The 72,089-nt window shown below is 43.0% G+C and overlaps 1 protein-coding gene across 1 annotated transcript; it reads right to left on the bottom strand.

Annotated features, from left to right (window-relative positions):
• Positions 1-15,952: 15,952 nt before the first annotated feature.
• Positions 15,953-58,476, bottom strand: LOC147903712 (ZIP metal ion transporter family). Its single transcript, XM_087372569.1, has 12 exons — positions 58,273-58,476; positions 58,096-58,154; positions 57,907-57,999; positions 57,725-57,823; positions 57,559-57,637; positions 26,234-26,289; positions 26,067-26,123; positions 17,604-17,644; positions 17,426-17,493; positions 17,176-17,232; positions 16,964-17,081; positions 15,953-16,835 (listed from the first exon to the last, which is right to left on the bottom strand). The coding sequence occupies exons 1-12, from the start codon at positions 58,334-58,336 to the stop codon at positions 16,790-16,792; spliced, it is 837 nt and encodes a 278-aa protein (XP_087228695.1). The 5' UTR covers positions 58,337-58,476; the 3' UTR covers positions 15,953-16,789.
• Positions 58,477-72,089: the final 13,613 nt, after the last annotated feature.

Genomic DNA, 72,089 nt, shown 5'->3' with positions numbered 1-72,089 from the left:
CTCAAAGGGACCTTGACACATATAACTTTGAATAGGTGGCTTTCTCATCAAGGTATTCATATCCTTAGCCTTTTGGTAGACTGGTATGTAGGGATCATCTTGCATAACATAATGACTTATATAGCTGGACTGATTCATAGTATTATCATAATGGGAATGATCACTTCCATTGAGCTTCCACTAAGGGTGTGATCCAAGTCTTCCCAATCACTGGTGGGAAATTCCTCAACCAACACCTAGTTCATAAGAGTGATTTGCAGTGGAGGTGGTTGAGGTCCCAATATTAGTGAGGGTAATGGGACATTTCGAGCTCTAAATTGCCCTTGATTGTTGACAAGTGTGGCTCCTTGTATTGCTAACCATCTCTAATTGGATAGATTGAGAGGTGCAAGCAATATCAATGGTGGCTGTTGTTGGAACATGGTTGGGGAATTGCCTTAGGATATCAACATTATGATGTCACATGATTTTTCCAATGTACACAATGGGTAGAATAGAGTGCTAGCCTAGCCTTGAGACAAGGGCACTTATTAGTAGGATGAATTCCCCATACAAATCCCACACCACACATTATCATGCCTCAAAAATGGATGAGGATTACTATGGGATTTCTTTGTTGCTCACCCTTTGAGCTATTGGCTTAGCTGATTTAATATATTGGTAGCCAACTCCTCTATGTTCATGCCTTTAGCAATTGTGGCTTCCTCTTTAGCTTCACCCAAACCAGTGGCCTTCAAGGTTTTCAATACCTTAGACAAGGTGGATGATGACTTTTCCCCTTGAGCCTTTTCCTTCATATTATCACCTAAAAGGATGGCAATTGTATTGCATAGCTCAAACAACATGGGATTTATAGCAAGTATATGATCATAAAACTTTGAGTTCCATAAATCTATGAGAAAGCATGATAGTAGTTGTGTATCACTCATCTTATCATGAGTTTCATATCTTGAGTTTAAGTGCTTTATTTTAAGGATATAGTCACAAAGAGATTCAATCTCCTAGTTGACATCATACAACTGGTCAATTGGGCTCCACTCAGGGGGAAATTCCACTATAAATTATTAATATAGTGTATCCCAATTGATTTTCCTCTTTTGGATTTAGATCCCTAAACCACTATCTAGACATGTTGTTCAAACTCTAACCCAAAGGCATTGACTTTATCTAAGTATCCAATATCTCCAAATGTTTTACAAATCTTCTCAAATCTTTCCACATGGGATACTAGATATCCTTCACCTAAGAATGTAGTAATTAGCTTGGATATTGTGATTGGCTTACTCCTCAAAAGATTATTCTCATTCTTGCAAAGGTTGGTGGCATGCCCCTCCTTTTGAGTGCTTGCACTAGGATCCTAATGGCTTCATCTTAGAGTACAATCTATGTGGATGGAGGATTTGGAGGAAAAGGTGAACCTGCTCCATACATTGGTAGTATTGTGGGGGGGTTCCAAGAATTAGGTGGTAGAACAAATGTGGGATTTGTAGAACTCGACCCATTGGGCACTAAAATTGTGCCACGAGGCTAGCTAGGCCTTACAAGTTACATCAACAATGTCCCAGGGATTGGCATAATTGCATTGGACATAGGTCTATATTGAACCAATGATGGATATGGAGTACCTCTTGGCCTCCTCCCCAAGTTGGATATGGTGGGTATTGAAACATTAGGAATCTTGGAAGTGTATCTTACCTTGGCTCATTTGGATCATCTTCTTGCCTTACTGGACCCATTGCTCACTGGTATGGTGGGAATTGGTGCACTCTGCATGTCTTCCGACATAGGTGGTTTCTTTAGGGCATGCAACTCCACTGGCACTATACTTTGCATGGCAAGTTGGTTTACCATGTTTGTTGCTTTAGTGATCCCAAACCTCCCATCATATTAGAAAACATCTTTCGTGTATGAAATGTTATGGTGAAAGAAGTATGGGTCTAAGACTGAACCATGATATAGTTTTGAAGCCATTGGGCTCCAAAATTTGGGTCCATGTGAAACTCATGGAATATTTAGAGCTAGACATATCAGCTTAGGATGGTCCATGTGCTGAGTGTGAACCTATGACTGAATTCTTAGACTGGATTGATGCAAAGCTGGGTAGGTAGCTATATAGAATATTGCTCAAAGCACTATTCTCAAGTGTTCAAGCTTAGGATGGTCCATGTGCTGAGTGTGAACCTATGACTGAATTCTTAGACTGGATTGATGCAAAGCTGGGTAGGTAGCTATATAGAATATTGCTCAAAGCACTATTCTCAAGTGTTCAAGCACTCTACTAGTCCTTATGTGCATATAGGAGAAAGAAGGTATGTGAACACCCCAAATAGCTGTTGGCAATTTAAATATGCCCAACTATAGTTAATTGGCTAATTCAGTGTGGCATTAAATTAGCAACTACCACATGTACTGAATTAGCAATCCAACATGTTGAATTGGGTCCTATATTTTCATGGTGTTTAAATAGACATTAATTCAGGGTGATCTCCACTTCTTAGATTTTGAGGTCGCAAATGGATGTTTCCAAGTTTTGATGCTTAATTCTATATACACTAATCCTGGTAATTCTTAGAAGCACTTACGTGCAGGATTTATCTTAGTTCCACACAATGGAATGTTCATACCCTCTGTTTAATATTTGTTGAGACTAATTTTAGGGTTAGGTGTGAATGTTCCAGTTAAGTTTGATCAACTCATAGTCAATTATCTACCTCTCAATTTAAGATTCACCCTAATTCTACTAGCTAGTAATTCAAGATCATCCTAATTCTATTGACCAATTTAGTGCATTAGGATAGCCATTAATTCAATGAGGTGTTGAATCCCCAGTTTTGGGATGGGTGTTAATTTAGGGGGTGCTAAATTAGGTGGTAATCCCTTTATGCTGAATTGAGAGCTAACTCATCAGACATTGGATGAGGTGCTATCATCACAAGTGCATGAATAATGAGCTAACCCCTTAGCATTGAATTAGTAGTTGTCAGTGTAAGTGTGTCAAAGGCTAATTCACCACATTGAGTCATCTAATTCAAGGTGGCACTAAATTAGATAATTCATCCTAAAGCTAGTCCACATATTTGTTGAGGATCTTTGTAGCATTAGTGAGTCTCTTCTGTTCTTGGACCACCAAGATACAAAATCCAATTTTGGATTAGTATGCACTTGATCTATAAATTATTTCTAGCTATTGAAATAACACCTTTCTTAACCACAGATAGATAACCACTATGAGCTCACCTTACTTGTTCTATTGTTAATTCTAATATTTCAATATCTCTGCTATGCTATTCACAGTAGATATTCCCTAATTAGAAAGTTTCATAACTCCATGTGTGCAGATATGGTGATTACATGTAAAATATTTTGAATAATATATACTTGCCTTTTCTCCTTTTAAAAAAAATATAGATAATTTAGTGTGGCACTGAATTAGAAGCTTACCCTACAAGATCTTGACTGCACATGCCATCAATGAGTTTTTAGTGATTTTCTCAAGTTTTAGGATTTTGTCCCAAGTTTTTTGTGCTTGGAGGATGCTACACTACCTATTCCACCTGGGAAAACAAAGAAACAACAAAAAACAACACATTTACAAGCACATTGGGGGCTGTTTCCAAATATAATAGTTTTGTCACTTTAAAGTACTTCAAATTTCAAAAAAACATCATTTTCTTGTGTTTTTTATTGCATTTGATAGCAATTATGCCTTAGCAATCACCTCAAATAAATTTTCATTTGATTTGATAGCTAAAACAATTTAAAATCACTCAAAAACACTTCATAACTCCTCTTTTATTTCACACACCACCTATGATTCAAAACAATGTCTTTTCGTTACTCTACTAAGCATTTTGTCAATGGGAAGATAATGAGAGAGACAATGCAAGCAAATGCATACTTGACACCATCCTTGACAATGGCACCAAAAATGTGTGGTCTTCAATAATGAATCATGTGTCATAGGGATCTAGCCAATATGCCAATGAGGTACTCCCTCCAAGTGACTTTGCATGAAGAACAATGTGTGCAACATCATCTGCAAACTCAGTGTCACTCTACTGACTCAAGACTTGTTGCGCGATCATGAACCCATAAGAGGAGAAGGGGGAGGGGTGAGGCAAGTGGAGAAGGGTGAGGAAGTGTGCAAGGTGAAGGGTAAGGGGGGGGGGGGAAGAACATGGCATTCATGGAAGAAGGGTAAGGGGGGGGGGGGGAGAACCAGATTACTTCTACTACAGTGTGGCCATGGGGTGGCCATGGTATTTTCAACCTCCTTGCAAAGAGATACCCCCAAGGTTCAACCAATGTTTGCTAGTGTAGTTCTCTCTCGTGAATCAATTTGACAATTGACACTCTAGCACCATGATCTACCCAAGATGACCTATTTCAGTGGGCATGATAAAGAATTGACTTTCAACTATGTGGTTATTAACATGAATTTGGAGTGTGACATAACCCATAGTATGTAGAACCTAGCCGTTAATGGCTCGAATTCTTGTAAGAGTGGTAAGATGTACATGTTGAAGGATTTCTCATACCCAATGCATAATGAAGTTATGAAATGCACCTGGATTGACCAACACATCTATTATATTCAATGTTTAACCATGAGCCTATAACTTTATAAAAGCATCTTGGTAGGCTTGATGATTAGTCTATTAGAGGCATCATCAATCTTTGAGAATTGATTTATAAATGGCCATATATGTCTTTTGTTGAAGCTTTGCATTCCTAGCCTTGGCTTTCTCTTGGGCTATCTTTGTAAAAGCTTGAGCTCCTTCTTCTTTTCCTTATCTTGGTGAATTATTTGAGGGTCTGGAGGGTTAGTGGCCCATAATAACATTTGATTTTTCTATCATTTATGTATCCCTCCATTTCCACTCTATCCAAGGTTTTAATATGCATTGACCTTGTGGGGTAATCTCCACAAGTCGATAGGGACCCATGTTCCTATACTCAAAATTTTGTTTGGTGTTTCTTACACTATAAAACAGTGTAATATCTCCCTTGTTTAGGCCTTTTTTTTTCAAGTTGCGATCAAACCATTTGTTACATTGTAGTTTCCTCTACTTCCATACAATAGGTGTACCTAAGTCTAGTTTTATCAAGTTTTTCAATCTCAATTAACCATTTAGACAATGCCTCTTTTGTCAACCCTTCTTTTACTATACAACCCTCAAGTTTGGCACCAAGTACTCGTTGGGCATCACTATTTCCAACCCAAACATGAGATTGATAGATGTGCAATTGGTAGTGTCAACCTTGTATGCACTATGATATGCACATAGAATTGTAGCTTATGCTCCCAATCATTTTGACTAGCTTCCACCATGTGAGTCAAAGTGTTGCAAAAGGTCTTATTCTTGTCATAGCCATTGTATGGATGATCAATAATTCGCTCATTATGACCAAATTGTATGGATGATCAATAATTAGCTCATTATGACCAAATTGTCTCATTCATGAAATAAGATTCTCTATCACTAACAAGTTCCAGACGGCATCCAAACCATGATATGAAGTTTTCATACAAGAACTTGGCCATTGACCTAGCATCTACCTTTCTTGTTGCTTTAGCCTCTACCCAATTTGTGAAATGATTAGTAGCAACCATGATGCATGACACCTATGTGCCCTTGGTTGCTAGACTAAAAGGACTGATAAAATAAATACCCCACTTTGATTGGTGAGAACACTGGGGCAAGATGCATTCTATCCTTTTGTTATAGTGTAGCTACTCTCTGACAAGGATCACAATATTTGACAAGCTGAGTTGCATCTCCGAAGAGAGTAGGCCACCATAGGGTTGCTTGTAATTCCTTATGGACAATGATTTTGATAGCAAATTTGTCAGCAGTTAATCTAGAATATGCTTTCTTCAAAATTCATAAAAACTCTTCCTCATGCACACACCATTGCATAATGACATATTTTCCCCTTTAATAGAGTTTCTTGACAATTAATTCATATGGCATTGTGTCCTTGATTAGCTTTTGTTCTCTCCTTTCCTTCTTGAGAGGCTTGAATGGGAAGAGGATATTGGTCACTTCTTGACACGGGTCTTACCCTTGTGAACTGCAATAGTAAAATTGAATTCCAATAAATTCAACATTCATTGTGTTATTTAAAAAACACAGACTTGTTGGCCAACAAGTAGCAATGAAACTGCTTATAAACCATTGCAAGGCCTTCTCTTTCTATAGATGTATAATTCATTTCTAGTTCATCAAGTTGGTGACTTTCAAAGTAGATCAAATATTCCCAATTATGCTTGCTTAGCTCTGCCAGTATGCATCCTATGGCAAAGTCAAGGCATTAATGTGTGAACATGGAATATCATATCCCAATCTTGTGTCTTTAAGATTGGTGCAGATGCAAGTGCAAGTTTAAGGGTGGCAAAGGTGATCTAGCATTCTTTTGCCCAAATGAACACTACTTAGAGCTTGTACAAATGGTGAGCAATGTCCATGCAAAAGATTGTAGGTCTTTTAAAATAGCCTGCACACCTTGTAAACATGTAAACCTTTGGGATTCATGGAAAGTGGTAGCTCCAAAATGAGCTTGATCTTATTATAGTTAGTGGAGATCCCATTCTTGGACACAATATGTCCCAAAATCACTCCATGTTTCACCCAAATTTGGTATTTGAGGGGGTTGAGTGATATCCTATATAGTCTATTTCTCTAAAAAATAATCATAGGTATTCAAGATGCTCATCCCACTTTGATATAACACACAGACCATCAGGGAAACTTTCAAGCAATCCCTCAAATAGTCCTCAAATGCTATGCTCAGCAGTTGCAATGTGGTTTTAGCATTAGTGAGCCCAAAAGGCACCTCTTGATATGTGAATACTCCCCATTCACTTGCAAATGATGTTTTATATAAATCTTCAAGAGCAATAGACACCCAATTGTAGCCAATAGATCCATTAAGGAAGCTATATGCCTCCTTCCCACCTACTCTCTCTAAAACATATGTTGTAAATAAAAGTGGGTATTGATCTTGACAGGTGGCAAAATTTAATTCTTTAATATCTATCCACACTCTAATCTTACCATTTTTCTTGATTATGATCACTATAGGAGATATTCAATCCATAATCTTGATCCCATAGATGAATCCTACATCAATCAGCTTTAGATTTCTTTGTTTACAACCATGGCATATTTACGATTCATTGGGTCTTTTTTGGACAAGTTTTGCATTTTCCAAAATAGGAATGGTGTGCTACATGAAGTTTGATGGTACACCATTCATTTCAGTGTATTTCCATGCAAAATAGTCCTTGTATTCCAAGAGAAGTGAGATCAATGCCTCTTCTTATTCTGATGTGAGGTCATCATGGATGTAGATAGTTTAGAGTCTTCACCCCATCTGCCACTAGATTCACTTGCTTGGCCATGGTAGGTACATAAAATCCCTAATGATTGCCTTCCCTTACCATTCTCTTAGCTCCCTCAAAGAGTACTTTGAGATTTGGATTGTGTATGCCTTGTAATGGGGAGGGAGAGTGGCATAAATCTACCTTGTCATCTTCATCATATTTCGACACCTCTTTGGATGGCTATTTGTTTGTGGTCAAGGAAACCTTACTCCTAGCCTTGGTGGTCTTCGCCTTTGGGGTCTATTCTTTTTTCACATTGATGGATCCTACATGGGTAGTACCTCAGCTTTGTCTCGAAAACCCCATTTTGATGAAAATGTATGATGAGTTGTAGTGGCTCTGACATACATAAGCCAATACATGTCAAAATTTCACCTTGACTTCACCCCTCCTATCCTTAGAGGCATTAACAATGATGATCATATAGAGTGGTACGATCACATCTTGGCACCTTCAGATCGGGGGTAGCAATTTGTGTTCCCTCTTCTCGGGTATGCCTATGGTTACAAGTATATGCATAAAATTGTGAGAGAATTCAAGATTTGGTAGTAGATTATACCAATTATTGTCCCGTCCCTCACCCTTATTCCTTTCATTACATGCTTGGAAGACATAAATTTATGTCATCCATTGAGTAGTGTCAAACTAAATAGCTTCTTGGACAGGGTGAGGCTTCCATGTTTGGAGATCTACTCTCATGAATTGCTCATCCTTTTATAAATAAATGTTGTTTGAGTGCCAGTCATGAACCAATCATGCAACATGCAGCATGAAAGGTCTACCTAATATGATTTCATAAGAATCAAGTTGGTTTCAAAGGTCCATCACAACAAACCATACCCAATATGTGCTAAAGGTTTTAATTTCAATGTCCCTGAGTACCCCAATTCATTGAGACATGGCTCCTGTCAGCCAATTTAAGTACCAAGGAAGTACTCTCATGATTGGGTTTTTCCCATTTCTCCCAACACTATTTGGTGATAATGCTAACACACATACTCCTCCATCTAAGATTGTTGTAAATTTTTTATCATGGTAGGATTGGGTAGCACTGCATTCGTGTCATCACTCTCAAAATATTGGCCCGATTTGTTGATTGTTACCTCTTGAAATCTTGAGAATGATTTGGAGATCCGGTCATCTAGGATCTAAGGTCTCAGGTGCCATTTGTTGCCCATTCATCCAATCAGGTATGTCCCCCCAAAGGATGGGATTACCTTAAAGTAATGTCACAATGGTAATATTCACTTATGTGGATATAAATGAAGCCAATCCAGCAATGTCTCAAGGCCCTATGGCTAGTTCCAAGCTAACAAACTCAAGCTTTTCAAAATCAGAACAGGACATGTTGTCTTCCTCTTTTTAGTTATTGTAAGGTAGGATCCTCTTTGTACATCCACTGCATTAATGTGGATCCCTCGATTGAAGACCTTGAGGCTCCTTTTTCTTTCACTTTCTCAAGCACATGCAAGGATTTAAGGCTCAATTGGCTAGCTTGTGCCTTGGGTGCCATATTAGTTACCTTCCTCACCTTGATCTATTGCTCAAATTTCTCTTGGCATTTGCATACCAAGTTCTATGCTTTTGAGACGTGTTGTTTTTCTACAAGTGTTTTTTGGTCCTGGGGCACCAACTCCCTTTAGTAAGAAAACCTATCAAAATCTTGATATGAGATGAATTTAACAACATGCCATGCGTAGAAATTATTCAAATTCACATAGTTGGGTTCTAGACTAAAAGAGCTTCAAATATGTCTTTACACCTTGAAATTTGGGTAACACATGAAAAAGTTAAATTCATTTAAAAGGGGATGGGTTTTCATATTTTAGTGTATTTTTTGTTTTACCCCCCAGACCCCCCTCTTGGGCCTCACATATTATGAAAAATATGTACAAATCTTAAAATCTTGCATATTTTTCAAGTTATACACCTTATATTTTGTGGGAGGGGGGACATGAAAATTTCATATTTTTCCCTTGAATATTTGGATTTTTTAAAGGAAATTCATGCATATATTTATGGACCTTGTCCTCCCATACCCTAGATTTTGGACGAGGGTAGTAACATTATACATATTGAGTTGGCACCCCAGGGTTGTAGTATTCACCATGTCACTGGGTTTCATGGCCCTTCTAAAGGTTGGAGCCTTCATCATTTTGTCAACTTCTTCATACAAGTGATTGATCATGCCACCATTTAAGAAAGCACATGAGAGGAGTAGGGTGTTGACAAGGTGGCCATGTCCCCATTTGGACCACTGTAGATGACCACCTTATCATCTCCCTTTCCAATTTTAGGAGCACCCTTGGTATTTACTTGCACAAATTTAGTTGCCTCCGAAGGCTGTGCCACACTTGCCTTTTCACTTTTGGCTTGCAAGCGAAGCTGCCTATTAATGGATTTAGCCTATAACCTCATAATTGCATTCAAGGATACTGATGACACCTAGTCTCTTTCAATGCTTAACGAATTAAGGCTTGTGGTCTTAGGATCAACGGTAGGCGTTGATGGCTTTTGCATTGGACAATTGTTATAGACATGGTCAACTCCACTGGACCTATTGCAAAATGGTGCTGATGTGTTGGATATAGTTGTGGATGGGGTAGATTGATTTTCTTTCTAAGGGAAGTACTCCAAATAATAAGTCCCTTAAGACTTATGATGTTTGACTAGCTGATTAGTCACTCCCTTGAATGGACATTGTCGGCTCTCTGAGGACCTTGGTGCATGTAACACTGAATCAGTGGTTTCTTTGTCAAGCTATTCATATCTCTCACTTTCTAAGAGAGGGGAGCCATCTAGTAGACCAAAATCAATTGGTCATCTTGCACAACCAAATGTCTTAGGAAAGTAGTAAGATTCAAATTCTCATCAAAATGTGAGTAGTCATTCTTGCTGAGATCATGTGTGTGGCCTTCCCAGCCATTGGATAACTTTCCCACCCTCTCTTGATTCGTGGGAGTGATTCACGGTGGCAGTGGTTGAGGTCCCAATATTTGCAAGGGTAATGAGATATTTTGGAATCTATGCTGGTCTTGATTGGTAGGCATGGTTCCTTGTATTACCAATTGTGCGTGATTGGATGAATTTGGTGGTGCAGGCAAGGTCAACTATAGCTTTGATTGGTACATTGGTTGGTAACCACCTTGGGATAATGGCATTGCAATGTTCATGATTTCCCCAACATACAAAATGAGCTCAATAGAGTGTAGGTATTGCCCTAAGATGAAGACACTCATTAGTGGGATGATTTCTAGTGTAGACTCCACACCATACATTGTCACGAGGTCGATACAAATGAGGATTATTGGGTACTTCCCTTGATGCTCCCCCTTTCCAACCCTTGCTAGCTAAGCTGATTTATAACATATTTATCCCTTTATATCCCACGCTTGATTCTTTAGTTCCTCCTGAAGTAGTTCCAAATTCAAGGGTTGTGACACATCGGATGAAGTTGAAGAAGATTTTTGCCTTGGGGATTTCTCCATCATGTTGTCACTTACACAAATTGTCATTTTGCTACACAACTCAAACGATGTGAGATTCATTGCAAAAAAAGAAGTTTAGAGTCGCATAGTTCTATGAGAATGTGGCAGCAGTTGCACATCACTCATTCTACCATGAGGTTCAAGTTCAAGTTCTTTATCTTTGGTGGTATAATCGTCACAAAGGGAGTTGGATTTTGTTTTCTTTACCTCATACAAGTAGTTAATATAGCTCCACTTTGGCCCAATCGGAGCAAACCCCAATAGGTAGTACTTGCGCAAGATGGGCTAATTACTTTTCCTATGGGTTCAAAGCCCTAGACCATTGTCCAACCTTGTTGTAAAGGCTCAAGCCAAAAACCATGTCTAGGTCTCCAATATCACCCAATGTCTCACAAACTTTCTCAATCGTTCCACATGAGAGATTGGGTCCCTTTACCCAAGATTTTAGTGATTAGTTTGGATATTGTAACCGGTTTTCTTCTTAACAAATTGTGTTCCCTTTAATAATGAAGGCATGGACCCCCTTCCTAGGGCTTGCACTAGGATGCTCATGGCATTATCTATAATTATAGTATGTGAAATATGAGGGATTTGGAGATACAATGATCATGCTCTATACATAGGTGGTACATGCGGAAGATTCCAAGAATTAGGTGAATGGACAAATGCAAGGTTCGAAGGACCTGATCTACTAGGCATTTGCATTATGACTTGAAGTTGACTGGGCCTAGTGGGCAGAATTGAATGTCCCCCAGCAATTGGCATGTTCACCCCTGGCAATGGCCTATATATAGCGGTATTTGGGTATATAATGCTTCCAAGCTTCTTACCCAAGTTGGATAAGATGGGGCTTGAGGTATTGGGGACCTAGTTAGCAGGTGTTTTGATTTTTGATTTATCCTTCTTGGCTAGGAACTTGGTAGTCCTGTGGAAGTCTAGGGACGATATCACCCCTATATGGCTGACCTCCTTCAACGAATCGATTTTGTGGTGGCTGATTCCCTGTAGGTATGGTGTGACTTGGTTCCCTAAGAATTTCTTTCAACATATTTGGTTGGGTTGATAGTTGAGGCTCTTTTGGCACCCTAGTCTTCCTAGCAAATGGATTTACCATGTCTATTAGTTCAATCATCCCAAGGCTTCCCATCATATTGGAAAAGGAATCTCACAATCGAGCTGTTGTAGATGGGGTAGGGGACTGAGTTTCAATAGAGCTAGATTTTAGTGCCATTGAGACTCTAGCAGAGGGTTCTCCCATGTTTCCGTCAAAGCTCATGGATTCTTCCCAACTAGACACGTCACCTTGTGGTGGTCCATGCATGGAGTACGAGCTAAGGATTGAAACTCCTAATTGGGTGGATGTGAAGTTGGGTACGTAGCTAGACAAGATGTGGTTTGAGGCACTATCTTTAATCTCAAGTTCATCTTCTAGCACTGTGGATGATAATTGGGAGGGGAAGAGGAAGAAAAGAGAGGGAGGGATGCAAGCATGGAAATCACAAAAGGCATAACATGGAGGCAAGATCAAACACCATGAAAGAGCAAGAGAGCTTGAGCTCATATTCCAAAGATGTGTACAACAATTGAAGACCAAAGTCAAAGGTCCTTTCTTAATACAATCCACCTTTTGAAGGGAGGGCCAACCCTATGTTCTCTGTATCACTCTCTTAACGCATCTTTTACAATCCTCTTGGTCCCAATTGGCTCCAAGACACAATATGACTACCGACTCTAACTCAAATGTGGCATTGCTAACCAATGTGAGTAACATCTACTAAGATACCCATATGGGTAGAACTTCCCAAACTCCCATTGTCACTATGCAACCAAGCTGCTAATGTTTGTAGTAGATTGGGGGAGGTGCTTGATTAACCCCACACCCCCAAGTCTGCATTCAAATAGATTTGGTAGAGGAGTTTCTTGACACCATTGTGATCCTCAAGAGAAGTGGATAGGTTTATAGAGAGTAGCTTTCAAAAATCTTCTCAACGCACAGGTCCTCAGAAGCCGCAAGTCGTCTTCTGACACTCGGATTAATCTTTTGTAGTAATATACTCTCAAGCAAGTACAGTAGCTCATTGCTCATCAACATGAAGTATTGCTCTCGGTGACTATGCACTCGTACCTATAGACTACTACTACTTACTCCACCCACTTCTTCACTTGTTCTTGTAGTAGCAGATCCCCATCAAGATTACCAAATGTTGATGACCTTTTCCTCTCACCCCTCAGTTGACCCGTGACAACCTGATGCTAAGTGTGTTCACAATGCTCGATGCTTGTTGCTGATGTGCTTGGTTCATAAAGATGCCCTCTCTTGCACTCCGTGGGTTAGCTTTGCACATAGCAACGTATCGGTACTTGGTTGTGCAATCGTGGATAGAAATGTTTAAAGACATGTAAATGAGCAATGAATAGACAAAGCAAGCATTGGATAAATAACAATCCCTTGTATTACTATGAAGAAAAAGGACACAACAATCCATTACAAACAGTTGTAGATACAAAGAAAGTGCGCATGTGATAAGGTGTTTGTGTACTGTTATGGATAAAATTGTCTAAGGAAAAAAGCATTAATATGTGTGTGTGTTTGTATGTGTGGCAATAGTATAATAAAATATGGTGTGCATAGGGCCCAGGGTTGAGGTGGCAGGGCATGACCATGTGCCACCCTTCCACGTAAGAGGACCCATAAGGTGTGTTGTACATAATCCATGGTAGTAATATTATAAAATGTAAGGTGGCATGGCTCCTCCATGTGCCACCCCTCCACCTAGGCTGTATTTAGTGAGATATGGCTCAAAGTCCATGGGAGAAGTAATATAAAATAGGTGGAGATGGATATCACATTGGGTTATTCCCTCCATATAGGATAGGCCCATGTGGGGGAGGTATAGATAGTCCAAGAATGCAAGTTAAATAATGAGAAAAGTAGGATGAGGTGGCAAGATTCCTTGTGCCAACCCTCCACTTGTCCTCCTAGAGGTTTGAACATATTATAAAATTGGGAGAGACCAAGGGAGTATCATAGACTTGAGATATGGGGCTTGATTTATGTGGAAAAATGAGACAAAGGTTTGTCGCACACAATTGAGAGTGCATAACCGCCTAGCCCACATGGGAGACTTTTCCACACACACCATACATGTGGGAGGATGCATTTATTGGGAGAGAGCCCCTCTCTTGGCTATAAAAGGAGGGGGCTATTCCTTGATGAGACACGTTGATTCTTGTAAAGCCACCTAGCTAGTACTTTGATTTCTCCCTTCCCTTCCTTTTAAAATAAAGCATGGTCCTCTTCCCTTGATGTCTCCATCTTTACATTCCTCCTCCTATCATGTACATGCTTCTCTTCCCCTTCTCCCTTTCCCCTTGTGTCATAGTCTCCCTCTTCATTCCCTCCCCTTCTAATTCCCTTTCCCCTCCCATGATAACGTTGTGCCCTCACGTTCTTCTTTCCTCTATGGCCCTCGAGCGTCGCCATGCTTAGCCTCTAGCCTCTGGTCCTGATTTCTTTTCTAGCTAATAGTAGCAAATCCTCACACACACTCACCTCGTCTCAAAGCACAAGTCTATCTCTACCTTGAGCAATACTGACTTGATAATAAGTCTAGGACACTACTGATCTCATTCTACATAATGTTTTATACTTAAATAAAACTAAGAAAAATCTAGACTTGAGCTCGTGTTAACCTCCTTCCAATGTCTTTCCGAGAACATATGTGAACCATCCTCATCAACTAGCCCACCTGTATAGTTTGGTCATGCTCGTTTGTGTCGCCGACGCTTGGTCGGCGATGCCTTGGTGCTGTGTTACTCGACTACTCGGCTTGGGAAGTGAAACTGACTAAGGGTTGGAAAATATTGAGCGTGTAAACAGATATCTATGTCAAAATTGATTTATTTTAATATGGAAGGTTAAATCTGTTAGAGTCAAATTGCCTAAACATTGAAAGAACCATATTGTTATGAGGGACCATTCCTACCTCTCCCATTGAGAAAGATCGGCTAGAGACGATTGATTTTTCCTACTCAAATCAACTAGCATAAAGGATATTTGCAATAAGAAAGGTTGTTATTGAACATTTCATACGACTAGCGAAAAGTGAGAGAAGAAGATCTATTTTGTGCATATCTTATCTAGTTCTATAAAAAGGTTGGACAAATTACCTCTAATAATTTGTTTGTTGTTAGTTAAAGACAAATGTTTAACAATAGCAGAATTGTACGAGACCATTTAAACTTTTGAAATATTTCCATGGAATTTTCTACATCCCATGTTCTATTCATTATTATGTGAATATTGTTATGTTCAGTATTATGTGAGTTTTATTTGTTAGAGGACCATAGACACCATGCAACCACATTACAAATCCCATACTGGTTGCTTATTATTTGGTGGCGCCATTTGCACTAAGATCCATGTCTAGCACTTTGATGTCATCATAAGTGGATCTAGATTGCAAGGTGCTCCACATATACATGCACTGTTTGAAGTGCAACTTCATTCAACATTTGTATGTACCTTCCATAGAGCATAGAGATACATCCAATAACTAAAGACTCTAGTGGGGGAGGTGAACTGCATTCAAAATCCATTAGCTGTCCAATTAATTCTCTGAGAACTCTCTCTAAAAATGCCATGTGTGAATTTGTGAGTGGCCAAATTTCGTCAAATGTTCTTTTCTTATCTATGATGCGAGTTAACAATTTCATTAAGCGTTAAAAAAATAGCACCATAAACTAAAGGCAAGCAAGGACTCCTAAACCATGCACTACTAAGTCTTCCAAGTACATAAAGGCCAAAATAATAATAGCAACTGCTTTTTTAGCTGTAGGAAACGGGGGCATACTCTACAAGGAAACCAACACTAAACCATGCGAAAATTCAGAGGGGCGCTAAAAAGGTGGCACAAACGCCAAATTATCTACTAGATATTTAAGTGATGACCTAAATAAACCAAGTGTCTTATTGTTAGCTCACTTTTTCTGTTTGCATACTACTGGTGTCGAGCCATCATAGTGGAGTGGTAGGAAAACAAGAATTCAAACAAGAGGCTAACGTCTTCAGAAGCACAAGTTAAATCAACTGCCTTCTTGCAATTTAAAGTATCCTAAAACTGAGATCCCCACAGATTTACAACTGCTCTCATCATCCACAGCTGTGCAAAGTATATTTTCTTGAAAATATCAATGTAGATTCAAAGTCGTACAATTTGTTATCCTGCATAGAGCCTGAATCCAGTTGTAATCGCAGTAAAAAGACTACCTGAACTCAATTAACATTGCACTGCTACACAAGAGGGGTTCCTTTTCTGTACTTCATTATCATATTGTGGCCTCCAAGATATTTCTTTCCATTCCCACAGGATTTCACACAGCCGACAAGAAAATTTCCTGCTCATCCTGCTTTTATCCAGAATACTTTCTGACATAAAGTACCTGTGCATTTGTTACTGTATCCACAATTCGTGACAAGGCATCCATGCCTTCGCAATTCATAATCCATGGTAACCAACAATTCACCGCCCTAAAAACATTTCAGAGATCTTATGCCTCCACATCTCCAAACCACCCTGACCCTTTTCAGTGTGCAAACATTAGTCCATGCCATATCTGGATTTGGGATTAATCTTGTAAAAAATCATCCACCTTAAAATTTTGAAATTGTTTTCCCGTATAAAAGTATGTAAACAACTTCTTGGGGTGGAGAGCACTTTTTTGCAGTTAATACTTTCAAATTGGCAATGATCAATGTGATTGCCCTGGAGAAACGGAAGTGCCTTACAAGGCATGACAAAAAACAGAAACCAATGGACCACCAATCAAAATATGACAGGGCCTTATGCAATTTCCTCAATGATGGTAAAGTGATAAAATTTAACAAGTACACCATGGAGGGGTCAGAGGTGTTCTAAAAGCTAACATCTTCCAGTACAGTCATCTGTAATAGCTGAAGACTGTCAAAACAAGATATTTAATCAGATGCTTGCAGGTGATTCTTTAAAATTCCAAAATCTAGCTGCTTTACAAAGCACCCAAAAACTAGAGAGTATCAAATTGCAACCCAGACAGTCACGTGTATTACCTAGCAGACATCACAGCCATGCCAATGAACATTGCTGCGACAGCTTTACGGTGGCCAGCATACTCAAATGCTAAAGGAAGCATTTCGTGAAGGGTTAGGAAAGCCATCACTCCCCCAACTGCCATTACCAGTAGAATCCATTAGAAATATACAGCATAGATTAGCAAAAAAACAGAGAGAGATGATAGTTGCCAAAAACTTAGCTTCTTCACCTGCACCGAGCAGCCCTTCCAAGGTTTCTGTTGACAGGCTACTAGGAAAAAGATAGGCTAAGGAAAAACCAAGTAACGACATCAAAATTTCCAATCAAGCCACATTTAGCAGTTCATCAAATGCACCAAATTGTTAACAAACAACCCTAGATGCCAATTCATTTCAAAAGAAAGGCTCGTGCATACATAAAATGTCGCTATCAGCTCTTATGAGATGACAGCCACCTATGATAATAAATGATCATCTTACCCACAAGGATAACGCCAAGAGGTTCCGCAAGTCCAGACAAAGCAGCATATTTGAAAGCCTGCCATTTACTGCCCACAATATTTGTGAAATAAGCAGAATGTGAGCATATTCTTTTAGCAACTAGATACAAACGATACATCACCTTTGAACAGCTTTCAATCAAATAGGTATAACCTACCTCTCAGTTGCATAATAGACAGGCAATGCTACTGCAATCCCCTGTACAGAAAAAGCCTCTATAAGCCAATTACCCATCGTATGTGAGTTTTCAAGATATAGAAGGGCTTTCTTTTTTAGTGCTGATGAAAAGTGCTTATTGTATGGTGTGAACAGAAGATGCTAAAATTCATAGCCACAAAAGGCGAGTGACTCAATCATCAATAGTTACAATGAGTAGCCGATGTGTTCAGTGTATCACTGACTCTGAAGCCCTCCAATTCAAGCTCAACACATTCCCTGAAGCAACTGCCCCTGTAGTCCTCAGCTTGCTAGAAGCAAGGATGGATGCACTCATTCTACAGGGTGCAATTTCCTTCCCTTGATTTTGCTTCTAAATTGTGTGTAGTCGATACTGGTTCTGGGTTTGCCCTCTTTGACCTGGATATGGTCCATGCATTGTATAGGCCAAGTAATTCATCAGATAGATATGAATCCCTTTGGCCTGCCAAACTGCTACTAGACACCTGGCCTGCCCTGGTCAAGGGATGAAGCTTGAGAGGAATAAACAAATAAAGTTCGGGTTTACTCCCATACGAAGTAACATGATCCACGGAATTTAAGTTAAGATCTGTGCAACTATGCCCAATTGCTAAGCATCAAACCATAAATGCATTTCTTTCTTTCTTTCTTTCTTTTAAAACGTTGCATACATCAAGGGCAGCCATAGGTAAGGTGCTAATTACATGAGACTGACCATTTCTATGTTCATGAGATTAAACACATACTAACCTGGTGTGTTCCTGTTATTTCTCCAGCCGCAAAGCTCCAAGGCTCAGCGATCTGGACTTTAATGTGCTTTGCTCTTCCATGAAACACAAGATAGTTTGCCGAATATATATACAGCCTTTGTTGTCACAAACACACCTGTGCTCTCTCTCTATGGCATCCCGATTCCTCTCATTAGGGCCTTATTATATGGACTAGTTTAGGATGGGAATAGGATGGATTTGTAATTCCCACTATAAAACCATTCTAAACCAGCTGGTTTAACATAAGATAGAGTGGAATAAGCCATAGATCTTCCCATTCTGAACCAGGGATCCTGGACCCCAAGTACAGTGTGGTTTTATGGAATATAGGAGTAGCAGTAGCTATTTCCATCCTATTCCATCATACAAAGCACATGTCCTTTCGGTTTAAAATGGGTTAGGATGGGAAGAAATTGTCACTAGAAATCGGATGGATCCATTCCCATCCGATATCTCCTCAATGTGCTAACCTTAGAAGCTACATCTACATGGCTTCGCACACTGCCATGCTGGCTGCCTTATACTTTGTTTGAGTAGATGATAATGCAAATCTGTTGCTTTTAATTGCTTCATGTTATACATTTAACCTAGGAGAAAGCATGTACATTATGCTTGGGTTGATCTTTCATTTAACCTCCAAGAGAGCATGTACCTATGGTTGGTTGATCTTTCATCCATTAAGCCTGCCCAATCAGCATTACTAAAGCCAAGAAGATCTCTGTTTACATCTGGTGTAAACCATATCCATGTGCCATGGTACCATTAAGAGCCTCCACATTTTATCGGCTCCAGTGTAACTCGGCTACCGCATAAATTGATTCACCTTTTGGACTGCATATAAAATGCCAGGCCTAGTAATTGTAAAATAGGTAAGGCTGCTTACAAGCTCCTAGTATCGTGTGGGATCTACTGAAGCTGACCTGTCATAATCTGCCAGTTTATCACTGCCATCCACAGGAGTTTCAGAAGATTATGATTCTCCATGTTGAACATGTCTGAAATATACAGGGAGAAGATGAATCTTTCATGAAGCTGCCATAGTTCAAAGCTCAAACAATAATGCATTAACCTAAGATGTATTATCTCAAAATATTTGGACAGGTGCACCTAATGCATCACTATTCCCAAGGACAACTATGACATCCACATAAAGTACAACAACCAACAACTTTACTTCAGGCAGGTGTGAACCTGCAAAAATATTTCTCAAACCTTTCGAGGAACGTGTTGATCAATCCCTTCATTTTTCTTCTTCTTCATCTAGCCAACCCAACACAAGCCAGTTCCCTCCCTCCACATCAAACACCCTTTCACTCCCATCCTCTTCACACGAGTTATGCTTCAAGCACCTAGCCATCCACCTTCCCTCTTCTCCAACAATCCTCTCCCTCAAGTTTTCATTATCTTCCACAACCATCCCCCAAGCATCAACAGACTTTTAAGTCTTTTTGCTATTTTGACGGTGACCATCTCCCTGTTCTCCTTTTGGATTATTTCTGTCAAGTTTTTAATTCCATTCCCTTCCAAAAAAAAAAACTGGTCAATACACCCCCTTTTTCCGTCAACCCTTTGGACCCCCTCCCTTTCTCCCTCTCAATTTTTTTCTCCCCTCCCCTTTCCCTCTTCCTCCATCTCTCTCAAATTTTTATTTTTTACCCCACCATTTCCCTCTCTTCCTCCCCTCCTTTGTGGATTTTTCCCCTCCCATTTTTTCCCACCCCTTCTCCCTTCTCTGTTTTTTAAATAAACCCCACCCCCCCTCTCCCTCTCTTTTTTATACCCCCTTTTCCCTCTTTCCTTCCATGCCCTCTATTCTTTTTAAAAATTTCTCCCCTTCTCTCTGTTTCACCCCTTCCTCTCTATTGCCTCCCCCCCCCCCTTCCCGAGAGAGAGACAGAGAGAGAGAGAGAGAGAGAGAGAGAGAAAGAGAGAGAGAGAGAGACGATTCTCTTATTGAGACGATTCTATTATGTTACTAGATATTGACCTAGAGGATGCAGGCTTGTTGCGAGTCTCAGCAGATAGGTGGATCCCGGTCACAGCTTATGGTCAGGCATTGCTTGATTTCGGCGGGATGCACGATTTCATTATTTATAATGGTCTTGACAGATGGCCATCCTCGGGTGGTTTTACATGCTTCCCTCATGGAGGGGGCTCCAGCGTTGTTGATTATATCATGGGATCCCCTGCCTTTGCCTCCCACATCACCGACTTTTCCATCACGCCACTACCCCTTGGAGCTGACCATACCTATCTCTTCTTTAGTGTTTCTACACCTCGCCTCACTATACCCTTCACTCCTCCGATCACTCATAGCACTTTTCAGGACATACATTTCGATCGTAGTCTTTCACCTAGGTACTCAACACGCCTTTATACTCTCGTCACAAAATATTGACTTTATCCCCCTACTAGAGGATCGTGCTGCCCTGATCACCCATTCACTGCATGAGGCTGCACTTCACGCCTTCCCTCACACTACTCACTCTACCCGTCCTCTTGCCCCTTTCTTGTATTTATCTATGGCTGAAGCAATGAGCATATTTTTTAGATCAAAGATGGACATTATTGGGCTGAGACTTCCCGTGAGACTGGATGAGGAGCTCTTGGATATTGAGCTGGCCGACCACACTGCTGCTTTTTTGGATGCCACTACACAAAACCTCACATCCTTCAAGGCAACCTTGAATTTGTTTTGTAATGTAACTGGTGCACATATCCAATGGCTTTTGGACAAGGAGGCCTCCAACTTGGGGGGCTGATTTTGGTTTTACTTGGATCTCGAGGGTTGTTTCTGTCAGATACTTGGGCTGCCTCGTCGGTGTGGGCATATCTCCTTCATAGAATTTGACCCTATGTTGGAGAGCATCAAGAGGAAGCTTCTTTTTTGTGAGCACATCCAAACTCGACCTTGCTTTTAGGGGGAATGGAAATGGGAAAACGAGGAACAGGAACAAAAACAGAACGTTTCGGGTTTCTAGAAGGGCTGAAACGGGGAAATGCCACGTCATCAAGGGGGTTTAATGAAAAGTATTTTGAGTTGAGCACACTTAGATTTAGAATGCTACAGCCTATAGCATACCTGTAACTTAAAACATGGTGCATAATACATACCACAATCTACAAAATTACAACTTTGAAGATAGATTATAATATAGAACTTAGACCTGTCACCTTAGAGCAGTGAGGAATAACTGACAAATCTGAAATCAATGAGAAAGGCTAAATAGTAAAGATTGACAAGTTACAAAATGCCAATATTAAATATATGGCTCAAAGTTTCAAACTTCATATATGTAGAAACTTGAAAGTACAAAATTCAAAAAGCCTAGGCTATAAGCCTTCACGTCATCCGCTACATCAATGATGATATGATAAAGATTTAGAATCTAGAATCTAGATAGCTGTAGTGGGACCCAGGAGAGTGGGAGTGGATAGATCATGGGCATCGAGAGAGGGGGATTCCCTTCTTTCATTTCACGGTTGGTAATGCCGGGAGATTTCAGTTGAACAGTAGGGGTTGGATTCCCTCCAGAGCGCCCCATTGGAACAGCGTCTTCATCGCCATAGATTTACGTAGGAATTTCTAGAGGAGGCTCTGGAAATCCCTCAGAAATAGAAAGATCACTCTTTTCTTTTGGCTTTCTATTCATGGAGGGATTGCAGTGAACCTGTGGAGATCACGATTTGGGGCTGATCCCACTTGCCCTCGCTGTCATTTTGCAGAGGAGTTACTGCAACAATGCCTTTGGGAGTCAGTGCAACATTGCCTTAGGGACTCCAGTCAGGCGAGGACTGTTTGGAAAGGGGTTGCTCGGATACTCAGCATTTTTCATACTTTCCCTTTCTTCATGGCTTGGGGCTCGGTCGCAGGGTTATCCCTTACTGGGCCCCAGGTGTTTTATGAGGGTAAGCCTTCTTCTTGGGCACTCTCAGTCCACCGGTGATAGGGCCCTGCTCTCTTCAGGATGTACCACTTACTCCCTTCAGAGCTTCTCATGCTTCAGTGGACACCTCTTGGGAGATTTTGGCTAGCATTTCCTCTTGGCACATTTGGAGAGCCAGATGTACAGAGGCCTTGGATGGCACCCAGATACACCCATCACAGGTGTTCACATGTATTTGGACTGACACGGTTCACACTTTGATAGCCATATGGGCTAGCATGCAGGGCCCTTCAGGGGCAGCCTCTTCTAGAAGGACTGTATTTCTTCGAGTTTGGAGGGGTCTCCCTTTTTCTCGGAGGTTTCTACTGAATTGAGATGGCACTATCAGCCCCAATCCTTTCTTTTTGGCTCTTGAGCTTTTCATGCATTGCATGGTGTATCTCGTATGGAGCTTGCTCTAACGGTTTTCTTTAATACTTAATAGAAGTCTCTTTTTGCAAAAAAAAAAGAATCTAGATAGCTCAAACCCCTCCCCCTCCTCATCATCAGCCTCAGTAAGGGTGCATCGGGCTTATGAAAACCAATAACTTGTCATGCATGTACTCCTATCTCATCTTGTTAAGCAAACCCAAGTTTGCATTAACAAAGACAAGATCGTTTGCCCTTTGTGCTTTGAGACGGTTCCTCTTCTTTGTATGGATATGGGCAAAGCTACTCCATATGCGCTCACAAGAGGAGCTACAATCCTGGCTAAAAATCTGAATGGCAAGTAATTGCAGCTCAGGGGAATCACCTCCATACTCCTGCCACCATGTAATAGACCCAACTCGATACCTGAAATTGCAAAGCTCATAAAATTCACATGTATGGCAAAGCTCATAAAATCTGAAAATTATGAGTCACAACTCACTAGTGGCTAAATAGTATAATCTGAAATTTGAAACTAGTTAAGATTACATGTCATGCTGTGCATCTGGCCATCCAAATATGCCCTCCTTATTGCAGTAACTGGCGAGTTGGTCCTTCAAGTTCTGCCGAGCATCCAAAGTTGGTATTATCTTTTCAAGAGTCAAGTTCCAACCATGGACCACCACTTTTATCACTTTGTTGTGCAGTTCCCTTGTGTTGAAACTTTGGGTCCAACACAAACACAGCCGCATGAATGGGAGAGTAGAATTGGTTCCACAACTCACGGCCAAGTTCTCCAACTCTCTCAACCTGTGGGGAAATTTTCTCTAACACTCTGATGTTTTCTATCATGCAATCCATCCCCTCATATACTTTGCCAATATAAGGCTAATCTCCATCAATCTTTTTCAGCAACAACACAATCGGCTTACACAAAGCATAGATGTGTGATGCATCAGCCCAAAAGTCATCGCTGCCAGCACACAAGTCATAGACCAACATCCCAAGGGCCTGCCTTGAAGTGGACCATGCATCCCACTTTGGGCTTGCCACAACCTACTTAGGTGCAGGTCTCATTTCAATGGGTCTTCGAAGCATCAAATTATTGTATGCAAACCTTGTCTCCGAATACTTCAAGAGCTCCTTGCTTGCAAACTTGCGGTACAAGGAGAGAGAAAAATGATGGCACGTAATAAATGCAACTATCTCTCTTCCATTGTCAATAACAGTTTTTACCAAGGCAATTTGCCAATGTCTTTCAACAAATTATTTAAACAATGGGCAATACAAGAAAATATTGAAACTAACCCCATACAAGTTTAAAAAACGGGCCATGGTTGCATCTGCCTGTACCTTCCGTTATGGATGCCATGCTGTGTAAAGGGTGCTTTGCCTTCATGCAAGTGGGAGAGGTGAAGGAGGTACACTAGGAGTAGAACCTGTAGCTCCAAGAACATGTGCACTACCAAAAGAAGAAACTGTAGAAGAGGGAAGAGGAGTCCTTTTTGTAGTAGCCACATGAGATTCTGAAGTAGCTCCTCCACTAGTGGATGCAAGAAACTTTGGTCTCTTTGTGGGAGGAAATGCCTCAACCTCTCCTTCACCCTATCAGGGATCCCACCTCTTTTCAATCCACACCACCTGCACATGAACCTGCGAGCACCTCCTCTCTTGCTGTCGTAGGAGCCTAGTAGATCAACTTGACTCCACCAAAAATCTGCTTGAGTGAAGTCCGCCTCGGGATGAGCCTCAGGAATATGGCTTCTCGAAGCCATGGAAGCTTGAAAGAGGGATGAAACTAGAAAGAGGACTTAAGAGCTGAAAGAGGGGGCTGAAATTTGAACAAAGGGGGCTAAAAGAGGAGGGAATAGAGGGCTGACAAAGAGGGATGAAAGAGGGGGCTGAAGGAGGGTTGAAAGAGGGCTGAAAGAGAGGGCTGAAAGAGGGCTCTGAAGGAGTGGAGGATGAGCTATGAAGGAGGCCTGAAGGGGAGTGGATGATGGAGGGGGCTGAAGCAGCCTATAGGAGAGAAAGGACTCCCAGGGAGTGAATGGGGCTGAAGGAGGGCCAGAAAAGCTTCAAAACTCCAAGAGTGTGAGGCTGACGGGGTGGAGGGAGTGAAAGGTAGTAGTGGAGGCCAAAAATGAAAACAGAACAAGTGAAAACCCCCATCGGCGCAAATCACAAATTAGTGAGATCTTGTGTTACCTGAAACGGCGTGTTTCAAAGTCCTGGAAACACAATTTCAGGCTGGCTGAAACGTTTCAGCCAGCCGTTTCAGAAGGCTGAAACGTTTCAGCCCTAGAACAGCGTTTTTGGATTGGCCTTTCCCTAAAATGTTTCTGGATTAGCCCTAGAATAGCGTTTCAGAGCCCAGCTGAGCCCTAAAACGCGTTTCAACGTAACTATGTTTGGGAGACTTGCTCCTTCCCACGCGGAAAGGAGGCCTAAACATCATAGATATAGACTTACAGAATAGAGCCTTATTATGCAAGGTGGTGGTTAGAAAACTTTTGCCAGGACAGGAATCATGACAGGATTTTTTCATCCAATGCATATAGTCATGTTCTCCTTCCACATGTGCAGATTGGATGGATAATATCAAGTGAATCTTCGCCTGAATCCCATCTCAGGGTTCCGTCCTCACCTTTTATGGCTACCATCCTCAAAGCCTAGGCCAACTTCAGGAGTACTCGTTGAAGAGTCCTCCCTTCCTCTCAAGAATTTCTCCATGAGGTACAATCGAACCCAAAGCCGCCACGTAGGGAAATTAGAGCCATTGTACTTCTTCAAATCGGTTGATCCTTCATGCGAGGTCTCGATACCAAATAAAGGAGGATACTCAAAATCTACTACATACAATGATAGAGAAACTCAGATACTTAAAAGACCCCTCAATGGGATTCCCCAATGACTTGACAAGGTAAGGAGTTGAGTGGGTTTACTATGAGGCTAGAGACTTCTGCGAAAAAAGCACAAGACCCTATGACATAACCCACAACACTATGACTGTCCCCAAGAGGGCCACAAGTGTATCATTCTAACCACATCTGTGTGCACCATATAATCAGCTGTGGCCTGTGCATATGTCCAGTAACTTCTTGGGCAAGGAACAACGTTGCATGCAAAAGTAGAAAAGCGAGGTGAAAGCCAAGCAAGGGGCAACAAAATGGGCTATCATCTTAAGAAATAAACTTGCCCCTGATTATATAATTTGTTATTATTGAAGAAGTTCTGAAAACTGAAGAGCATAAAATATTAAATCAGCAAGATCATCACTAATTGTCATCTTCTCAAGATTGAATATTGAAGAAGGGCGTATTGATTAAGAGTGGCCAAGGGAAACCTAAGAAATGCAATATTCAAAGTGATACTTACTTCTGGAATATTGTGAAGTGCTATGGCCAATGCCAAGCTGATACCTACACGCAGACCCTGCACCGAAGTTGGGATTTTAGCTAACAAAGGCCTAAAAGGTGTACTAATTTTAAAAATTTTAAAGACTCGAGAGTTATTTTTTAAGATCCTGTGATAGTATAGCATACCTTCAATGAGCCAAGGAAAATTGCTACACCCTCTGGAAAATTATGTAGACTGATACCTGCATGAGTCAATACTTTAGGCATAACTTTGTGCATGTGTGCACACACGCGCGTGTGCATGCGTGTGTGTACGAGAGAGAGAGAGAGAGAGAGAGAGAGAGAGATGTATTACCATCTTCAAGAGGCCTCACGGGCCTACAAGACAGTATAATATTAGAGTGGCACATGCTCATATTTCCGCTATGGGCCAAGGCAAAGGGCTCAATAATGTAAGAAATCCTAGATTTACTATATTTAGAAATGTGCTAAGGAATAGACAGGAGACTGAAATAGTAGAGAACAAGGAATATTTGTATTGCTTGAGTGTCTGTAGTATCTGTAGTCATCCATACAATTGGGCCTCTCTTATATAGAGAGTGAAGAGTTACACATGAAAAGGTGTGTACTCCAAAGTGTATGTGCATGAAGAGGTGTGTACCCCTTGTGAAGGGTGTGACCCTTGATGAGAGGGTACATTACAATAGGAGTGTCTCTTCCATAGAATGTCTCTTGTGAAGGGTTGTGCCTCATAGGAAGTGTCCCGTCGAAAGGGCATACCCTTCCACAAGTGTCCATTCATCAAACCATCCATAAGTCTAAGATATAGAGAAAGGAATACGTCACAGATCGTGACATCCCCTCCCACTCAAAATACGACCCTGGTGGAGATAATGAGCTGATGTAGAAAATATCACGGTAAATTCTGAAAATACTGCTGTAAAATGTCAGGGTACTGCTGTAAGTCTTTATCAGATTGCCAAGTAGCGTCGGAGTCGTCCAGATCTCGCCAAAGAACAAGGAATTCCGTGATAAGTCGATGTTGAGTCTCTCGCTGTCGATGGTCCAGAATACGCTCAGGAATAAGGAGAACATAATCGTCTTCAATTTCTAGGACATAATCACCTGCAGGAGGAACTGCTTTATCGCCTGGAATGTATGTCTTTAGCCAAGAAATATGAAATGGCGGATGGATTTTAACCCATGATGGTGGTAATTCCAAGGTGTAACTTAAAGGTGAATTTTTCTTGACGATCCGAAAAGGTCCATAGTATCTTGGTCGCAACTTAGGAAACACAGACCGTCTTATAGCGATGTGGGGCTACAAATAATAGCACCATGTCACCAGTGTCAAATTCCAGGTGACGTCTATGTTTGTTGGTAGACCGTTGATACCGCTCTTGCGCTTTTCGCATATGATCCTTGACTTGGAGTAGAATATCTTGCATTTCTTGAACCAGTTGATCAGCTAGGGCCACTCGATGTTGAAGTACAAAATTCGTTGGTACAATCGGAGTGTGTCCATAAGCTGCTTGGAATGGAGTCATGCTGATGGCACTATGCAAAGAGTTATTATAAGCAAACTCAAGGAGTGGTAGATACTCTTCCCAAGCTGCTAGGCGTGACTGAATATAATGTCGAAGCATTTCTTCCAGAACTTGGTTGACTCTTTCAGTCTGGCCATCTGATTCTGGGTGGTAGGCTGAACTAAACAGTCCCAAAGATTCGAACAGTGAAATCCAAAAGTGACAGGTAAACTTAGGATCTCTGTCGGATACGATATTCTTGGGCAATCCATGATGTCGGAAGATGTGTTATATGAAGAGTTTGGCAATGTCCAGAGCCTGTGCACTGCTTTTGCAAGCAACAAAGTGTGCCATTTTGGATAGTCGATCAACAATTACCATAATCTGAGTATTACCTCGGGAGGATCGTGGTAGTGTTGTAATGAAATCCATGGAAATACTTTCCCACCTTTCAGTTGGAACTGAAAGAGGCTGAAGAAGTCCTACTGGAAGTCGTCGGCTTGCTTTCATTTGTTGACAAGATAAGCAAGATGTAACCATTTTGATGACATCGCTTTTCATCTGAGGCCAGTAGTATGTTGCACTGAGTAGCCTATAAGTCTTGTTGATGCCTGGATGGGCAGCATAAGGAACTACATGATGCTCTTTTAATAAAAGACGTCGAACATCCTTGTCATGTGGTACACAGACGCGATCTTGATAATACAGAAGGTCGTCCGTATAAGAATAGGATGAGAAAATCTTCTGTTCGGAAGTCGAAGGTTGATCTTTTGAAAGAACTTGTACTGCTGTGCCGAAGTCTTTATCATTAAAATACTTCCCTTTGAATGAATTCGGAACATCCACAGATAATGTAGAGATTACCATAGCTGATGCTAGAGTTAACCTGCTGAGAGCATCTGCAACTACATTGCGTAGTCCTGGAATGTACTCAATGGACATGTGAAAGTTGGCCAGAAACTCAACCCAGCGTGCTTGTCGAGCGTTCATGATTGGCTGAGTAAAGATATACTTGAGAGAGTGATGGTCTGTCTTGACCACCGAGTCGGCTCCCATGAGATAATGTTTCCAAGAGCGATAAGCATGTACAACGGCAAGAAACTCCTTATCATAAACCGGGTATCGGGTTTGGATATCGTAATGTTTATGGCTATCAAAAGCAATAACTCTGCCTTCTTGCATTAAGACTGCTCCTGTAGCGATGTCCGAAGCGTCGGTCATGACCTCAAATGGAAGGTTTGGGTCAGCAATAGCCATAACTGGTGTGGTAGTGAGTGCTTGCTTGAGTTGTTGGAAACTATACTCTGTTTCGGGAAGCCACTGAAAAACTGTTGTGCTTTTCAATAATTCGGACAAAGGAGCTACGATTTCGGAAAATTGATAGACCTTTGTATGGTAGAAGTTTGCCAATCCAAGAAAAGAGCGGACATCATGAACATTCTTAGGAGTAGGCCACTTTCGGATTACCTCGACCTTCTTGGGATCCACAGAGATGCCTTGAGCTGAAATAACATGTCCCAAATATTCAAGTTGGGTCTTGAAGAACTCACTCTTCTCAATGTTGATGTAGAGAGAATTTGCGCGGAGAACTTCAAAAACTTGGTGAAGATGTTGTTTGTGCTCATGTAGGGATCTGCTGAAAACGAGGATGTCATCGAGGTAAACGATGACGAACTTATCGAGGAAAGGCCTGAAGATGTCGTGTCATGAATGTGGCCGGGGCATTGTTTATCCCAAAAGGCATGACCAAACATTCATAATGTCCATACTTTGTTCGAAAAGCTGTCTTGTACTCATCGCCTTCTCGTATGCGAATTTGATGATAACCTGAACGAAGATCAATCTTTGAGAATTGTGTTGCGTGTAGAAGTTGATCGAAGAGATCATCGATGCGAGGCAATGGATACTTGTTTTTTATAGTGAGCTTGTTGATGGCTTGGTAGTCGATGCAGAGGCGCATTGACTTATTCTTTTTTTCCACTAGTACAGGAGATCCGAAAGGGCTACGACTGGGCCGAATGTGACCTTTGTCGAGTAGTTCGGTCACCTGTCTTTGGATTTTGAGTGTAAGAAACCCGATAAGGAGGTTTCGACGGTGGAATACTGTCGGGAATAAGTTCGATTGGGTGATCCACTGGTTGTTGAGGTGGTAACTGCTTTGGCAATTCCTGTGGAAAAATATCCAGGTAGGGCTGGAAAAAAGGTTGGTTGAGGTATTCAGGAGGATCCTTTGTTGGTGTCTCCTCTACTGCCGTAACCAACAGAAGTGAAGTCTTTACTTGACGTTTACGAACCCACTTCTTTACTTGTAGGGCAGAGGCAACTGGGGTTGAAGGAGAGTCCCTAGAACCAGTTAGCTCAATAAGTTTTCCCTGGTGGACAAACACGATAGTATGGCTGCGAAAACTGATTGATGGATCATAGTCGTAGAGCCACTATTGTCCGAGTATGACATCGTACCGAGAAAGAGGCATGATGTCGAAGTTCAACTTGTCTGTATAATGTTGGATGCGAAAAGACAAGTTTTTGATCCTGGCGTTGCACAAGAAGGTAGTTCCATTTGCGAGTTCAATCTGATAGTCCATGGGACTAGGATTGGTGGTCAACCGAAGTTTGTCGACCATAGAACTAGCTAGGAAGTTATGAGAGCAGCCACTGTCGATGAGGATAGTGACCATTGTTCCACGAATTGATCCTTGAACACAAAGTACTTAAGTGGCCACGGAAGGTTCGGGGTTGCTGGCAAGGCTCATGTGGATGGTATTTGCCATTCGAACAGCTTTGCCTTTCTTGTCTTGTGCTGGGGTAGCATCTTCTGTTTGGGAAGTGCTAGGTTCCATATTGGAATTTTGCTTTGGTCGCTTGGGACAATCAAACCATCTATGGTCGCCTGTACAGATGGTACAAAGTCCTTTTGTGCTGGATTTGTTCTTCTTATCAGTGGCCGCACCTTTATGTTGGGGATGACGGTGATGACTTTGTGAAGAAGAAGAGGCGCGATCCTTGGAGGAGTGCTTCTGTTGGAATCCAGCATACGATTTTAGAGACTAGGTCTATCGCTGACCTTGATTACCCGAGTCTTTTCTAAACTTGAGGTTATCTTGAGGGCGAGCACCTTTAGCCATAGTAGAGTTCTGTGTTCTACTAGCACTCTGCTCCCCTGTGTTTTGGAAATCTGTAATGCGCTCTGCGTAAGCAATAGCGCCAGCTGTGGTGGTGATGTTTGCTTTGAGGACATCAATGCGTAACGAGGGGTTTAGGCCTGAGATGAAAGCATGAAGGCAATCATCATCAGTTAAACCATCAATCTCCAGCACGAATGTGGTGAACTGAGAGATGTAGGAAGACAAGGAGCCTGTTTGCTCCAACTGTCTGAGTTTTGAACGTGCTTGGAAGTCCGCATTGGCAAGTATAAACTGCTTACGGAGCACATGTTCAAAACGTTCCCAAGTTAACACACTTTTGCCGTTTTTTAAGCGTCGTTGCCACCATAGGAAAGCTGTATCCTTGAGGAGGGAGGCTGCCAAGGCAATCTTTTTGCCTTTAGTGAGGTCAACAATATCAAAGTACATGCACAGTTTTGCAAGCCATTGGTCAACTGTTCGGCGATTTCGTTGACCAGTGTAGGCTTCCGAAAGTTTAATGTCAAGTCTTTTAGTTTTGGAAGCTTGGAGTAAGCGGTAGAGGGCACAGAGTTCGGTGTTTTCTACCTCAAGTGAAAATGAGTCCACATAGTCGTCATATGGCGTCACATCATCCTCTATATGTGTGGTACTGCGAGAATCTTGGAGTTGTTGGACTTTTTGGACCAAGTCGGAGATGCTGTCCTGAAGCTGGGAAATTTGAAGTTGAAGTACTGCTTCGCCTTGTAAGTTGACTTCAGGGGTCTTTTTTGGACTTGAGTCGCTTATCTCCAGAGAGGCTGCACATGAGCGTTGCGACATATCTGAGATCCCTGTGAGAAAAGCACGAACCTGCGCTCTAGTTTGTACCATTCCTGGAAGAAGATTCGGGCTGCTCCCTGAGGTTGCTCATGTTGGAGGGGGCAAGAGAAGCAGGATGGAACTAGCCGTGGAAATCTGGTAAAGGAGGTCCTGTCTAAGGTAACACTGGTGATGCCGAAATGGGTGTTACTGCTCGTGAGAGTACAGGGGTAGGTTGCAGAGTCCACGGATCTGAGAGGGAAATAGAGGGCAGCAAAGAGCCACTGTTCTCAGGATAGAAAGGTGGCGTGATGAGCAGCCGGGGTCTGGTTGGTTTGATTCAAGATGAAAAGGGCATCGAGGCTGCTGATCACAAGCAGGAGAGGCTTAGAAGAAATTCGCTGGCAAAGGCTTGAAAGAAATCGTTGCATCTGGCACTGTTCTTGCTTCCTGGCTGATTTGCGGGCAGCAAAGGCTGTTGATCGCAGGTAATCATGGCGATGAACCAACAAGAGCTGGCTGATGCAGGCAATCGAGAACTATGCAAGATGGAGGCCTGACGAAGGGCATGTGCTGGCTGGAAGAAGATGGCGCAATCACGTACGGCAGAAAATGGCGAAACAGAATTCTGGATTTTGCGTTTTGATTCATGCGCCTATTGCTGGGTGGTGGTTACCCAAAAATTAAAACGTTAGGAAATGCTCCTTCGTCTCTAGCTCCCCCAAAGTGCACAATCTACAATCTGTTGCTCCCTAAGTGTACCTGTGGCTCTCCCTGTCTCAATCCTCGACTAATGGGATGAGACCCACATCTGTCCAATGGCAATCTTGAGGGCATGTGAGACTCGTCTATCCTCTAGGTATTGGGGTCTAACGATCACTCCATCCTCTGACACACTCAAGAAATGGTCGTAGTAGAACAAGGTCTAGGTGGGGAGCTCTTGGTCCCCTTCCCAAGTCGTGACGTATACCCAGGGAATCAGGAGCATCCAAGCTGTACAGAAAGGGGGGGAGATGATCCATTTGGATAGCCTATCAATCAAACCATCTGGAAATGTGTGCATACCAGGGCATGCAGACCCCCCTCTCAACTAGTCGTATGGATGACTCCCGTGCCACCCTTGGTAGCCTCCCTCTAGGTAAGGCCCAAACCCTAGGAAGATAGGTGACCGCCTAGAAAATGGCATCAATCTCGAGTGGTGTCGTGGAGAAATCTGCCCGTGTGATTTGGTGGGGGATGATCTTGAATCCCATAGTCACCTGCAGCCTCTCGAAGAGTCCCCACTCAGTCCCAATCAAGTCACGCCCCCAGAAAGGTGTTGCCTACATAGCTATCAGCCTCACTAATGTGTCAAATAGCCACCCCTTCGTCTGGGGATCCCGAAAATGTGCCTGAAAGCATTACCGCTGCCCTTGTGTAAGCCGTGCCTTGGCTGCATGGGTCATTGTGCAGATTGGCCCCGCAAAGATTGCCTCTAAGTAGACATAGGACTGTAGGATCTCCACTAGCTCTCCTCGGTAAGTGAAGCTGTGTCGATGAAGTGTCGGGCGTGAGATGTTAAAAACCATGACCTTGGTCTTGCCAAGGTTAACTGTCAGGTCTCTCTCTCTACAAAACACCTCTAGGACACACGTCTTTGTAGGCCTGCCGTGCCGCCGCGGAGGAGGATAGGACTACGTCATCTGCATACAGCAATATCTGTATCATCAAGTCAGCCAATCGCAATCCCCTCACCTCCTAGGCGATCAATGAATGTCATGATCTCATCAATATATAGCTCAAATAGTGTTAGTGAGAGAGGGTTGCTTCACCCCTATCATGCTCTCGACCCAACCTCATAGGCCTCCAAGGGCACGTACTCTCCCTCTAACCGACTCATATAGACTCATCATCCCCTAAATCATAACATCTGGAATTGCATCTCTTGTAGACGCCTAATCATGCAAGCTCGTGGGACTGTGTCAAAGGCCTTCCGAAAGTCTACAAAGCAGGCATAGACTTTCTAGGAGCGAAGTGCTCAGTCTGTAACCCTCATGGTCATGAGCTCTTCAGTTATGGAGCCGGTGTAGGTGTAGCTCTCACATTCTGTGGAGTGATTAGAATGCAAGTGGTGAGCCTGGGAAGAGCGGACATATAAGGTGGTACCTACGTTATAGAGGAATGTCGCATAGTTGTGCCAAACATCTGGATCTGTGATAGATATAGGTGGCTTCCCTTTAGATCAAGCCCCCATGCAAAGGTGGAATCATCTCCACGAAAAAGATCAGATCACCTCATCCATCCTATGGGAGCGGAATGCTCACCTCTTACACCATGTCAGACGTCGTGAAGTCCGATGTGCCTCAGATCTCGTCAAGTGTCCCAAAGCCTACTCTTGATTGAGATAGGATCTCATCTACCGGCACTCATCGTCAAACCATGGGTTCTGTGGGCATCTTTCCAGCTAAGGGACAAGTAGTAGATCTAGTTGTAGGGAAATGATCTGGTGACGGCATCATGAATTGTTGACACTAGTGTATCTGAGGCAAGAGCGAGGTCGGCATCATCTCTCATGGGAGTCGCTAGCCCGCGGGATAAGTGACTCATGTATACTACATCAAGGGCATGATCAAAATGCACTCGGACCTGGGTGGGGGCAGGTGAATCACTATTACCATGTCTGGTAGTGTAATCATAACACCAAATCACAAGTATGAGTGGTCCACATCAAGAAGGGGGGGAGGAACTATGAAATCCTATACCCATGTCACAAAAGTCGATGAACCCATCAAGTAGTCTACAGTACTACTGCCCTCCATGTGGGAAATATGTAAGCCCTCCGAACAATGGCCATTGTTGAAGACCATTGTATATGATCAGGTTGTGCATGTATCGCTCCCATCTCCAATAGATTCCTCCCATACCCTGTCACATGCGGTGCATCCTCTGAGTGTCTCACTATCCCGAGCTCTACGGTGGAGGGGATCTGACTCAAAGTCAAGAAACTCCACCTGTTTGTTCCCCATGCACACATTGAAGTCACCAAGGAGGAGCATCTCTCCCTATGAAAAACTCCACAATTTCATATATCATCTCGTATGGGCTGTGACCCTTTATAGTGACCACATGAGCATGGGATGATGTGTCTAGGAGAAAATAGCGTACCACAATAAGAGTGATCGCGTGTTAGGTCGCTAAAATCGTATCCACATACGTCAAGTATGCTCATCCTTCCGCATCACAGAGACAAGCGGCCTCAAGTGTGATCTAAATAGGACTCCTACCCCTCCAGAACCTCGTCAGGCTGTTTACTAAAATGTTTCAGAGTATCATGATCCACATCCACATAAAACTCTGAACCATACAAATAATGCCTCCATGTTTTCAAAGCATGGATAACAGCATACAACTCCAATTCATGAGTTGGCCAATTCCTTTGAGAGGGAGAAAGCTTCTTGCTTTCAAAGGCTACTGGCCTTCCCTCTTGAAGGAGAACTGCTCCTACCGCAATGCCACTTGCATCGGTTTCTAGGAACAACGGTTTCTGGGGATCAACTATTTTTAACACCGGTCCTGTGACCACAGCTTGTTTTATGGTGTTAAATCTTTCTTGTTGATTCTGTCCCCATATAAAAGGTACTTTATCTGAGGTCAGATCAGTCAATGGCGATACTATTTCGGAATATCCTTTGATATGCCTTCTATAAAATTGGACAAATCCCAAGAATGATCGCAACGCGGTCAGACTCTGAGGGATTGGCCAAGTTAGTATCGCAGCCACTTTCTTCGGATCCATTTCTACCCCCTGTGTAGTAATTATGAACCCTAAATATTCAAGCCTAACCATACACAATATAGTTTTCTTTTTATTTACATAAAGACTGGCTTTCCTCAAAGTACTGAACACTATTCTCAAGTATTCACGATGCTCAGTAATACTTTTACTGAACACTAGAATATCGTCAATAAAATATACTACAAACTTTCCGATATACGGACGTAGTAAATCGTTCATAAGCATGACGAATGTCGCTGGAGCATTGGTAAGTCCAAAGGGCATTACCAAAAACTCGTAATGACCAAACCTGCTTCTAAAAGCGGTTTTATGCACATCCTCGGCTCTAATCCGGATTTGATGGTAGCCACACTTTAGATCTATCTTGCTGAAAATCACGGCTCCATGTAATGCATCTAGCAAATCATCAATCCGAGCCATCGGATACCTGTGCTTAACAGTGATATTATTCAATGCTCTGTAATCTATACCGAGGCGAAACGTATCATCCTTTTTCTTCTTTAATATCACTGGCGAAGCAAAAGGTAAGAAACTTGGTTGAATCTGCCCCAACTTGAGGTATTCTTCCAGTTGTCTACGCACCTCCGCCTCTTCAATGAAGCTCATTCTATAGGGAGGTCTATTTACAGGTTCTGCCCCCGGGATCAGCTCAATCTTATGCTGAACATTCCGCTCTGGAGGTAACCCATAAGGTAGTTCATCCCTAAAACGTTCAGAGAACTTCTCTGATATCTCTTTAGCCAACTCGGCCATTTTTCCATCTTGGGTAGCCTCAGTGCTAGTCGATGCATCATCAATCGACTCTACCGATGCTATACACAGACACAGAAACTCTTTCGGAGTCCTCCGAATTTCCATGGCTGAAATCAGTGGTCCTCGAGGTAAATCCTTTTCACCTCGCAAAACATATTCTACCCCGTTTCATCTTGAACTGGTAAATATGCTTTTTCCAATCAATGGCTGGATTTTTTCAAAAATGCCAAGCCATGCCTAGGGCTATATCTGCGTGCGCAAGTCTGGTCAATTCAAAGTCCAGCTTCTCAACATAGTCCTGAATTCGAAGTTCCAACTGGGTAACCCTTTGGTCCCATACTTCAGTTGAACTTCCGTCCGCCATCCTGACCGTATAAGCATAGTCAGACGGACTAGTTTTCAACTTGAGCCTCTTAATAAGCTTCGAGTTGATTACGTTGTGTGTTGACGCTGAGTCAAACAACACAATCACATCATGATTGGCTACTTGCCCTTTCATTTTAATCAACTCGGGCTCTTCGAAAACCGTATACCCGTTCCTGCGGGCTTTGAAAGGATGTTATCAGGTGCACCGCTTACTAACTTAGTAATAGACACACTTAACAACACAGGTACTAACCTCTGAGAAGGTCCCGCCAATTGCATCTGCATATGTTCCGCATTGGGACTCTCCTGCATTTCCGCGTCGCATTCAGATATTATCATATTGGCCATGCGACGGTCTTTATTCAGTGGACAATCTTTCCACTGATGTCGCTGAAGGCAGCCGAAGCACAATCCTTCTTTTCTAGCTTTCTCTTTTTGTTCAAGGGTCAACGAGGACTTTCACCAAGCCCGGGCTGCCATTGGAGTTATTTTCCTTTTCACCCCAACGGTGGTACTTGGTTTTGCTGGTCCCTCAACCGGCTTCACCTGCTTGGTTTGGCCACTTGGCTGCGAGACACTTGCCTTTGAAGTCCATTTCCTCTGAAATCCCCCTTTTCTTGGGTACTCATACTGAGTCCCTGCCTGCACAAATCCACTAGATCTGCCTCTGGCGTCCTCATAGTTCAGGGCTACTGCAATAGATTCATCTAATGTAGTCACATATTTAGCTCGAACTTTCATTTTAATCTTGTCATTCAGTCCATAGATATAGTCTTTCAACTGAACCGACATAGGGAGAGGGTCTGTTATCTTCATAACACATTCCCTGAACTTGTCAGTGTACTCTGCCACCGACAGAGTCCTCTGACGAAGGTTTCTATAAGCATCCCAAGCTCGGGACTCGTCGTCAGGTGGAAGAAAGTGTTTCTTAAAATCAGCTTTAAACCCTTCCCAGGTGGTAGGGGCAACTTGATCTTTCTGTTGCTTTATCCACCATCTATCCGCTGCCTCAATAAACAGGTGAGTGGCCTCACGGATTTTCTTTAGATCAGATCTGATTTCACAAATGGCGAAGGCTTCTTCCCACTTGTGTAACCAAACCTCGATCACATCAGAACTGCGCTCGGTCATCCGACCAGCATACTTCTCCGGTCTATAGTTGGCAATAATAGGCACCTTGACCTTCGCACGCTCTGATGAATGTATACTGGGCTCTGGCTCTGCTGGAGCTTTGCCCTTATCAATTCTAGATGGCCTAGCCGACAAGGCTTGCACCATCTCCCTAATCTCATTCTAACCAGCGTTCACTTGAAGCTGTTGGTTCATGATTTGCTGTAAAGCATCTTCTAATACCGAAATTCTACCCACCAGAGTAGGTGTCGTGTGATGGGACATTTGTTGTGTAGACCGTGCTCTAGAATCACTAGGGTTCACCCTGGAATCTTGTACTTCTGCCTCCGTTTCAAAAGGGAAAATAGTTTTTTTTTTTTTCAGATTCCCCTTTTGTTATACAGGAATAATAATAAACGGTAGCCTCTGCTGTACAGGAATAAATCACGTGCAACTAGAAACTAAAACTTGATACGGAAGAAAAGAAGTTCCGCTCCCTGGAGTAGTTCGTCGAAGACGGCGCTGGTTTTGAACCATAGGTACAAGTCACGGTGCTTCGAGGTCTTCCGGCCTGTGTAGAACGGGAATGTCTGGGTTTTTTTTTTTTTTTTCGTCTGCTATTACGCAGGTTATCGCCCCGCTCCACCTTCGCTTGACTCCACGCGGGCGCACGTCGATGCTCAGCAAAGCCGTAAGTCGCCAGGGAGGTCCAGGCCTGCAACTCGTTTCCTTGGAGAATACCGTCAGCCAATCACTGGTTCCTCCATAGACCACATCGATCCCGTCCGTCCATCGTAGGTCACAAATGGTCGAGTCGCTACACCTACGCTCCACGCCTGCTGTCCGTTCATCGAAGCCTCATCGAAATCTCCCGCAACCCGAACTCAGCCACCACGCGTCGTCACGGGCACCAACCCTTCCAATCCGTCGCACGTCACGAGCAGCCGCATTCCTTCTCTCCCGTTCGTCCAGCCTTTGATCTCTACCATATGCTCTAATACCAAAATGAAACGAACCTTTGCTAACTCTCTTCCTCAAATTCCTCAATCACGGGCCATGGCATCACGTATTTCCACCCAGCCACTTCGTGGATCACATGTTTCATCTAATACGTAATAATGTGTTAGCTTGCTTTTACTTCTTCCCATATTCTCGTTCATACTTTAACTCTTCATACTTCACCATGCATGCAACTGTATTAGCTTACGTACTATTCAAGGATAGTGGCAAATAAGATATGTTATACTGAAGCTTAGACTGAACAAAGAGGAATACAAGTCAAGACACCTAAAAAGGAGATTTAAAACACCAACACATTGTTCAAATTTATTTCAAGCTTTCAATGTTGATTCTCAAATTTCAACTTCAGATGAATCAATCTTTATGGATTGAAAAGCATGTGGATTCTAGAATCTAGATATATGAACATTAAATCATTGAAAACTGTTTTAGAAAATATTTTAGGATTTGGGTGAAATAGCACTTCGTGCAGAGCGTTTCGTCCTGTTTCAAAATGTTTCGTGTGACGAAACGTTTCGTCGCGTTACAGGACGAAACACGTCTTTATGTGACTATGGACACATGGGAGCTGCTCTTAATATTTCCTTTCTTATCAGTGTACTCAAGAGGCTGCTCTTTGAGACTTGCTCAAACCAAGCTTGCTGGGATATAAATCCACCCTGCCCAGAAAATAGAAGAAACAATGTGAATAGTATGTCACCTCTCCACGTTCTCACATACAAAGAATATATGTTTATCAACTAGCATAACATCGTACTACGGGGAAGGTCCATATTTTCTTGGAGCATGGCACATGAAATGGGTACATTGTTGTAATGCTGGGATATCTCCATTGTTACAAAACTGAACTCTGCATTCAAGACATACAACACATGAACTGAAATATTTGTAAAGGTGGGGGTACATCTGATATAAATCTTCGTTCCAACAATATCTTGGTCTATCATTACATAAAGGACATATACTTTTTACAGATGTAGACAAAGTAAGGGAACCAAACCTAGTAACTCTTTGGTGCTGTAGATCAGACGATAGGTCATAACATCTTCAGGTCAGCAATTGCATAAAGCTTGTTGCAGGTGCTTTAAAAAATCTATTATCTATGGTGCTAATGTGACTTTGCTTTGGGTGTGAAAAGGAGCTCTCAAATGGTCCTAGCGAGTCTCCAAACTCAAGTTCACTTCGTAAGCTTCAGGCCCAACGTGCGATCAAGTGGGTAGATTGTATGTTTTAGGTAGATGACTGCATAGATTTTTAACTAGACCCCTTACCACTCTAAGGTATGCTAGAAAGAATAGGTGATCTAGTGGAGGAGGCTTGGTGATCGGTGTCTACAGAAGGCTGAAAGCTTGCAGCAGAAAGGTACGACAATAGGCAAAAGTTTTTACTGGCAAGGAGAAAATAGGTTAGTTTTTGAATGTGGATCGATGCTCAGGTTATTTGCAGGGAGAACACTGTAGAGGTGTGGAGATGCAGCTAGCTAGTACAAGGAGGGTGGCCTGATTTTATTAAAAGTCAGAGGGACCAGAATGACAACTATGATTAGTATGGATGTACACATCGAGAATGGATCCCTGAATGCTTCTGTTTAAAAAAGTGGCCCTCGGAAGGTAGTTGAGGTTTCCCATTAAGAGGCTTAGTTGTCTGGCTGTCATATGTAGTTGGGAACCACACTCCCTGTCACTAGGACATGAACTTGTGACAGAGGTGCAAATTTTACGAGTGAATACCCTTAGCCCACTTGTGTGCAAGGATTTGGAATCCTAGTGGGCATTTTGGTGGGCAAGGTCTTAAGGTCTTGGAAAAATCTAGGGGCCAAAGGCCCCCCCTTGGCATTAATTGTGTTGGCCTTGGAGATCTAAGTGCCAAGGGCCCCTTGGTATAATTGTTTGTGCTTTGGAGTGGTCCAAAGAGGGGGCAAGGGCAAATTGTTGAATCGTGGATTGCCATGGGGAACCTTCTAATTCCAAAGGCCTTCGTGCATGCAAAGCAAAAGGCAGGGGGTTCTAGAATTGCATGTGTTATGCTCTAGCCGAGATAGCATGACCTCGGAAAGATCAGTGGGCATTTTCTCTTAGATGACCGACTTCTGTAATATTTAATGTGCGTAAATAAAATGGTCAAGAGAAGTAACTGCCAAGGTCCTAGGTGAGGGTGTAATGGCATTGACTAGGTGGTTCTGAGTGCTAAGGCCTAGGTGCACCTAAATGTGTAATAATGCCAAGGGGCAAATGGTTTAATTGTGCCCCAAGAGAGGGGTAAATGGTGTACCAAGTAAAAAGGGCTAAAATGTATCTAAAAGTGGCACGAATGCAACAACATGGACTTAAATCAATGAAAGAAAAAGTGTCACACAGCATGCTCAAATAACAAAAAAAAGCATTAGATTTTGTTCATCACAATGGACCTTACATAATCTTATCCTGCCTAAGATTCTTGCAAACTTTTTTTCCCCTGGAGAAAAGAACCTTCTATTAATGCTTGAAAAACACCATACAAGTCAGCTTCCAATAAGAGCTAATGATGGTAAGTACAAGAACAGAAACTAGCAGTCAACCAAACCTGTTTCCAAGGAGCCTAGCTTACTGCGTAGGTCTCTCCAAAACAAGGGCTAACAGCCAAGGGTGGCCGTCTAAACATCCAATGGAAACCATTTGGAGAGAGTGTGTAAAAGATGCCCCCGTAGGCCAAGCCTTGCAGAAACACTCCTGCCTTTTTACAGTCGCACGTGAACCTGGAGTACCATGCTCCCACATGGCACGCAAGGTGAAAATGATGTCCTGCCAAAAGGCGACTAAGGTAGCTGTCGGAGGGACCTGCTGGCCTCCTATCACATGACTACACCGGGTGACCCAGATCTTCTAGGCAGTGATGCTAGACAGTCTCCCATACACTATCCTCTGGCAACAACATTGTTCGTGCATGGGAAGGAGGTGTTGCATCATAAATCTCAATCTGGGAGACCTACTAGCCTCGATTCCTGTAGGCACGCGAGACTAGATCAATAGAGAAGGCATGCCCTCCCTCTGTGAGCCACACCATCATCCCCCAAGTGAAGTCCCATTGCATCCATTGAGTGCTGGCCACAATCTTAAAGGCTTCTAACCATATACTTTACACAGCTGTACATACAATGTGGTATCATCTCTAGCACTCCCTCTGCACAAGGAAGCGGGCCATAACCACATGGGGGACATCCTGCTCCAGCCACTGTTGCTCCCTTGATGGGGTCCAGGCGGCTGCCTCTAACTAGATGGCCGTCCAATGCCGGTCGTGTAGGAAAGAAGGGTACCTCCTCCACCCGATTTGAGATTCCTACACGAGCTGCTGTAATCGCTAGCTCTCTCGTGGAACCTCACGCTCATAATTTACTGCAGAAATACTCATAAGAGCTCTCTCTCTCTCTCTCTCTCTCTCTCTCTCTCTCTCTCTCTTTCTCCACACTGCTAGGGCCCAGGACAACATGTCGGGCTGGACCCCCCCGAAGGTATTTTATTTCTTGAAGAGAGAATCTGTTACAAGAGTTCAGCGTAGAGCTACCTGATACATATCCAACGTGAATCCATATTACAAGAGCTTCAAGCTCATTTCAAATTGGCAACATGCCACTCGTCTAAAATCTAGACTAAGTCCTATTACATGCCACTAAGGGCCACTCTGGAGTCTTCAAAGCACTTGGTCACGCGAACTGCCTACTAGATGCTTGTTAGGCTCCCGTAGCGCTTAGGAAAATAACTCTTCCTAGTACCTGCAACAATTAATTAATGCGCACCACCATGGCACCCATTAATTGTTAGCGCTTTGCATGCAAATAACACATTGTGGACTAATTCTAGTCACGGTGGGCATCCCCACTGAACACATGTGCACACATAACAAATATAAAAAAATATATTTATTCTCTGGTTGACCGAAGTCAACGCTCTTGATCATAATTAAGGAGCTTTGACCAAGGGTCGAGGCGCCTTAATTATAGCCAAGTCTCTCCAACCGAAGTTGGCACATCTTGGTTAACCGTGGTTAACCCTCTTGGCGCATGCCAAGTCTTGTTGACCGAAGTCAACACTCTCTGACCGTAGTCAGCTCTGTAGTTCTCTGGTTAACCATAGTTAACCCTCTTGGTAATAAACCAAGTCTCCCCGATCGAGGTCAGGTTTACTTGATCAGAGTCAAGTATCTTTGACCGTAGTCAATTCTTTGACCATTAAAAGAACTCTTTGACCATAATTAACACATATAAAACTCTTTAATTATGATCAAATAAATGGTCAACTGTACTTTGACTTAGGATATTTACATTGTGGTGACATCCCCTCGGCTTCTATTCAGTTGACCTCAACTGAAAAGCTTCCTTGTAAACATCCAAAAGCTGTGGATGATCGGATAACATGTCTTCGTCCATCCACTTGGCATCTAATGCCATATAATTCTTGAATTTTACAAGATACCAGTAAAACTCCTTGCCCTGAGGGCCTTTGCGTACAATATGGTACACAATTTGCTCTGGCTGAAGGACCTCCTCTAGCTCATCCACTTCTGGTGGATCCTCTGATACTGGTTCTGTAGGCTCTGGCCCCTGGAATTTCTTTAGATGACTCACATGGAATGCATTGTGAATCCTCCAATGCTCTGGCAATGCTAAGCTGTATGCAACCTCATTTATTCTTTCTGTAACCTTGAAAGGGCCATAGTAGCTGGGAGATAACTTTGCATACACTTTCTGTTTGCCTTTAAACTTGCGGAGCCTAGCTTTTTCAAAATTCAAAAGTACCCTTCCTTGAGATCTAACTGTCTCCTATGCTTATCTGTAGCTGTTTTATGTTTCTCTTGAGACCTTTCGATTGCTGTCCTGATTTGGCTGTAAGCTGTTTGTAGGTCTCTCACAAACTGATCAGCTGCAAATATTTCATCCTTGGTCCTCAGGATAGGTGGCAAAATCACCTTCCCATAAATGACCTCAAAGGGGGCTTTCCCTGTAGAGCTGTGTACTGTATTATTGTAAGCAAACTCTACTAATGGTAGGTACTTTTCCCAGTATGAACCTTGGTCACCCACGTAGCATTTCAGCATATCCAATGCTGTAGAATTTGCTACTTCACTTTGACCATCTGTCTGGGGATGGAAAGAAGAAGAAAAATTCAGATTCGTCCCCATGTTATCAAATAAAGCTCTCCAGAATAGATTGGTCATTCTGGGATCTCGATCACTGACAATGGACTTAAGCATACTATGGTGCTTAAAGATCTGTGCCATGAAAAGCTTAGCCATATGATCTGCCTTTACGGTGTTGCGAACCGGAATGAAATGAGTTTGCTTGCTGAATCTATCAATGATAGTCCAAATACCATCACTTCCTGACTTTGATCTTGGCAAATCAAAAATAAAGTCCATTGTAATACTTTCCCATGGTGCCTGAGGCACGGGAAGAGGCATAAGTAGGCCAGGTGCCTTCCGTCTATCATACTTCACTCAGACCAAGCTTTCCGAGAAGAATATGAAATGGGCAAACATGTTGTCAATGTATCATTTTCAGATTGTCCATACCCCAGGAATTCGGAACAGAGTGGCAGATGCCTTGTCCCGAAGACCCCAGGTCAATAATGTGACTATTGCTTATCATCAGGACCTAGAAGGCATGAGGGAGCAATATGCTAGTGATGCAGATTTTGGTGAGATTTTACAGCAAATGCAAGAGGGGCAATCCACCAGTCACTATTCCCTGAAAGATGGGTATCTAATGAAAGATGATTACCTATGCATCACCCAGGAGATGAGGAAAAAGATTTTGGAGGAATGCCATGCACCTCCCTATGCTGGACATAGAGGAATTACAGCAACAACTCTAGCACTAGAGAGGTATTTCTTTTGGCCAGGGATGCGGAAAGATATACATCAATTTGTTACTGTATGCAACTGATGCACACTGCCTTTGCTTTTCAAAGAGAAAAATTACCTCAACAAGGGGTGTCTTGCATTCACAATCTCTGCCAGTACCGGGCTGTCAACTCAAGGCATATACCCACAAAGTTACCAAGGCATCAACAACTATATTGCCCCTTTTCTGGCTGTTGCAGAAAACACTCAGAATGCATCTGATTCCCTTTTTCTGAGCACAAAGGCATGCATTTTCTCTTTTTCGGCAAATCTCTGATTTTTCCTCTGATTTCTGATGTTTCTGACAGTAGATACTTTCTCAGATAAGTGAAAATTGCTAGCAGAAACAGTCTCTGCAACTGTCCTTTTTTTTTTTTTGGGAACAGTAACCAGATGAAGTAACTGACTGGTTACTCTAACCAGACTAACTAGCTCTAGTCTGGTTAGATGAACAGACTAGTTAGTCTATGACTAAACCGGATGAACTAAATACAGTTAGGTAGACCAAGACTACACCAACCAGTTTGGCTTGGTTTGCCCACTAACTGAACATCTAACCAGAGTCGAGCTAACCAGGGTTAGTCTAACCATTGGTTTGCCATCTCAGCAGTCCAGCTGGCTGCCACATCAGCAGCTGCCTATCTGCCACGTGTCAGTGCCACATCAGCTTCCTGTCAGCCCTGCCACATCAGCACCTACCACGTGTCAAGGCCACGTCAGCTGCATGCGCTGCCACGTCAGCATCGCACGTGTGGACGCCACGTCAGCTGGACCTGTTGGCTGCCACGTGAGCTGTTTGTCAGGCCTGCCACGTCAGCACCACGTGTCAGATCCCTCTACCACGTGTCCTCCTGCGCCACGTCAGCCTAAGGTTCCAAACCTTGGCTGACTGATGCGCGTCGCGCGTCGCGCGTCTCACCCATTTGGGCGCCTCAATTTGTCCGTCAGTGCCCGTCGGTGTCTCCGCCATTCGTCTACAGATTTTCACACGAGACTTTGAAAATAGTTCATGCGATCGGAACTAAGCGAGGCGCAGATCTGTAGTCATCTTCTGATACCGCTGGTGGAGGCAATGAAAAAGTCACTACGCGTGAGGGCGTCTCCCTCTGCGTGGTAATTGCCGGTGCTTGCAAGAGGCTTCCAATAGCATAATCCCTATGAGTAGGCACAGGCCCAACGCTTGTGATATGCACGGCATTTGCAGTAATCACGACGCCCAATTAGCGCTCGAGATAGACAAACACCTACACCTTACTTTTCCTTGCTTGCCCTCCCTCTTCACGCAAGTGCATCTCGGTTCTTCGCCTGCAGGGCTCTTCAGCTAAACACCGATCAAAATCATGCTACTCTCCCAAGCGTCACTTATCATCTTGAGAAACTCTCTTGCACTTGGATCGTCACAATTTGGGAAAACTATGAGACCAGGCTCTGATACCAATGTAATCGCTAGCTCTCTCGTGGAACCTCACGCTCATAATTTACTGCAGAAATACTCATAAGAGCTCTCTCTCTCTCTCTCTCTCTACACACTGCTAGGGCCCAGGACAACATGTCGGGCTGGACCCCCCCGAAGGTATTTTATTTCTTGAAGAGAGAATCTGTTACAAGAGTTCAGCGTAGAGCTGCCTGATACATATCCAACGTGAATCCATATTACAAGAGCTTCAAGCTCATTTCAAATTGGCAACATGCCACTTGTCTAAAATCTAGACTAAGTCCTATTACATGCCACGAAGGGCCACTCTACAGTCTTCAAAGCACTTGGTCACGCGAACTGTCTCCTAGATGCTTGTTAGGCTCCCGTAGCGCTTAGGAAAATAACTCTTCCTAGTACCTGCAACAATTAATTAAAGCGCACCACCATGGCATCCATTAATTGTTAGCTCTTTGCATGCAAATAACACACTGTGGACTAATTCTAGTCATGGTGGGTGTCCCCACTGAACACATGTGCACACATAACAAATATAAAAATATATATTTATTCTCTGGTTGACCAAAGTCAACGCTCTTGATCATAATTAAGAAGCTTTGACCAAGGGTCGAGGCGCCTTAATTATAGCCAAGTCTCTCCAACCGAAGTTGGCACATCTTGGTTAACCGTGGTTAACCCTCTTGGCGCATGCCAAGTCTCGTTGACTGAAGTCAACACTCTCTGACCGTAGTCAGCTCTGTAGTTCTCTGGTTAACCGTAGTTAACCCTCTTGGTAATAAACCAAGTCTCCCCGATCGAGGTTAGGTCTACTTGACCAAAGTCAAGTATCTTTGACCGTAGTCAATTCTTTGACCATTAAAAGAACTCTTTGACCATAATTAACACATATAAAACTCTTTAATTATGATCAAATAAATGGTCAACTGTACTTTGACTTAGGATATATACATTGTGGTGACAGCTGCCCAGAACCACTCCCCTGGGTTCCATTGAATATCTTGGAGAGGCTGATCTTCCGAAAGACAAAGGCAAAAGATTGTATTTGCAGTATTCTGAGAGGGTGATCATCGACAATGTCCATCTCTATCTAAAAGATTCCTACCTTGATTTATGATGACATAAATCCTTTAAGGGAGGAATAAGGTCATGTACGAGCTAACCCCTATCAGCTTTGTAATGAAGGGGAAAAGGGGGTTAATTTAGGGATGCTTTAGTGAGGGTTAGAGGGGATTATGGAGGGGACTATATAAGTCCAAGCCCTCCACTCTTGCAGCAAACTATTGATGTGACATCTAATCTATCGACTTTCCCTCCTCCTTCCTCCTACTTGCAGCCCTCTCTCTCTCTCTCTCTCTCTCTCTCTCTCTCTCTCTCTCTCTCTCGTACCGCTTCTCCTTCCTTCTCTCCCTTCCTCTCTCTCTATTCCTCTCCTCAATCCCCCTTTCTCTAATCGCCTCTGCCTGCAAACAAAAGACACTACTTCATTGGGTCTTGCCTACAGGCAGCTGCCACCCTAGGATCAGCTCGAAACCCAACTAATAATGGGAGTTGCTAAATTTGCATTTGACAAGAGCTTCAATTCACTGAAACAGGGGTGGCCAAGACAATCGCCATCATCGGAGGTGCAACTACTAGGTCTTGCACCCGTGGAAATTGGGCCTGTGCGCGTGCAACGAAGACCACTATGAAGTAGTCCACGCCAAAGAAACTACTTTCAGAGCTCAATTACTAGTCAAGAATGCATAGTCTTGGTGTCCTCCCCATGCCAAACCACATGGATGCATCGTCGGGCTGCCTTCTCCACCTGCGCCTAACTGTAGCCGCTCGGTTGCGCCCAATTGGCCATCTGTACACGCGACACCCACAAGCCATGCAGCAAAACGGCTTCATCCATCAGCAAGAAGGGGCAATCCATATGCGATGCCCACGAGCAGCTAATTCCACCGCATCGCCACTTGCACCAAATTCCAGCTGCCCTGCCACACCTCCTGCCGCCGGCAAGCAGTACAAGGTGTGAGGCTTTGGTCAATTAACCAGGATTAAGATAGATTAGCTAGGTTAGGTTAGTTAGGTTAGGGTTGGTTAATGTGGGGTTAGGTTAGATCAATCTAACTAAGGTTGGGTTAAGTCATGGTTAGGTTATGTCATACTAATTACTGGTGGTCTAATTGTCCTAGTGGTCTCGAGGTCAACGTCCTAACAATCCTAGGTGACCTAGGACATACCCCCCAAAAAAGAATTTTAAGGCCCTTTACCAGCCCCTTTTGAGGTCCTTATTCGAACCCGATTAAACCTACCTAGGTCCCATTTCACAGCCTCGTCTTCGGCTGTTACCTTGAGCATCTCCATTCACTATTTTGGGCAACCTTACCTTCCATCACTGTTTGAGGTGTGAGATAGGCAAGAGTTCAAAACCAGCACATGTGCATGCATTTGGTGTAGGAGGATAGCAGCAATACTTTATTACAAGCCATGGGACAACCAAATACCTATGGATGGAACATGAGGCAACATGACTCTAGTTTTGGGCAGCTCATACAAGGATTTGAGCAGCAAGCAAAACGCTTCGGGCAGCTTCAACATGAGGAAGATTCACGCCCCCAATGTAACAGATTGCTGATGGTAATCAGGTACTTTCTCTTTTGGGCTTATTGAGAGGATTGTCATGCATCAGAGTTCAGGAGGTCTCCGAGCTGAAATGCACTTTGCCTCACGGGCTAGTGCATTGCAAGCACCAAACGTGTTGCATGGTCGAGATATAGATGATGGTTGTTGACCTTACATATCCAACTATTAGATTTGACAGAGATGTCCTCTATGCTACATGTGGAGATACAAATACCTTAGAGCAGCCACTTGTTGTTGGAGCTATGATGCCTAGAGCAGTTATGACAAACACTCAGGAGGCCTATGAAAATAGATGCCAAACTACTTAGGAGAATGCATTTCTGCCAATGCTTGTAATGCAGTCCAGTCATGTTATGCCACTCCTTGGCATGCATCCAAATGATGCTTCAAAGCCATGGATGACGCCTTTGGATGCAGGACAAAAATCTGGTTGTTGTCAAGTGATTCCAGCTGAAAATACTAAAGGATGTTGTGGGAAGAAGTGTTCTATAGCATCTTAAATTGCTATGAACAGCAAGAACCCAATGCTGTCATTTCGGGAGCACCCAAGGGTATACCTCCTAGTTGCAATGCACACGCTTGATGGCACAAGGCCTAAATTCATGGATGCTTTATCGGTGATGCTTCAGAGCATGACCCAAGCCGAAGCAGAAAAGTAGATGAGCCAGCCAATCAGTGAACAAATTTGTGAGAAGGTTGGAGAGGTTGTGCACATTGCAATGCAGTAAATGGGAAAGCAGCCCATGCTTCCTTCTATGCACCAAAACGATGGAGATGGGAAGGATGTTGATCCACCCAAAGAATCTCCTAGACTCCCACAAGGTTGTCAAAGACAAACATGCATGCTTCCTCCTATGCACCAAAACAATGGGGATGGGAAGGATATTGATCCACCCAAAGAGTCTCCCAGACTTCCACAAGGTTGTCAAAGATGAGCCTACATGAAAAGGGAATCGCAATCTGAGATGCTCAGCTTACATGCCACGCTCCTGAGGCACACAAAAGTGATGCATTCATCTAGGACTGAACTTAATGGAGGGGATGGAAACCAGGCCAAGCATACAGATTTCAAGGGTAATACCAAAGGGCAGAGCCCTAAAGCCAATTCTGATATGTTCATGGCCACTGCCGATGAAAGCAGCATCTACACAGTACAACCTGAAAATCACAGCCAAAATTATGAAGACAATGGACAACAAGAGAAAGATGGCTGTTATGACCGTTTTGAAAATTGGCATAATAATACAGCCCTTGCACAACCATATTGGTATAAATAGTTAGTGTCCCTAGCAGCACATTAGTGCACAGCAGCAAGGTAAGGCAAGCATGCAACTTGATGGAAAAGATGCTCATGAAAATGCTATTGCACGAGACCAAGGTAAGCCTATAGTTGGGGGTGAGGCAAACTTACCACAACAAAAAGTTGAGGATCATGAAGGACAAAGGCCATCAGCTTCTTTCCAATGAGGGTGATCTCGTGGGGCATGATAATGCTACATCCTTGTCAGTGGAGCACAAAGGTACACTAATGCATGTGGATTTTATTGCAAACACACACATTTTGGGCAGCAGGTAGAGTATTCATTACACAACCAGGCAGATCCTTCCATATGTGGGAAGCCTATGAAGGAGCAATCCACTATGATCTTGCCCATGGGAAATTTCAGCCAGAGACATCCACAAGTGACTCTTTGAAGGGGTGATACCCTTGAGTTACGTGCAGGGGATAGAGGCCGGTCTTCACTACTGCCATTTGGCACATCCCAGCCTCGTGTGGATGCTTTTGGGAGAGCCTTGTGTTTCAGCACAATGCCTCAATCTCAATCAGACGGAGGCTCTAAATGGAGTCTACACCTTGCAAATGCAGCCTGGACAGATTTTTGTGGAAGGACACCATATGCCCATACGCACATGGGTTTACGGGGTGAGTGGGACATTGATGTTCCCTTGTCAAATCTGCACCATGCTTAAATGTGCCTACCATCTGTGGTCAGAGATAACTTGTCTCTCTTACATTATGGCAGGAGCATGGTTGGACAAGAGTGTGGTAGACACTTAACAGATATTTTGATAGACCACAGATTCGAAGGAGAAACCAAGAATCCTAATAAGTGGAAAGAATGGCTCTAAGCTTTGGAAAGATATTGCAGATTCAATCCAATGAATGATGAGGGCAAGATTCTTTACGATGGCATGCACCATGCCCACAAAGGATTTCATCTTGGAAGCCCTACACATGGCCAGCTTTCAAAGACCTCACGGGTGTCATGGCTAGAAGGAAATTACTGTTAGAGACTCACTGTGCCCACCTGTGAGCCCCTGATTTGAGGGGACAAGGGGCAGTAGAGGTAGGAGGGCTGGGAAAGAGAGACCCAGGCCGACATCATAGGCAACCAGCACACGGGCTGGTTGCTGCCTGCAACAGCAAAGAAATAAGGGGGCCCTGTGCCTCCCTTGGAGGCGTCTACAGTCCCATGGACTGGCTGCACAGGGCACCCTTTTATAGGGGCTTGTGGCAGGGCCACCGACCAGGGCCAACCCTGGTCGGATTTCCAGGGCAGTCTGGTCGGCCACCAGACAGGGTACCGACCCTGCTGGTCGGCCAACCCAGAGGGCCTGGGCAGTGCCTATAAAAGGCCCACTCCTTGTTTCATTCCAACATCCAGTGCAGGATAGAAAGCCTCCTTCCTAGGCTGTGCTGTGCACTCAGAGCTGGTTCAGTTTGACAGAGAGAGTTCCATCAGTTCTCCTCAGCACTTGGCTGAGTTTTGTATGCTCCCTTGGAGCCAGTTTCTGCCCACCATCCGGTGGATGAATATACTCTTTCTCTCTCTCCGTTTAAGTTATCTCTGAGTGAGTGTTTATTGCATCTGTGATCAGTTATCTGAGTTGAGTGTGTGGAAGAGTGGGAGAGATCTTGGGTGGAGGTTTGAGTGATTCATTCCCTCCTATTCTCCAACATGGTATCAGAGCCATAGGCTCTCAACTCTTCCTCATCAAAGCACTCTCTGAAGGAAGGAGTCCCTTGGCAGTAAGGCGATTCTGTTTTCAGCTCAAGCTAGCACGGGAGGTCAGTACATTTATTTCTGTTTCAGTTATTCAGTTTTGCTATTCACCGAGATGGATCAGCGTTCAGAATCCTCTACACCCATTGCTCGTCCTTCCTCCTTCTCCAGTCATCTTCCTTCTTCATTTATCCCCAATTTCGGTGAAGCTGGAAAGCTCGATGGGACGAACTATCCAATCTGGAAAGTCAAGATCCGAAGCCATCTGTTGGCACGGAAGTTGTGGAAGATTGTGAATGGGACCGAAGAGAAGCCGGAGGACATTGTGGACAAAAGAGGTGAAGTTTTAGTTGAAGCAAATGCAGATGAACTCTGTGCATGGGAGGAGAGGGATGCTCAAGCCTTAGCAATGCTTATTGGCACGACAGCAGATGCTGTGATTCCTCATATCCAGTTGGCAGAGACGTCTTCAAAGGCGTGGGCCATACTGAAGGAGCTATATGAAACCGATAATATAGCCCGTATCATTACACTTCAGCATCAGCTTTATAATCTTGATATGAATGAGGGTGATAGTGTGCATGATCATCTGACAAAGGTGAAAGTCGTGCAGGACCAGCTCGCAGCGGTTGGTCAGAAGGTGGACACGAGTCAATTGGCATCGCTCACACTCCACAAGTTGCCACGGAGTTTCAAAAGTTTTGTGACTACGGTCACTGCGGGTCAACGGACTAAGCCAATCACCTTTGAGGAGCTTGGTCCACTCCTGCTTCAAGAGGAGGCTCGAGAGAAACTCTTTACGCAAACCGACGAGAAGGCATTAGTGGCCAAAGACAAGCCTGGAAAAGGCAAGCCAAAGGATTCCAAGAAGTCAGAGGACGTTGAACGCAAGAAGAAAATGAAGTGCTATTACTGTGAAAAGCTTGGCCACTCCGCCAAAGAATGCCGAAAGAAGAAGGCGGATCAAAAGCGGAAGAGAGAAGCCAAGAACAAAGAAGAGCCTAAGAATGATTCTGCCAATGTGACGACTGGACAGTTATTTTTACTCAGTGAACATTGTTCAGCATATGCAGTTAGTGAAGGTAAAGAGGGTTGGTATGTTGACAGCGGTGCTTCCAAGCACATGTCCAACAGAAGGACTTGGTTCAAAACCATGGAAAGTACACACCCGGATTCCAAAGTTTCTGTGGGGATAGCTGGACGTGTCCTGTGAAGGGCATCGGTAGCATTCCTTTCATTACAACGGCGGGTGAGGAGAAGGATATCTCTGGAGTACTTTATGTACCCAACCTTTGCAAGAATTTACTGTCTGTAAGTCAGATGGACAAAAACAACATGGCAGTTCTCTTTCAAGATGGCAAGGTCGCCGTGACATCCAAAGGAAATGGGCAGATGGTGGCTCAAGGGATTCTCGGAGCAGAAAATGTATCTTTGTTGGGTATAGCGAAGAATCCAAGGCCTACCGCCTCTTCGACCCAGTAAAGAAGCAAATCCTTATCAGTCGGGATGTTGTCTTCGATGAAAAGGAACCTGAATCCCAGGAGAAGCCTCAGATTGAGGAGGAGGAGATTGTTCAACCCCCGAATCCACCCCGCCCCAAGTTGACCATCCAAGAGGTGGCAAAATCAGAAGCTGATGTCCACAAGATACTCAGGTAGAGCAGGATGTTCCAGAAGAAGTTCCCATTCCTCCTCCCATAGAGAAGCAGAAAAGGTTGCCCCAATGGTACCCACGGACATTGGAAGAGTCTCGGGTCACCGAATTACCTGAGAGTAGCAGTTCCGGATTGCGGCGGTCTCAACGTCTTCAAAAGACCCCATCCGTGAATTTTGTGTTGGTGGCTCAGCATGATGAGCCAAGGACCTTCGAGGAGGCGAAGGACAATCCAGAATGGCAGGCTGCCATGAAGGCAGAGATGGATGCTATCCTGAAGAACAATACATGGGACTTAGTGGCCAGGGCCCCGCGACGGAAAGTCATCGGCACTAAGTGGGTATACAAACTTAAATACAAATCAGACGGCAGCTTGGATAAGTATAAAGCAAGGTTAGTGGTGAAAGGTTTTGCTCAAACTGAAGGCATGGATTTTGATGAAACTTTTGCTCCCACAGCCCGCATGGTTACTATCCGGACAGTGATTGCCCTTGCTGCTCAATTCCAGTGGCCTATTTTTCAAATGGATGTGAAGTCCGCATTCCTTAATGGAACCCTGGAGGAGGAGGTATACGTGGAGCAGCCACCGGGCTTTCAAGATCCAGGGTCCCCATTAAAGGTCTGCAGGTTGAAGAAGGCGTTATACGGGCTGAAACAGGCCCCCAGAGCTTGGTACCAAAGGATTGATATATTCTTTCAGAAGATAGGGCTTAGTCGGAGTCCTTCTGAGGCAAACCTTTACTTGTTCAGTGAGAAGGGATTGCAATTGGTACTCATCCTCTATGTTGATGATCTTATCTTGACAGGTGATCATGTCGAGAAGATTTCACAGGTCAAGGAGCTACTCATGTCTGAGTTTGAGATGACTAACCTTGGGTTATTACATTACTTCCTTGGGATTGAAGTAAAGCAAGCCAAAGACAGGATTCAGAGTTGCATAGCCATTGCCAAGAATCCAGTGTACCACGCGCGGACCAAGCACATCGAAGTTCATTACCACTTTGTTCGAGAGCTCATCATTGACGACGTGATCGAGCTTATCTACTGCCCGACTGCCGACAACTTGTCCGACCTCTTCACGAAGGCACTCCCTCGAGAACAGATGGAGCACTTCATCAAACGCATGGGGATTGGCCCACAGTTGTGACATTGAGGGGGGGTGTTAGAGACTCACTGTGCCCACCTGTGAGCCCCCGATTTGAGGGGACAAGGGGCAGTGAGAGGTAGGAGGGCTGGGAAAGAGAGACCCACGCTGACATCATAGGCAACCAGCACACGGGCTGGTTGCTGCCTGCAACAGCAGAGAAATAGGGGGGCCCTGTGCCTCCCTTGGAGGCGTCTACAGTCCCATGGACTGGCTGCACAGGGCACCCTTTTATAGGGGCTTGTGGTAGGGCCAGTCGGCCCAACCAGGGCCACCGACCAGGGCCAACCCTGGTCGGATTTCCAGGGCAGTCTGGTCGGCCACCAGACGGTACCGACCCTGCTGGTCGGCCAACCCAGAGGGCCTGGGCAGTGCCTATAAAAGGCCCACTCCTTGTTTCATTCCAGCATCCAGTGCAGGACAGAAAGCCTCCTTCCTAGGCTGTGCTGTGCACTCAGAGCTGGTTCAGTTTGACAGAGAGAGTTCCATCAGTTCTCCTCAGCACTTGGCTGAGTTTTGTATTGCTCCCTTGGAGCCAGTTCCTGCCCACCATCCGGTGGATGAATATACTCTCTCTCTCTCTCCGTTTAAGTTATCTCTGAGTGAGTGTTTATTGCATCTGTGATCAGTTATCTGAGTTGAGTGTGTGGAAGAGTGGGAGAGATCTTGGGTGGAGGTTTGAGTGATTCATTCCCTCCTATTCTCCAACAATTACAACGGTACAGCACAGGGTTGAAGGCCTTACATGTGAGGACTAAAGATCCCTGGAATATTGAGGAAGCACAACAACTTCTGGAACTGTTTGAGCCTGAATATAGCATCTATAATGAAGATAATTTTCACTTTTTCAAAATTGGTAAGAACGGCATAACCAGAGATGCAATGCAAAGACAGCTTATTGAAGCACTTATTAAAGCTGGGGTATATGGCAAAGCAATAAATGCTTCCGATGTGGAGAAAAGTGGACGGCAAAACACAATGCATTTTGCAGAACAAAAACCATGGGGACAGCCAAAACTTATGTGATTATGCAGCTTTGTGATGATCTTGCCAGGATGGATTACCAGCACATGACCCCAGAGGTGCCACAACACCCAAGGCAAAGGAATATATCACATTTCCTTTTGATCCTGGTGGCATGCATGATAATATCCTTTTTACAGCAGGGGACCTTGGTGCCTAACTGTCACCTGCAATTTTGAGGACAAAATTATTTTTGAGGAGGGGGAAAGGGGGTTTAATTTAGGGATGTTTTAGTGAGGGTTAGAGGGGATAATGGAGGGGACTATATAAGTCCAAGCCCTCCCCTCTTGTAGAGAACTTTTGATGTGACATCTAATCTATCGACTCTCCCTCCTCCTTCCTCCTACTTGCAGCCTACTCTCTCTCTCTCTCTCTCTCTCTCTCTCTCTCTCACCCCTTCTCCTTCCTTCTCTCCCTTCCTCTCTCTCCTCAATCCCCCCCCTTCCCACCTCTTCCTCTCTCTCCTACCCCTTCTCCTGCCTTCCTCTCTCTCCATTCCTCTCCTCAATCAAAGTATCAAAAGGGGTGGGGGACAGATTAGAGAAAGGGGGATTGAGGAGAGGAATGGAGAGAGAGGAAGGTAGGAGAAGGGGTAGGAGAGAGAGGAAGAGGTGGGAAGGGGGGGGGGGGGGGGGGGAGAGTAGGCAGCAAGTAGCAGGAAGGAAAGAGGAGCGTAGATAGGATTAGATGTCACATCAAAAGTTTGATACAAGAGTGGAGGGCTTGGGGACTTATATAATCCCCTCCATTATCCCCTCTAACTCTCACTAAAGCATCCCTAAATTAAACCCCTTTTCCCCTTCATTACAAGCTTGTACCTAACCTAGGGTTATGTATTACTTCACATGTAATAGATATTAGCTATTTCAATAACCCTCGATGCTAAGGACTATGGTCTAGCCCCATAAGAACTAGGCTCTAGATTGAGTTGGGATGTATGCAAGATTAATACTGATCTACAAGTATATGAGCCTAGTCTAAGCAAGGGTTAGAAATAGCCAGAGATAGACTGAAGCTAGCAATGGATGAGGTCTTGATCCTCTGGATAGAGTTATTCCAAGAAAAGTAACACTAATACAGGAAAGGTAGGATAAGCTTAGCTTTGAGAAAAAGTAGGCTATTTAGGGTATGACTTCTATAGTTGGAGATGGATGCCAGAGATAGCGAGAGCTTGGCTTACAAATTCAAGCCAAGGGCTGAGTTCACAGGTGTCCTGGGTGACGGATTTCCAAAAAACCGTACGACTTCTTAGACTTAGGAGTATTAGGCTGGTGACTGGGGCATGTCGGGGTGCACGACCTCTTAGTCAAGACTATCTTCCTCGTGGTCTAGACTACGCTTGGGTGGTGAGCCACTAGCTCTCCTCCTTATGGTTTTCTATGACAGAGCATTTACTCTGATAGATGTGCTTTCGGCTCCTGTGTGGGCTTTGGCAAGGTATGGGTAAGCTGTGGAGCAGCATGGTCTGATTCTTACTCAAGGTAGTCACTCCAGCTATGGCACGTTAACAGTCCTGCCTATAAGAAAATTTAGGAGGACAAGAGAAAGTACTCCCAAGTGCCGTGCCTTGAGGGGCGAATGAGAGCGTTATCAAGCCTTCTTGTCTTCCAGCTACTCCATAAGATGGGAATCCCATCTGAAGGAGTCCTCCAACAGTCCATGTGCAGTGGAAGGATAGACCAATGCAATATGAATCCAAAGCCCAAGCCATTGAACGCAACAGCAGACAATCTCTCCTCGATCCTGCAAATGTGGAAACCATCCAGGCCTTGGCTAGCGACTGTTAAAAAAGAACATTAACATTCCTCTTATTCTTGAAAAGCAATATATCTAGAGAGAGACGACTGTTTTTACATAAGGGAATAAAACATGAATCATGACGCAACCTTAGCTGTTGGTTTTTTATTGTTGTGGAATCTTAAAGATATGGTCTTTAGCTTGGATGATAATCGGTTGAAGTTCCTAGAACCCTTGTAGCAATTCAGATCCAGCTCCAAGGTGTTCGCTGTCTTTGTTGTGTTCGTACGGTTGAGATAGTCTGCTTGAGTTTCCAAATTCATTAAAACCACCCGACACAGTCCAGAAAATACTAAGGCATTCAACCAAACCAACTACACAAAACGCACATCGGTAAGGTTGTACAGAAGAATAACACGCCTGGCAATTACTAGACGAGTCGCATTTTACTTGCGTGGTCAATTGTGTCCTCTTCTTTGTGCTAACTCTTTTCAACCCCAAAGTGAGAGAATCAGAGCATAAAGGAAAAACACAAGTACCAATAGCTGTAATGATGCCACTGAAAAGAACTTGCTTCCTCCTCTTCTTCGTCAGATCTTTGCCTTCATCCTTCTTGTCCTGCAAACAAACATGCAATTTGGGGTTGTCGATAACACAATTGCCAAAGCCTGTCCTAACGCCTGGCAGAAACATTCGTATGCTCACCTGAGCCTTCTTCGCAGTCGCACGGGGTTGAGTAGGTCCAAGGGTTGGTTCGGGAATGAAGGTGACTATTACTGCGAATGCGATGACACCACTGAAAAACTGCAGAAGCACCATGTCAAGGATCATTTAAAGACCCTAGGATGTAGAGCAGACATGCAGCTTGAGTAAGTAGGCAACCTCACCCAGACATTAGCTTTAAAAAACCCGATGGCATTGATCGCGTTGTGAGCAAGGTCCATGAAAGAAATGCAAAGCATAAGCCCACCTGCAAAGCCCTAGAAAGACGAAGAACAGAGACTCGTCAAGGGCCAATCAAAGAGCGTCACAAAAATGCATGCAATTAGAGGCAGCCTCAAAAAGGAGCAGATAACCTGTAGGATTCCTAGTCTGTTGAGCTTTGGGGTGGGTGCAAGGACAACGAGAAGGGCACCTGAGACAGGAAAAGGATGAGGAAATGGCAACTGATAAAGGAATGCTTGTAGAAAAGAAGTTTTCAAACGATCGAGATGCTGAATAGTTGAACGAGGATGAGGGGGGAAAGCACGTACCGAGAGCCGTGCTTAAACCGCCAACCATGGACAGGGCGAGAGCGACTAAAACCTCCGATCCCATGACGATGAAGCTGCTTCACTATGATGAAAATTTCGAGGACGATACGTGATAAATCGTGTAGCAGCAAACATACACTTTGTAGGGGTGAATCTCCGGCCAGATTCCCCCAGACGAATCTCGAATTAGATTCTGGCACCCCCCCCCAACCAACCAAAAGTCGCGGTCCAAACCGTTTGCCCACCTGAGCTGGTTGCCATCGTTCGAATCCTGCTTGCGATGCTCCTCTCCCCTCGGAACCGAACCCATAGCTTGTTGGTCCTCCCCGTTGGCCACATGTGTGTGCACGCATGGGTTTGTGCATGTGGGGGGCGAGATCCTAGCCTCCCATTGAAAATATTGCGGCCAAATGTCAGAGCATGTGGTTGGAAAATCACATCAAAGCACATTTTCACGCTTGGAATGGCTTTTACGATCCTGGCCTCCGCTCAAAAATATTTCAGCCACATATTAGAGCACATTCCCACGCTCGGAACTATACCCAGTTGGCAGCCTGAGTAAATGGGTGTATGCTTGATATACAATGAATTGAAAAAATCAAGCAAAAAACACTTTTTTACTATTTGGAGACTCCCCATGTCAGCCAAGTAATGAGAAATTCTTTGGTTTGGATGGCCATAGCAAAGAGCTGCAAGCGCTTCTTGTTATTGTTGAACCCCCAAAACGAAGGTGCCCAAGAATGAAGTAAAGGGCAAAGCAAAGGCCAAGGCGAAGCATGAAATTAAGGGCAGACCCAACTGCACCTAGAGGTTCGAGTAGAATGGACATAACTACAATAAGCCCTAAGACCAATAGAGTCAACAACAGAGGCACGCCAAACAAGAGGAAAGTTACGAAGTGATTCCACCAACAGTTTTCGTAAGGATCCGTGCTAGGGATCTCCACCAATGATTTTGGCTATACCAATGACAAGATACCTGATGTGGGGGATACACCAATGTTAAGGGGGAGAAGTACTTAAGGAATCAGCAGTTATTTGTGTAGAGGTGGTGGTTGTTATAGAGTTACGTAGAGTATGTACTGTGTTGTAGCGTAGTCAATTGTGTTAGATGTGTAGATAGGTGTTGGATGAGTGGGAGATGTACGTGAGAATGTTTGTAGTAGCAACATCAGGATAGGTTTGCAATGTGTGTTCATGAGTGAGTGGGAAGAAGGAAAAGGAACGGGTGTGCCGTGTGCAGCAATGCCTATTGAAGTGCTTCTCACAAATGAATGAGAAATTAAAGAAGTACTTTTCAAACTCTCTTAAGCCGGGATGGCTTGCAGTTTCTTCTTGAAGAGGGGGAAGGCTTCTAGCCACAAAACTTCTAGTGGTATAGGGAGGGGCTTGGGGAGAAGTCTATTTTGGACTTGGCAAGCCTTGGATTTCTAGTGAGGAGGCACTAAAGGACATTCTTGCTCAACTTGGATTGAGGGCCATGGTGATTTAGAGAGTCAAATGGCGACTCAAGGTCATGGTGACTCACATTGGATTGAGGGCCATGGTGACCCAGGGTCCCTGTCCAAGATGACAATGGTGATTGAGGATCCATAATCTCCCAAGGCAACAAGCGTAGTAGGCACCTGATGTTTGAAGCCAATCAAGGCTGGCTCTACTTCTGTGTGGTAACCTAGAGAGAAGGAGTTGTGGGTTTTGAGGCAACAAACTAGTGGCCGTATTGGTCGATATCATCTTCTAAACCCTGAGGGTCAAAGCATTAGGATAGGTTGGATGGGTGCTTATTGGGGAGGCAGAATGGTCTCAATACGTAAGTCTTGAACTTGGGACAACCTCCATGCCTAGTACTCCTTGTCCTATTCCTTTGATGCCTAGTACTCCTTGTCCTATTCCTTCGAAGCATTGTGCTTCAATGAGAGCCATGAGGTTTGAAAGATTTGGTTGTTTGGCTACCCTACCCTCAAGTGCATGGATCTTCTTGTTTTGCATTTTACATGGTGCAAAAGCACATGACCTCTACTTTGGGTTGCTAATTTTGAGACTTTGTTGTCGCTTCAAGCTCTTTCCATTCTACTACTACTACTACTACTTCCTTGATGGCCATGTCTCTTTAGGTCTCACTGGCTTAGTGGCAGGCCCAAAGCTCCTCTTGTTGGCTTATAAGGCCTCCAATTCCTCTTGGAGAGTGCCTAGCTAATGATGAACGCATTGTTGATGGAGTGTGTGCCTTGGTCATTCACAAACTTGATGTAGCACCCATACCAACAAATGATTTTTTTGTAAATGAATTTGGTAATGTATTGAGCCAAGTTGTCTCTCAAGGCCGCGGCTTTTGCCCACTTCGTTGTGTAATGTATTAAAATTATAATGTACTTGTCCTATGTGTGTGGCTAACTTTTTGAAAGCTCCCATAAAGTCCAAGCCCCATCTTTGAAAAGCTTGCCAATGGTGAGCTCAGTTAGAGAGGCATGTGGCGTTGAGGTAGGAGTCTCCTTGTTCTTTCATAATTCACACTCCATGCATAATTTGTGGGCATGCTTGAAAAGTTTTCTCCACCATAATTCCACTTGAAGAACCTTTCTTCGGATCACTACACCACTACTTGAAAAGTCTACTCCACCATAATCCCACTTGAAGAACCTTTCTTCGGATCAAAACACCACTATATTCGGAAAATCCTTTGCGTGCCTCAGTCAACACTACAGATTGTTCATGGGGTAGCATCCATCTTCAAGGGACCTTTTCTGTGCCTTTTTTATTAAAGAATTCCCCCATATTGGGCAAAGGGACTAATCATAGTTTAACAAAGTATAGAATTAGGGCTACATTGACTAAGAATTTAGTATTTAAGAATAACCACAGGGATGGTGTTGTGACTAGAGGCACAACAATCTAATCGACGGTTAGAGATAACCTATTGTTGAGGCAGAAGCTAGCAGGGATGAGATCTAGATCCCTCAATGAGGCTATTATAGGAAATCATGGCTATTCGAGAAAAGCAACCTATTGAGGCTAGCTGCCTCCATTTGTTTCTTCGCGTGTCTCTCGAGAAATTTTCATTGGACAAGATACTAGGGCATGTCTTCAAATTCCTTCTAGGGAATATCAATAGCAAACAAGTGGGTGTTTAGTAGCTTAGTGTAGACTCTCCTTTCTTCTTTTAGTGTCAAAAGTCTAGAGAGACAATTTTCTCCAACATGGGACTTCCTTGGCTTGTGTATAATGCGAAACTTGAATTCTTGTACAACTCCTTTAGCATATCAAGATCTTTGAGATACTACTTTCAATTCGCGCACAATAGAGTACCCTTATGTTGATCGTATATATATCTATTGCCTTGAGGCTTATGAAATACAACAAGGGTAGGGTGGATGCTTGAGGTATTGAGCATTGAGGTATATGTATATATTTTACCGTTTGAAATAATACAACTCACATTCTCTCCCATACAAGTAAGAGGGGACCTATTCCTTTCAATTGAAAATATAGATAAAAAATTTTGGAAGTTGGTATTTTGGAGACATCTCCTTTTGGATCTTAGAAAATTCATCAAGTGAGTGCCTTTCATAATTCTAGGCATTTATGAAGCCAATATTGAACATGATGATTTGCTCTTTCTAGCACTAAAACCTAGACATTGGATAGTTTCTCTCATTCAAAATATAAATGGCAACCTCCTCTTTTCTACTTCCTATCTATTCTCTATACTTAGATCGGTGGTATAGACTACTTTGCTTTTTGACTCCGTGAGGCATAATGCACTCTTCCTTGACCAAACTTGTATAAACTTATCTATTTTCTTTACTTAGATAAGTGGTATAAACTGCTTTCCTTTTTGACTCCTTCAGGCATAAATGCACTCTTCCTTGACAAAATTTGTAACATCGATTTGATGCATTGCCTCAATATGTTTTCTAAGTGTGGTTTATGATATGAATTTGCCTTTCTTGGAGAAAATTTCTAGTTTGCTTCTAGTATGTCTCACTACTCAAAAAACATAATTCAAAGTCCCATATTTTTTAAGGTGAAAAAGAAAGGGGGCATTGCGTTGATTGATGTAAGTCTAATGAGTGGTTCGGAGGGTGACTCTAGATTGCATTTCTTCTTCCATCACCTCGCTCTCTCTCTCTCTCTCTCTCTCTCTCTCTCTCTCTCTCGCTGTGTGTGTGTGTGTGTGTCTCCCTCTTCAACTCTTTTTGTCTCTGTATCTATGCTTCTATGCATTGCTTCAATGCCCTCACCCATTCCCCATCACCTCAAAATTCAGCCAAAAGCTCCATCCATTTCCTCCTTTGTTGAGCCTACATCAATCCCCTATTCTTCCAATGCCCCTTCTCCAATCTCTTATGTTGTACCTCCTTCCATTTGTTAGCCCTTGGTCAAATGGGACCTGACCCAAGCATCATGTAGCCAAGTACCCTAGTCACCCCAATGAACAACCAAGCAATAGGCTTCTCCAAGTGGCGCGACTCCGAATTGCAAGGATGGGCATTAGGTTGACAAGAAAAAGATCCAATAGGAGACAGCGGTCCAAAGAGATTCTTGGGTAGAAAATAGGAAGGCGATTAGTAGAGTTTCCTAGTATAAGGGAATTTCTAAAGGAGAGTGTGAATTGGCAAGAGCAATAGGAGTCAAAACTAGAGGATTGATGAGTTTGGCGATCACATGTTCATGCTTGCACTTGAGGACACATTGTCAACACTTTCATGATGAAGAATGCTCGACGGAGCTTGAACTAGAAACAACCAAGCTGAAGAAAGCTACACCAAGCAAGATAAAATTCTAGGACTTTAAGGGTACTAATGATGAAGACCCATACAATCATCTGCATAGTTTATTAACAAGGCCAAGACCAAGGAGGAATATCCCTTGTACCTTGGTGAAAAGTGCTCAAAGGTGGTATAATATATTCCCAATTGGCTATTGTAGGGATTGGGAACACAGGATCGAAGCTTTTCTCAAACGCTTCAGCTAGGAAATTAATGAAGACGACGTTCGAACCCACCTCACCAAACTCAAGTAGAAAGAGGGTGAATCAATCCAGGATTTCATTTTGAGGATGGAAGCTCTTATTGATTAGCTAAGCATGCTTCCAAATGACAAGTCACCAGATGCTTGGCTTCTAACAGGTTGTCCGATAGACAGTCACTAAAAGTAGACAATCTGACCAAGACCTATGAGAATCTATTGAACTAGGCAGTGGAGTTCTAAAAGAGTGGTGGAACCAAGTCCAAGATCAATAAAAATGAGAGTACTAGTGATGACAAAACATCATCGTCAAAGAGAAACAACATATAAGCCACACTTAAAAAGGCTTTAAAGCAAATGGGCTTTTGGGAGAAGCCTGACTCAAATAAAAAATAATGTAACAAGAAGGGACATACTGAAGATAAATGTATGACAAAATATTGTAAAACATGTACCAAGTATGTCGTGATGAGTTTGGGTCCAGGTATGCCAAGAAGTTGACTGTAGATGTGAAGTAGGTGTCAACTAATGACACACCTAAACATGGGAAACCCTTGAGGCTTGAGCAAATAAATAACAAAGGAAAGAATGATAACAAAGGAAAAGAGCCAGTTCGATGTTATTTTTGTGATGGCAAACATACTAAGACTAAATGCCCTTATGGTAGGAGCATCTTAAAATGCTGCAAGACGACAAAGACTAACAAGAAATAGACCTAGGTTGCTGGGCTATACTCACCAAATGGACCTAGTGGGTATTAATAGAGTTAACCAATCTAAAGGTCTTGTCAGAAATATAGAGGAATACCCTTCCTCAGAAGGAGACCTTGAATGGAAATCTCAGAAAACATTGGCTACCAGGTTAGCAAAAGAATTAAAGGGGGAAAGCACTTGCTATTGATTGGCCATCTGAGCCAAGTACGATTCCACAGTCAACCAAGCTAGTTGAAGCTTCTACTAAGTAATTATTACAAGAAACGAGTGTCACTAATTTTATACACTAGAGATGATGAAGGCTTGGGAAATCTTCCACAACATGAAGGTTAGTTTGATAGTTGCCAAATTGTTTTGTAAGGGATTCTTTTTACAACAACTCCAACTAGAGGAAAAGCCAACCCCTACAAATGAAAGATGCCACTATTACTACACCTATAATGACCCAACTAGGCCAACATTAAGAGAAGATATGCTATGCATGTTCTACTTTTTACTCTCATGTATATTGGAATATTGTGGTTCTTATACATAGCTTATCAATGATAGTAATAAATTTATGACAGTCACCTATTTCTTTCTCAATCCCATACCACTAGTTGCATTTTTCTTATGTGAGTCGATGCAAGGGCATTTTCAAAAAGTTATGTCGGATCCGTGCATCCTATAGATGTAAATGCACCTTGATCACTCTTCCTGCACCTACGTAACGTAAGCTCTCCTTGTGCAACATGAGGAATGTAATGCTTTCATACCTTTCATAAATTTTTAATGTTTTAATCCTTCATCAATATTTTGCATGTTTTGGTGTTAAACATGTATTTCTATACATTGTTGGCTAAATATCTATAAGAGGCCCAATCCCCCCAAAAAAAATGTATGAAGGAGTCATGAACTCCCAGAAGAGAACTTATTTTCTAGAAGCCTTGTGATATTCTAGAGGCCAAGATTGATCCTTTAGAAGATCACTTTGAAATTTAATACTAACAACCTAATTCAACAATCAATCTATGATTTCATTAACACGAAGGATAATAAAATATCTCATAGAGTTGTATATAAATTCAAATAAGCATTTGCAAGTATGATATAGTATATCAAGGACTTGTATACGAGCGTGATGATTGAGATAGATGCTGAAGGACAAATTGATGTAATGGGATCTAGAGTCCTAAGGTCTAAGGTTGTGAGTGTGTGAACACATGGTGTGCCTGGATAGGTGTCAGTAGGTGTGATTGAGTGAATCTAGCTATGTGGTGTGTGATTGAGAGAATCATGGAACTGACTGAGAGATTTGTGAATCTAGATGCTCTACTGAGCTCACATGTGATGTCACTACTAGATGTAACTGGAGCCTATATATGGGGCTTGTATCTCTTGAATAAACACTCTCTCTTTTGTCTCACTTGCTGAATCCTTTTTGCAACTCCAACATGTGGTATCAGAGCCTTGGTTCACTCTCCTTGAGACCTCCTTGAGTGCCATGTCATCATCTTCTTTACCATGAAGTTTTTGAAGCTTTTCTTCCTCTTCTTCCCACGAAATTTCCAAGTGCTTGTTCTCCTTCATCTTTGAACCATTGCACCTGCCCTTTTAGTTGTAGTTTCCCCTAGTTAGGGCACACTTCTTGCTGGGAGGAATTGAATAAATAAGGCACTACCACCCGTGCTGAGACTCACTCCATTCTGTGCCATTTCTTCAAATTCAGCTTGCTGGAGCCACCAGTTAAAAATGGTCTAAGGTGCACTTAGGGACCCTATGGGCTACTTGCTGGTGAATTTTGAGGGCAAATGGTCAAGGGAATGAGGAGAAACTATGGAAAAACCAGTCAGGTTTTGAAGAAGACATGGTTTTTGGAGGTGGAGAAGATGCTGCTGCCCCCGGTGGTGTGAAGCTTCATTTGGTCTGAGACTTGCACTGAGTCTTCTACTTCCAAGTACCTTTGACTGCACAGTAAATTTCCTCTACTTGATGCTTTGTGGCATGAGGTAGCAATCCTCCAAGGTTCCTCTATTTTCTACAAGCATTTCTAGACTATTTTTGAAGTTTGATGCTACACTAAATGCTAAGGTGATGCTTGAGGAGTTAAAGCATAGTTCAGAGATTCAGAGATTGTGTTTTCAGTTGTGAGAATGCTCTTTGAAGTTCAGTTGAATGCATTTTTCATATATTATATTGAGGATTGAAGTTATGGTACTTTGAAGTGGATTTCAAGTCATACTATCTTGTTGACTAGTATGGGTTGACTATGACAAGAGCTTACATGAAGGAAGAATATATCATGACTTGCATGATGATTTCCAGTGGATATGATTGGAACAAAGGTTTCAACTACAACCATTATTATTCTTATTTTGAAGATGCCTTAGTTATGGTTTCAGTATCTTTCATGATGTATGAAATGTGCTTGCATTTGGTTGACCATACCTTGCCATACAATCATGACCACCTCTTGTGCAAGAGTAGACACTGCCCTTGCATGACAAGTGGTAAGACCCTCTTCAGTCCATATGATTCACAAAATGTTTTTAAGGCTTGGGCACTCAAAGAAGGTGAAGGACTACAAAGATCTTGTATTGTAGAATATGGACAAGATACATTAAAGAGTGTGGAGAAGGATAAAGAGCAAAGGAGTTACAAGATTGGCTACACCAAGAACCTCTCCAATGACAATGAATCTCACACTATGGTAGCTTGGAAGAGAAGGAGGAAAAGGACAAGATATGCCATGAAAGGGGGGTATTTCCCCATATCTTTAAATTAGGAATATTTTATGTGTGTGTGGTCAATAAAGGTTCTCTGCCTTCCTCAAATGATTGTTAGTCTTATGTGTTACCTCGTTGGATCTAAGGGTATTCCCATGCATAGTCATTGTCTATCTCCCAATTGCAAAATAACAAACAAAAGTAAGAGTGAGATCATGTTGGGATGAGGATGCCCAAATGAGTCTACTGCTCATGCAACTAGAGTGAGTACCAGGTTATGGATCATGTGTGTTGCCACTAGAGGTGGGCAAACCAGGAAGTTACCCATGGACTATTGCTAGGGTTGAGGTCATCAATTTGTGGGGGGGAAGGACAAATTGATGTAATGGGATCTAGAGTCCTAAGGTCTAAGGTTGTGAATGTGTGAACACATGGTGTGCCTGGATAGGTGTCAGTAGGTGTGATTGAGTATATCTAGGTGTGGTGTGTGATTGAGAGATTTGTGGATCTAGATGCTCTACTAAGCTCACACGTGATGTCACTATTAGATGTAACTGGATCCTATATATTGGGCCTGTCTCTCTTGAATAAACACTCTCTCTTTTGCCTCACTTGTTGAATCCTTTTTGCAACTCCAACAGACACACATTATCATTCTTGAATTCTCTTACTAGAGGTGTGAATTTAAAAATCAAGGGACACTTCCAGCTGATTTCTAGTCCAATTCCTCCCTCAAAACTCAAATGTCCATTGGGGAGAACATATAATAACTCTTATGATCATGTCATACAAATTTGATGTCCATGATATAGAAACCAAGTTTCCATCATTCCTTCAAATTGCCAAAGTGATATATCTAGAAGATTGTGAGCTATACGTAGCCTTTTCTAAAACTCTAGGTACATGCCATCAAGGTTGCTTAAAGTGATGATGAGAAGCAGCTTGCAATGCTACACCAACTCATACATTTGAGAGTTGTCAACCACATCATCTTGATAGAATTCTCTTCTCAGTGTGTGTGTGTGTCTAGGTCTTTTTGATTTCCTAGAGTGAGTACATACTCGAATGCTCCTCTAGGAAAAAGGAATATATTTGGGTGCATGGAGGTCTCATAAAAGACAAGAGAAAATGTGGAATGGAAGTGTGCATGACATAAAGATTGATTCCATGGAGGCAACATTTGCACAGAGTGATCCTCTTGGCCATTTATTTTGGATTACAAAGGTGATTGCTTTGATAATATTTGGAATTGGAGATATTATTTCTCTTTAGGTTTAATGGTTTAGAACCAAGAGTCATAATGCATATAATGGAAAGTACACCCAACATGCATTTCATCAATTTGGACTATTTCCCCCTTTTTGGACTTTGCTAAAAAATTCTTCCCAAATGATACGTTTACTTTCTGAAAATATCCTTTGAGAGATCTCAACAACGGAAGAGGAACGAAAGAGGGTGAGAGAGAGGGAGAGCTAAAAGAGAGAGCCACACAAGTTTTGGTGGGTGTAGAACACCCTAATCTTCTATGTCATCCATATATGTGTGTGTGTGTGTGTGTGTTTTTTTTTGAGCATTGTTCATAACGGGGTTAAGGCACAATGGCCTTTAATCCCCACTTAAGGCCAATGTGCCTTTAAGGGAGAACAGCTAGTGAGCATACTATCCAATGCCCATCAATACACGACAATGCTCAAATCACTGACTAGGTAGACTCTTTGTCAGCATATCTGTAGGGTTATCATCTGTATGAACCTTGACAAGCTCTATGCGCTTGTACTTAAGTACCACCTTGATGAAATGGTACCTAACCTCAATGTGTTTTGTCTTTGCATGAAAGATCAAATTCTGTGCTAGCTGAATAGCACTCATGGAATCACTATGCAATGTCAATACACCTGTATGAATCCCTAAATACTCCACTAGCCGATCAAGCCATATAGCCTCCTTGCAACCCTCTATGGCTGCAACATACTCGGCCTTTGTGGTAGACAAAGCAACACACTTCTCTGTGCGAGACATCCATGACACTACACCATCTGCAAAGTTGACACATGACCTGCATAGTCTGAATCTGTGTACCCAAGTACATGCATCTCTCCTCTACCAAAGTAGATACACATCTCCTTGGTACCCTTCATGTACCTCATGATGATGAATTTAACTGCCTCCCAATGCCTCTTTCCTAGATTGCTAACAACTCCCACTGCAAATGCAATGTTAGCTATCATAGCATGCATAAGACTCCCAACCGTTGATGCATAAGGAACCTTGGCCATGGCCCTCTCCTCATCTGATTTGGGACTATCTGCCTAACTTAGTTGAGGCAATGGAGTACTTACTGCCTTTCCACTTTTGTAACATACTCCTGTGAAAGCCAAAGGAGTTTCCTACTTCAGTCATGCGTGATGTGCATACCAAGAATATGTCCCAGAGATGATAGCCCATCTCTCCACTTTCACCATAACCCATTTTCTAGACTTAGGATCTAGCTTCTTCCGAAGCTTGTTTGGCACATGTGCATATGCCTCACACCCAAATATATGCAAATGAGAGTAAGAGGGCTTCTTGTCACTCCATGCCTCTTTTAGAATACCTCCATCCAAACTCTTATTAGGTGCTCTATTGATCACATGCACTACAGTCTTCATTGCCTTAGCTCAAAAACCACCAGAAAGACTTGCATTGGAAAGCATACATTGCAACCTTTCTTGAATGGTGCGGTTCGTCTCTTCTGCAATTGCATTTTGCTCTGGAGTACGAGGGGACATGAGATTCCTCTTCATCCCACATGTATCACAGAAATGTTGAAAGTGATGAGTTGTCAGTCCGTAGGCATTTAAGCATTCTACCTAAGAATGATTTTCAACCAAAGCCAACCATCTTTGAAATACCTAGAATACATCGCTCTTCCAAGCTATAGCATAATCCCACACTTTCCTAGTTGCATCATCAATGAATATCACATAGTATTTAGCCCTGCCTAATGACCATGTAGGCATAGGGCCACATATGTATGGATGCACCAAATCAAGCCTTTCAAGATCTTTCTTTCCCCTTCTTTTATTGGCTGATTTACCCGCTTTCCATAGAGACAGTGCTCACAAAATTAAAAATCAGAAAAACTCAAATGCGCTACACGACCCAAATGGCATAAAAGTTTCATTCCATTCTGGCTCATGTGCCCCAACTGGCAATGCCATAAAGAAGTACTTGGCTGCTTGGTTATTGCAAGCAGCCAAAGGTGGTTTGAAAACTAACATCATCTAGTTGACCCACTGAAATGAGACTTTTGGTCAGCTTAGGCACATGTCTCACATTTTTCAAAACAAAAGAAGACCCATTTGCAAATGAAAACTTTATGTCACCTTCTCCCAATATGTCACATTTATAGTTATTTCCTAGATGCACACAACCTGTCTTTCCACTATCATAAGTGAAGAACCATTCCCTATGGGGAGTAAGATGGAATGAAGCACTAGAATAAAAAATCCAATCCTGGAAATATGAATCATCTAAAGTGGTAATCAACTCTGCAATAAGTAGATTAGACATGAAGAGAATGTCATTGTTACTATCATCAGTGATGATTGCATTGATCTCCTCGATCTTCGCTTTTCCTTTGTCCTCCCTTGGACTCTCTTCCTTCTTATTTGCACCCCAATTTACATTATTTTTCTTATTCTTTCTCTCTTTTTCAGCTTGTAGCAATCCTTTTCATGTGGCCCTTTTTGCCACAATGGTAACCCTCAATGTTCAGTGCCCTATATTTTTTGAGATATCAAGCTCCACTCGTGATATGCCAGGGTGACCGTTGTGCATTTATGTCACCGACTTGTTAGCTGCAGATGCGGTTGGTACACCATCCATGAATAATAGTTGGATGACAGCTATCTTTATGTACTCTAGTTAGTGGCTCAGTTAGTATGCCACCTAAGTTAGTCAAGTTTGGTTTGAGACCCACATATAGGGTTCATCTATTCCTTCTGTACTAAGAGAGAGAGTTCTTTTGGCTTTCACAACTAAGAAGAGGAAAACTATTTTTAGCCTCCACCTTCGTGTGTATTCCCCCATTGTGTATGTGAGAAAGCTGCAAGTGAGACTCCTTACTTCTCTCCCACTCTCTTCACATGGTATCAGAGCTCGGTTCGTGGTAAGGAGCTCAAGGAAGCAAACCAAGTTCGCGGTGTCTTGGTAAGAGGATCAGTGTTGCTTTCCTTTTTCGAGTTTAGGAGTAAATCTCTACAGGTAGCACAACCAGAAAGTGCAAGAGTGCACTGTCTCTAATTTGAGGCCATTTAGGGGCCCGTTTTGGTGGTGGAAGTTTTTCGCAGGCACTCAGAAAAGTGCCTTGTTTTGGATGTGCGACCATTGTTCTGCAAGTCAGTGAAAAGTTGCCACAAAAATTGCATCGTATGCCTATGCATAGAGATATTGGGAGTGATAGAATCATTCTTATTTCCTGTTGATGCAAAATCGTCACTAGGAAGTGACTGTGTGGACAAATACCACTTTCGTCAGTTTTGCAGATCTGCCCTTGTGAGATAGAAGTTGTGTTTTTTGTAGTGATAGAATATTTTTGCAGTTTTCTGTAATGGCGTCTGATGCTCTTTCACAGATAGTCACTGAAAAACTTGACAAGAACAACTTCCAAGCATGGAAGTTTAGAATGACGAATTTCCTTAAGGGAAAAGGCTATTGGGAGTTCATTATTGGAGCTGAACAAGAACCAGTTATTCCTAATGTTCCTAATCAACAAGAGTTGCAGGCATTTAAAGGATGGCATGAGAGAGCCAGAAAAGTTATGTACTAGCTGTCTATCAGTATTTTAGATTCTATGATTCTGCATATTCAAGATGTAAGCACGCCGAAGGAGGCGTGGGATACTTTGACAAAAATGTACAGCACAAATATGCAAGCCAGGAAAATGCAGCTCAAGCAGGAGTTGCATAATGTGCAGAGAGAATATGAGCATCAATGACTACCACATGAAGGTGAAGAAGATTGCAGATGCACTTTCTTCCATTGGGTCGCGGATGGAAGATGATGATTTAGTTTCTATGACCTTGAATGGTCTAGGAAAGGATTATGCATAGTTCCGGACATCCATTGCCGTCCGTGAAAAATTTCTTGATTTTGAGGAGTTGATTGCAGAGAAATGGTGGTGCATCTTCTTCAGGAGGAATTTCAAAAGAAACTGTCTTCTACTCAAATGCTAGAAGAGGTAGAGGCAAAGGTAGAGCAGGCCGATCTGGAGGCCATGCCAGAAATCAGAATATGTAGCAAATTCAAGAAAACCAGTCCTATGGAGGAGGACGTGGTAACCTTAGAGGCAGGGGGAGCCAAAGAGGTCGTGGTGGATGGCAGAGAGGCCAAAATGCAAATAGAAATGTTGAATGCTACTACTATGGTAAAATGGGTCATATGGCTAAAGA

The sequence above is a fragment of the Dipteris shenzhenensis genome, chromosome 3 (genome assembly GCF_047967505.1).
Source record: "Dipteris shenzhenensis isolate YYH24624 ecotype China chromosome 3, Dip_SZ_1.0, whole genome shotgun sequence".
Taxonomy (NCBI): Eukaryota; Viridiplantae; Streptophyta; class Polypodiopsida; order Gleicheniales; family Dipteridaceae; genus Dipteris; species Dipteris shenzhenensis.
The sequence above is the reverse complement of the archived record's forward strand: the minus strand, read 5'-3'. Positions and strand labels throughout refer to the sequence as shown.

Excerpts from the sequence above, each read along its gene's own strand:
- LOC147903712 (XM_087372569.1), bottom strand. The coding sequence starts at position 58,336 with ATGGGATCGGAGGTTTTAGTCGCTCTCGCCCTGTCCATGGTTGGCGGT. Across the intron at positions 58,155-58,272 it reads CGGTTTAAGCACGGCTCTCG|GTGCCCTTCTCGTTGTCCTT; the intron begins GTACGTGCTTTC and ends TTCCTGTCTCAG. Across the intron at positions 58,000-58,095 it reads ACAGACTAGGAATCCTACAG|GGCTTTGCAGGTGGGCTTAT; the intron begins GTTATCTGCTCC and ends TCGTCTTTCTAG.